This window comes from Colossoma macropomum, unplaced genomic scaffold (assembly GCF_904425465.1).
Source record: "Colossoma macropomum unplaced genomic scaffold, Colossoma_macropomum, whole genome shotgun sequence".
Taxonomy (NCBI): Eukaryota; Metazoa; Chordata; class Actinopteri; order Characiformes; family Serrasalmidae; genus Colossoma; species Colossoma macropomum.
In genome coordinates, this window is record NW_023494792.1 from 35,054,725 (window position 1) to 35,123,677 (window position 68,953).

At 38.5% G+C, this 68,953-nt stretch overlaps 2 protein-coding genes and 1 pseudogene across 2 annotated transcripts; all 3 read left to right on the plus strand.

Moving 5' to 3' along the window:
- The window catches only part of LOC118811181, a 4,150-nt pseudogene extending 1,314 nt beyond the window's left edge, over positions 1-2,836 (plus strand).
- Positions 2,837-28,898: 26,062 nt separating this feature from the next.
- On the plus strand, positions 28,899-38,353 carry LOC118812192 (sialic acid-binding Ig-like lectin 9). The gene is made up of 4 exons (XM_036576976.1): positions 28,899-29,283; positions 29,410-29,730; positions 29,873-30,126; positions 38,289-38,353. Exons 1-3 carry the CDS (start codon positions 29,055-29,057, stop codon positions 29,917-29,919), a joined length of 597 nt encoding a protein of 198 aa, XP_036432869.1. The 5' UTR covers positions 28,899-29,054; the 3' UTR covers positions 29,920-30,126; positions 38,289-38,353.
- A 2,983-nt stretch (positions 38,354-41,336) lies between these two features.
- LOC118811182 (myelin-associated glycoprotein-like) lies at positions 41,337-50,341 on the plus strand. Its single transcript, XM_036575347.1, has 2 exons — positions 41,337-41,674; positions 50,037-50,341. Exons 1-2 carry the CDS (start codon positions 41,467-41,469, stop codon positions 50,339-50,341), a joined length of 513 nt encoding a protein of 170 aa, XP_036431240.1. The 5' UTR covers positions 41,337-41,466.
- The last annotated feature ends 18,612 nt before the right edge of the window (positions 50,342-68,953 follow it).

Sequence of the window (68,953 nt, forward strand, 5' to 3'; positions counted from 1 at the left end):
ACTACAACAACAGTTGTAAAGATATTGAAAATGGGAACAAATGTGGAAAAACAAGCACTGTTCAAATGATCTGAATGTCATGACAAAAAAATGGACAAACAGACTGGTTTGGGAAAGCAGTTAGCTGCAGAACATATAATAAGAGAAGCAGGACTGGAGAAAGATGATTGAGAATTTAGGATTGGTGGAAGAAACATCAATAACCTTTGATGTGTGGATGATACAACACTCATAGCTGAAAATGTAGAAGACCTGAAGGCCCTTATGAGGAAGGTCAAAGAATGAAAACATTTCAGCTCAATATAAAGAAGACTACAAGAGAGCCTGCTCTCTTTACCATTGATGGAGAAGATGTGGAAATGGTGGACAGCTATTGGCCACTTGGATCAATTATTAACAGCATTTTGGATGTGAAAGGTGGCAATACACAAGCAAGACAGGAAAATTATTGATGACTTTAAACTTTGATGTTGGTGAAGACTTTAGAGTATCTTAAATGGCAAAGAAAACTAACAAATGGATCCTCGACCAAATCAGACCTAACTTCTCACTCGAAGCCCAGATAATCGAACTGAAACTCTCTTATTCTCTATATTCTAAAAAGAACCTCTTCGTTGAAAAAAGATCATTGTGCTTGGAAAAGTTGAAGGTAAAAGAGGAAGAGGACGGACAGCTGCAAGATGACCAATCACGCTGAATGTGTTTATATGTGACAGTCTTATCAATGTTACTGGCACATCAGTTCTTAACAGTCTCTAGCTGTAATGACAAATAATATGACTTGACTTGAAGAGGAATTTTATTGCTCAAAAGTTGCTCAGTCTTCTGCAGGTGATTTTTCCTTATCAGAAAGATGAAGTTAGCTGAGAAAATTGCCATCTTTTATTGTCTATTTGGAGGTTTGTGTGCTATAGAATTTTGAGATTACAGAATGCTGTGTGTGAATCATGATGTTTTTCTACATATTTAATGTGAAATGTGATTTATTTATTAGTGTGTATTCTGCAGTGTTTATTCAGCTTGTGGCAGTTCTGCTTACTTTATATTGATGATATTCTGCGTATTCAGTCTGACCTGCTTTGTTTATGTGTATTAATACTATTGAATGGTTCTGTCTGTGTGTGTGTTTCAGTTTCTTTGTGCATTGATTCCTTCAGCGTCACTCTGCCAGAGAGTATAGAAGCTTCCCTGCACTTTTACGATTGAGGCCAAGTTTAATAAAGACTTCCAGATAAATCCTAAAGCAATATGGCATAAAGATGGCACTGAGCAAGATCACACAGTCTTTGACTCCACAACACCTGAAAACAACAAGATTAAAGGGAAAATAACAGGAGATCTCAGAATGAAGGACTGCACCACCATCTTCAACAGTTTTAGTGAGGGTCACAGTGGGAGATATTACTTCAGAATAGAGGCAGGAAAACTGAAATACACTTGCAAAACTCAGTCTATTTATGTAAATGTCAGAGGTGAGTGATACAGTGAAATTAATGTACAGTGTGATTGTTCCTCTCAGATAATAATAATAATATTTAAAATATAGCTGTGGTGCTTCTGTAACATGACACTCTAACACTCCTCATCTGTGTGTCAGACTCTCCCCCAAACCCACACTGAGTCTGTATGGAGATCAGATGGAGGTGCAGGATCGGAGGGTGTTGGAGGGCAGCTCTGTGAGTTTGTTCTGCTCTGCTTTTTCTCCGTGTCCCTCTTAGCCCCCCACATTATCATGGAGCCCCCTGCCCACAAACAGCAGCCAGGAGCAGAACCAAAACACCAGCTTCATCTCCTCTCAGCTGAACTTCATCACTACTCACCTTCATCATAAACTCAGATTCAACTGCACTGCCACCTACCAGCTGGAGAACAATGACACCAAAACAACCCAGCGCTCTCTCGTTTTACATGTTCTGTGTAAGACTATAAACTGAAGTTTATGAACTGAACATATTACTTAATTATTTCTGCAAAGTAAAAAGTCTCATGTTCTAGTTGTTTTGTGGTGTCCTGAATCTGATCAACTCCATGGAGTTTAGCTGACAACCTAATACTACATACTATCATTCTTTTCTTCTCTCAGATGCCCCTAAGAGCACATCTGTGTCAGTGTCTCCATCTGGTCCAGTGATGTTGGGCGGTTCAGTGTCATTGAGTTGCAGTAGTGAAGGAAACCCAGCAGTGAACTACACCTGGTACAGAGAGAATGGAGAGCAGATAGAGACCGGACCCTGTGACAGTTCAACAGAAACCAGACGCTTGCGGATGGAAAGTTGAGAACACTTTAGTCACCAACAACAAACAGCACAAAAAGGGCAGAGCAAAATCGTCGTCGTGAAACAGGCAAAAAGGTCAAAAACACAGATCAATCAGAAAAGGCAACAGTACCAAAGGGAAGTAGCAAAATACAAAAACGGGTGAAACAAAGCAGTGGTCAAAAACACGGAAGTCGGATAATCAGAATAGAAACGCTCAGTAAGTCTCAAGAGAACAATACCTCGCAACAAATCTAACTAAAGCCCGGGCTTATATACTACTAGTTCCCTATCTCTTGAAAATACACACAGGTGAAAGCAGTTAGTATTCTGGTGATTGTGAGCGCGGATAGGAGCGTTCGCGAGAGTCACTGGTCACGTGAGCCCCTACTGCACCATGGGCAATGGAGTCTTTGTCGGAATCAGAGTCCGCGTTCGATAGCCGAGTCACATGATCTCCCATGGGATTCTGGGAGATGAAGTCCGTTTCATGAGAGCATGCCGTAGGCGTGACAGACCCTCTCTCACCATCACTGAGATTGATGATACACACAGTGGTTTATGCTACTGTAGAGCTCAGAATCAACATGGAGCTCAAAACTCTGTCCAGCTGGACATTCAGTGTGAGTAAAAGCTGGAATTTTATATTTGATAATTTGGTGTGATTGTGTTCATTGAACACAAATTCTGATCAATATCACAATATGTACTGCAGTTTGTTGTGGAATCAATAAATGCTCAGCTTTTGGTCACCATCCAAATGTGCAGTTCTTCTACTGTGTAATTTGGCTCTTTATGTATGATGTCAGTGTTTGCTCTCTTAAAACCCATTTCTGTCTTTTTGTGTGGACACACAACCTCAGTTTATATTGAAGAGTTGTGAGTGAGAATGAGCTGTGTCCTCCATCAAATGACAGCCAGCAAATCAGTACTCAGATTCTCCAGACTGTCCAGTTCAGCCCACAGAGACAGAAAATCTAATGCAAATCCCCCTCTGTACTGACCAACCTAAAAGGATTTAGATGCTGTCTTCCTCATATACAAATTTCAATTTCAAAATAATTGGGGCAGTATATGAAATGCAAATGAAAACCAAAGTGATTTGTAAACTCACTTTGACCTGTAGTTAAACAAAAGAAATACAAAACAAGATATTTTGAGTTTTACTTCATCAACTAGAATGGTTTTCAATAATATACACTCATTCTGAAATTCATGCATACAGTAATGGCAATTTAAGACTAGCAACACCGTAAAATACAAAAATATTTGAATCATAAAAAAATAAAAATCATACTTAAATGGTAAATCACCTGCTAGCTTGTTTATTAATTTGTATAAATAAACAAGATAAATGGAGCATGGAATAATCAGTCTAATCAACAGGTTGGCAAATATGGATCTAATACAGGAAATTAAGCACAGAATATGTACAATATTTAGGGCTTAATGGTAGATGAGTCTCTGGTGAGAATTGAGACAGATTGTTAAACCTAAAGGGAACAAATACGCTGACATTAAATAACTCTAGTTGCAGAGGAAGGTTAGCAGAGGCAGCCTGGGCATCACACCTGAAGCATCCGACCTGACGTTGAAACCTTTCTTCGGCCACACAGTAGTGTTTCTAGATCCTAATGAGGTTAGTTTAGGTAATCAGAAACATAAGACAAACTAACAAGGCAGCAGAATCATAAAATCATATCAATCTCTGATGAAAGGGTTGAGTTTGATGCTGTAGTGGCAATATATATATACATATATATATATATATATATATATATATATATATATATACACATATATTAAAATATGTCCATGCTTAAAACTGTTTGGAGCTTTTCCTCCATGCTCCATGTCAGGCGGAACCAGACGCTTTCCATTGAAAACAAATGGGATACACGCCGGAGTAGGGTAAATGCAACATAAGGCTATCAGAAGATAGCTGGTGTTTGTGCGATTCGTGTTCACAATGCAGTGTATGAAACATTCATTCTGTATTCAAACATTCCGGTGGAGCATGGAGGAAAAGCTCTAAACAATTTTGAACCTAATTTATATATATATATATATATATATATATTTGTAATTAATAGCATACTAAATTTGTTTTGGGATTAATAGAAAACCAGCACATTTATTAATTACAAATTGAACTAAAGAGCGTCTACCAGCACCACGCATCTCATAAGCACAAATGAACTGAATTTACACATCCCCTCCTTCACCGAGAGGTTTAGCCCTGGCTTCAGGGGGAGGGTTATACGGAGAGTTGGTTTGCCCAGTTCGAAACTCGGTGATAGCCAGGAGAATGGCTATGGTGCTGGGTTTTGCCTGTGTCATTGTGCACTCTTCTGAGTATACATGCATGCAGCAAGCAGGCTATGCAGCCTATATGTGGGCCTATGGATAGCACTGCTGTAAAGTTGTTAATTTTCCTTTGCCCTAAGATGGACAAATGCAGAACGTGTGGGAAGTGAATGTGCTTACTTTGCTTGTACTGTAAGCTTCTGACTGCTCATTCTTGTGAAACAATTGCAAGCATCGTGGTTGCTGGTTGTACAGTGGATACGAAATCACAAGCCTCCTTAAACTAAATCTTTACTTGATGTTGTTTCTGTTTTGACAGACATATGTCCTTAGTTTGTTAGTGTGGACTGCAGTAGGTCCATGTGAGTAATTAAGTCAGTGGAAGCAATGAATATTCTCCTGGCTATCACTGAGTTTCAAACTGGTAAAAACGACTCTTATATTCCGTCAAAACCCTGACGAATTCTGATCCTCTTGGCTTGCCATAGAAGAACAGTTTAGAACGTGTGCGCACCTACATTGCCACACGTAGGTTACACGTCTGTGTAGACACACTAGTTTAGAGGCAGGTACCACCCCCTGTATTTTTGTTATAGCTTAGCTTAGAGTAGCAGTTAGCTGTTGACTAGTTTCTGCTAGTTAGATAAGATACTTAAAAATACAGGTTAGTGTAGCTCCCTTTTGTTATTTTCTTTTCTTTGGTGCTGTCTGTGTTCACTCCCAGGTTGGTTCAGCCATCTGACATCCCAGTTTGTCTTGTCTATCTGTGTCTATTTACCTTTGTTTATATGGCATCCTTTGGCTTTGTGCCTGTGTTTATAAATAAAAACCTGATTGTTTTATAAATGTATGTTGGTTACTTCACTGGTTAGCCACATCCATACACTTGCTCCACATGTTACTGTCCCCACACACACCCCTAGACCGTAGCCTTTTGTGGGAACGTAACAGTGTCCTTTGAGAGGAGGGTCATAAGGGTTATATAATGTTAGTTCTGTAAAGAGGGAACAGGAGCCGTTAACCCTTTTATTAACTAAATCTCCATTATCTTAAGTTTCGAGTCCTAAATTTTAGACAAAAAATACCTTTTGAGAAAAAACAGTTACAGTCGCTACACTGAAGTATAATGGAAGCATCCAGGAAACGCCTAATTCTTTATAAGCAAGAACAGATTGAGGCTCACCACTTTGCCAAACAAATGCATCTGTCTGCATCCGTAATCCAACAGATTAAGCCGTTATCCCAACTTTTTTTGAATGTGTTGCATAAATCAAATTCTATATTTCTTTTCATTTACAAAGTATAATTAAGTTGGTCAGTGAAAACATTGCACAGCTAAAGAAAGTTTCAAGAGATTTAATAAATCACAGACCTTTGTTATGTTTTGTATTATATGTTTTGTTTTGTTTTATTGCATTTTACAAAATGTCCCAAATTTTCGAGAAATGGGGTTTGTAGAAAAGGAAAGAAGAAGATCCCTAAATAGTATTTTGAAAACATTACATTAACTTAGAAACAATTAAGAAGTTTAAAAGTTTTTATAATAGCCCATCAAACACTTTCCCTCCTGTAATGATCTGGTCTCTGCTTTTGAGACTGTTGACCACAAGATCCTAATCCTCTGTCATGGTATGCTTCTCAGGTACAGTTTTAGAATGATTTAAATCATATTTAATGAATAGACATTTTTTTTTTTGGTTTCACTGGGAAACCAGTCATCAAAAAAAAAAAAAATTCTTGTGGAGCCCCACAAGGTTCAGTTTTAGGGCCTTTGCACATGATATACATTTTTATAGCTATGCTGATGACAAGCAATTACACTTTACTATATACTAATTTCCAACCCTTCTGAAAATCAAGACCCTGTTGACATGCTCACCAGCTGTGTGTGAGATATTTGTCCATAGACATACATTTTCTACAACTAAATGAAGAAAACTGAAATACTGATCTTGAGCCCTAAAATTCAGAGAAAGATGCTTTATGAGAAATTCAGTTCTTTTGCCTCTTTTGTCCAAACCTGAAGTATGAAAGCTTTGTTTTGTCCTGCATGTAAACAGAGTTCTAAATCATCTTAAAGCACCCATGTACCTTACAGAGTAAGGTACCTGTATATCTGTATATGTTTCAACCCATGATATGACCCTTAGATCTGCAGATACCGGCCTTCTGCAAATACCTTCTGTAAAATACAGGAAAGATGGAGGCCTGTTTCAGTTATTATGCTTGTGAAAACTGTGGAATTCAATTTCACTTTTATTAGACAATCAAGCTCAGTACACACTTTTAAGGAACATTTCTTTAATTTGACATTTAATTCAAATTCTATGCTTGGTATTTATATTTTTTTTGATTTTACACAGTCCAGATCTGTCTCTGTCCATTTCAGAGAGGATATTAAAAGAAAATTAATTCTGAGGAGCTGCACTCGTTTGACCACTTTTACAGGTTTACACAGTGATGGTGTTCAGGACTGATCTTCATCTGGGTCTAGACTAGAACTGCAGAATGAGTAGAAAACATTCTAAACTTAACATGACTCAAAGAGAGCTGATTAATACAGCACTGTGAGGTAAATTATAACTGAAATATCAGTATCATTAGCACCACGTGGGGGTAGGCAAAATAACGACAGGTTATTCTTATCATGATCTATTCCATCGTGATACTTCTTTCTGAGTGTATTTCTGTAAGGATCATAAATATGATCAGTAATAAAGAGCATGTAAACAACAATAACCACTGTATAGTAACAACCTGTACAGACGTGGCCAAAATTATAGCAATAATGCACCATTCTTCCTGAAATTGTGTTGAACTTAAAAGGTCTTTTGTCATCCACACATGCACGTCTTTGGTTCGCAGTGGAGCAAAATATCGAAGTTGAGAAAATAACTTAATTATTGCTTAATCTACAAAAACACTCTAGAACGTCTAGAACGGATGTCTTTACTGACAAAGTAATTTTGAACCCATGTGATGATACCTATCACAGAAACATGCTGGGTTTTAATGCAGTGCCATCTGAGGAGTCAAAGGTCATGGGCATTCAGTTGTGTTTTTTGGCATCTGTGACTACATAAACTAAATAGTAAAAGCTGGATGGCAGCCCATCATAACGTTTTATTAATACATTTGTTTTTGACAGTTGTTAGATTTTTGCCTCCTGTTTCTTCTTAAATGGTTTACTTTTGTAAATGTTGAATAAATGAAAACTCATACTCAGTTACAACTGCAGAAAAACATTCTCTTAACATGACTTAGAAAGAGAGCTGGTGAATATAGCACTGTGAGGCATTAGGAGATGGTTTTCACAGTTCTGTTTTTATCAGTGTGGTATATCAGTATAATTAGAGTTGCCTTTGCTCATTTCTGCTAAAGACTGATGTGATCACTTTGAGCTGTTCCATCTGTCAGTGAGGTTCTATTTATTTTCTAGTTTCTTTTATCTGATCTAATTCACTCTCTTCTGTTTCGGTGTAGTATCCCTGCAACCATTTCAGTTTAATAACTGTAAATGTAAAGATGTAAATACTGTAAAGATGAGGATTTACAATTAGCTGTGTTTAGCATTATTATTCCTGAGAATTTGAAAGAGCTTCTCTGTGTAATTTCTCTGATTTAAAATGTGGTGTATAGTCAGTCTCATTAATCATTTTCAGTGTTTCTGTGTAGCTTCTCCTGAGCTTCATGCCAATGTGGTTCCATAAAACAGATGCAGGTTGGCCTCAAACATGAGTGACTACTGTCAGTGTTAATAATGCTGTTAAACATGTCGCTTTATTTTTTAACCATGTTTTTATTATATTTGTTGCTTCATATAATTTTCAAAGAGCAATAAAACCACATATTCTTGGTGCATTTTCTTCAAGTAGAAGAAAGTTTGGAGGAAGTTTGAAGGAAGTTTGAAGGAACACTGACCAACTGACTGTTTCATTACAAAGAGTCCTGTTTACTGGACTCAGTGCAGCACAGCACGTACAAACTTCAATAAAAAATTTTAGTGCTCAAAGTTTTTGATGGTATTTTAAAAAAGTGGTGCTACTGGCTCTTTTTTGCCTGTTCTAGCATTTCAGATATAAGAAAAATTAAACAATGTGACATCATGTAAAATTGTTGTAATATTATGTTTTTGACCTATTGCCCACCTCTTCAATCATGTAAAACAATGACCAAATGACAATCTTACGGCAAGAGTTTTTCAGCAATGAGTGCTATTGAGAGAAAGGTGGGTCTGAGTGTGTACAATACTTCACTAGGGGGCGCTCTGTGTTAATGAAGCACTTAAACTGCACTGTAACTAAAGACCACAGCCAATTATGAAAAAAACTGGAATTATGTTGATTATTAATCTCTGATATGAGTAAATGTACTCATATAATTATAGTCTCTAATGTTTAAAATATAACATTATCATTCCAAAAGGCTTTTTAGTGACAAATTATAAACGATGCACTCTTTCAGTTGTAAACACATCAAAAATATAATTAAGCAATTGTTTCAGTATAACGTACATTCACATGAACACAGCTACTTATACATAAACTAAGCAATATTACCAAAAGGAACTGTCCTTATGAGCTGCACATGGTCTCCTAGGACAGGGTTTCTCATCCTGTGGGCCGCGGACCACCAGTGGACCATGAAGCAACCTCTAGTGGTCCGCTGGCCTGTACTCAGGTGGAGGCTGTAGTTCGTAGTGGGTAGGTAGCAGCACTTTAAATCATAAAAACATATGAGGGAAAAGGTTAACTTGGGCTTAATAATGAAAAATCAGAGAATCAAACATTTCCATATTATAACCAATATGAATATTAATGGACATGTATAAATAAAAACATTGCAGTCACAGACTAATTAAACGCCATCAGTTTGAGACAACACAGCCGCGTGCAGCGCAGTCTGCCAGAGATGGAGAGGTTCCTCAGGGCACTTTCTCCTTGTTTAGTGCGGACCTATCAAAGTTTTCTTCTTTAGTTCACTCCATTTTTACGTGTGTGAACATTTCACTTGTATTTAGGTCTGCATCAGCTAACCAGTCTGGCAAAAACCCGCTAGTCTCAGACCGCTTCCAACCAAACCCTGTTCAGTTCACTGCTGGTGGGACGCATTTTATGACCAAATGAGGGAACTTATCAATAGAGCCTATTTTCTTCTTCTAGCAGCACTTTAGCGCTTAATCTGCTTGTTTTAACGACTCATTCTTTACAGACTCATTTCGTTCCTGCAGCTCGAGCTTCAGCTGATAAAAACGACAGACGAGCCTTAAAATAATAGCGAAGATCTGCGTTTGATTTCTAGCGGAGCATCTATGACCTGAGTAGTTAAACTCAGATTGATAAACTAATGACAAAGAAGCAGATATCAAGAAAGGTTTATTATTATTGTTGATGGTGGTGATGCCAATCTAAAAACTCACTGAGTTTAGTGAGGTTTATTTCAAATGAGGTGCTAAACCCTCAAAACTAAGGAACCAAACAGTCACTCCTGTAGGAGCCACAAGAGAATTTTCAATGAAAACGCGAAATTACCTTAGTTTTTCTTTTTCCCCCTTTTTTGACATCTCTGCAAACATGAACATTTTTTAAAAAATGTAAAAAAAATTATAATTCAGTTGTTCTGTGTGCCGCTATGCTTTATAGTTATAAACAGGTGGGCCTTGGGGTGGAAAAGGTTGAGAACCCCTTGTTCTAGAAGGAACAATTAATTTCCGAGAAATGTAGTCTCTATGCCTACACTGTAAAAAATGTCTGTAAAATTAACAGTGAAGTGCTGTAAAATCATGACATGAAAAAAGCGTAAACAGAAAAACAATGAAGCAGTGTTTAATTTACAGTAATACTATAGTTAAATACCGAACCAAACACAACTGTTCATTTTAAGGTAAGAATATGTTAAAAGAATTGAATTTCTTTGCAGAATTTATAGATTACTGTAGTTTAAACACAAAAAACTGTAGTACAGAAAGCAACACAACACAGTTAAAATTACAACATGACTGTTAAAATAATGTTTTTTGTCAGGTAGATTTTTTTTATACAGAAAGAAACCGTATTACTTACAAATGCATTACGCTTTACAGATCTATTACAGAAATGTTAATATGAAGGGTTTAAAAAGGTGATGTGCCTGTTTACATTTGATTAGGTCTATATTTAGCAATACATCATTAAGCATGTAGAAAACTGTAATAATATTAGGTCACTGTAAAAAAAATACATTACATATGAATTATTTTACATTATTATTTTTATTAGTAGTATTATTTTGCCTGCCCATCACAGCATATTGGAATTGAAAGAAAAAATATAATGTGTAGATTTAAAGTTTCGATTTTAAGGTATTTTGAGGGTATTTACACATAAGGTGAGTGGTGATGGAGCTGCAGAAATTTTTTATCTTCCAAATTGACAGATGCTCATCTGTTTCATAATATTCATTGTTAATCAATTATAAATAATACAATTAAAAGTTTCTGTTTTTTTTTTTCATTACACGTGATGCCATTTGTTAATTTATAGTGCCTTAGGGCCATTTAAATTGTGACTGTATTGATTTTCAATGTAAATTTTACATTCCCTCGAAAACAGACGTCAGTGTTTGAATTTCAAACTAACTAAGCTCTGCCTCGTCCAATCACAGCGCAGTAGAGGTTGTTTCTGTTCTTTCATTGGACTAGCCTACGTAATTATCGCGGGAGCGGCCAGCTTAGCGAAGGTCACGGCTCGAGGCTGCGCTTGGAGCTGTGTGTGTGTACATGAGTACAGTCTCGACCTGTAGCATTGGTAAACTAACAATTCATTTTCTCCAAACTTGAAATACATGAGAGTTTGTTGTCAGATAAGTACTAGCTTTTGTTTGTGACCGAGGGTATATTTTGCAGTCATAATAACAAGGCCGACTGACCGGGGGTTAAATCTGGTGGGTTTCATGCGTAATGCTGAACTGTTTCAGTTCGTTTTTTACATGCTGTTGTGGAGCGGCGATTTTTGCAGAGTCATCAGTGAAGGATAAAAACGTAAAACGGGCGGTTTTGTTTGTTTGCTAAAAATGATAACCTGCAGTTTTTGCAGCAAATCACTAGAGACGCTGAGAGGTTATGTGCTGCACTGTAAAGTTAATAGGAACGAACCCCGTTGTTTTTTTTAAATGTGTTGGCGCTGATTGCAAGCGGACATTTTGTACTTGTGCAGCTTTTAAAGCTCATTTCTATCGTGTTCACAATGTGCCCCCACCCTCTGTTACTACTAGAGCCGTTGTTACAGATTTTAAATGTGCCATTTCGCTGTGTGAGCGCCAGTTTCACACAGTGAAGGAACTTATATCCCACTTAAAAGAGCATATAGTAGAGGGGCGACCTGCGGCATGTCCAGTAACTGGTTGTAAAAATACCATCACTGTTAAGTCATCATTTACTGCTCATATGTCCAGGAAACATAGAGCATGTTCAGTGGATAGCATAAGTGACATATACAGGGAAAGTATTCCTCAGTCTTCTACTGCCATTGCATGTGAAGGTGCTTCCCAAAGCTCAAATGATGCAACAACAAATGAAAGCATTGAACTGCCACAGAATTTTAGTGAGACCTTTCTTAAGAATGTATGTTTATTCTACCTAAAATTGCAAGGGCAGCTGCTTCTTCTTCAACAATACAGACAGTTGTTGAAGAGATGCAAAACGTGCATGAGTTGGGACAGGATTACACTTTAAGTAAACTATGTTCACTTTTAAAAAATGACCTGAGTCTAGCTGATGATGCAATTGCTAAAATCTGTGATTGTGTGAAGGATTCAGATTTGTTCTCTGTGTGTCATCAGGGACCACTGAAAACAACATATTCAAGAGCCCAGGCATTCAAAAAGATGTTCAACTACATAGAGCCTAAAAAAGTAGCATTAGGAAATGATGAAAATATGACACAAAGGTTTGCTTACTACATACCTCTGGTACAAACATTAACTAGCTTATTATAATCAGCATTATGGAACAATTCAGTGTCACAACAGTCTTATGAAACAGACTCAGATGATTTTGGTGATATAAGTGATGGACAAAAAGTCCAACCAGTTCTTCGTTGAAAATCCAGGATGTCTAAAGCTAATCCTGTACCAGGATGCATTTGAAATTGTCAATTCTCTTGGCTCTGCTAAGAAAAAACACAAAGTTGTTGCAGTCTGTCTTTCTGTGGCAAATTTACCTGCTCATGTTCGGTCCAATACTGATCACATGTTTCTTGTCTTACTGTGTGGAGAGAATGACCTAAAACAATTTGGAAGTGCTAAGGTTTTCTCAGAGATGTTAGTGGACTTGAAAGATGTGGAGGAAAATGGAATAACTATAGGTGGTGAAAGAGTCAAGGGGGCTCTGTATTGTATTGCTGGTGATAATTTGGGTTCACACAGCATTGGCAGGTTTACTGAAAACTTTAGTCGTTCCCAGTTCTTTTGCAGGTACTGTGAAATCACACGAAGTGAGTTTCAGAGTGATGATCCAAATGTATGTGGTCCACAGCGCAGCCCTGAAACGTACAATTCTGTTGTTGATGATTTAAAAGCTGAAGACAGTCAAGACATCAAAGGGATAAAGGTAAACTCTGTTTTCACTGCGCTGAAATCTTTTCATGTTTGCCAGCCTGGTCTCCCTCCTTTGAGTTGACTAAAACCCAAACACCATTTCTTGCGGCACTATCCTGCTCTAATTTTGAAATTTGGCCTTTTGATCAGGTTATGGACGATGCGTTACGAAAGTAAACACAGCTACTTTAAGAGATGTGCCAGGCATTTGAAAAACGTTAAAAACATCTTCCTAACTTTATCTGAAAGACATCAGATGTTTCAGGCATATCTTTTAGATGGACCAGGATGCAGTCAGTTTCTGCAAGTCAAAGACAGTTGTGCTTTTTACCCCAACCTTTACAGTGATGCAGTTCAACATGCAGTGAGAGAGTTTGGCTTTTCGGAAAGCAATACTAGTGTTTCCACAGGCATACAGTATAAAGGTACCTTGTATAGAAAAGGGCATTTCCTTGGGTCAAAAAATGATGACTCCATGGAATTTGCAGAACTTCTCATTATTTTAATTCAAAATGATGCAGCTGTGTATTTTGTGATGGATATACATAAAGCTGACTATCATTCTGAATACCATCTGTACTCGGTGACAAAACAGGGTACACGGTTGCAGTGTCTTAACATTAATGACTTGGTAGATTTTTATCCGTTACAGTCATACATTGTTAACGGGCACCAGGCCATTCCGGTGAAACACAGTGTGTTGTCAAAATAAGCTTGATCTTGGCCACTGTGGTGGGGAAACCATACAAAAAATTTCATATATGTGCAGTAAAAAAATGACAAAATACTATATTACAAATATAAAAGTGCATTTTTTTCCCTTATAGACATACAGAAATTGTAAATCCTTACTCACATTATGCACTCAAAGTAGAGCTTCCTCTTATGTGTGTATACATATACACACAGTGTCATTTGGCTAAATGTCTAATTACTTTTGTCTTTTGTTTTGAAAACTGGTGTTATTCTTCCATGATTACAGAACTGACTGATATGGAGCAAACATTTCTACGCACTGCCATCACTGAGGTTTTACCTGACCTTCCAGAGGTGTCGAAAGATATTTTAGAAGAGACTTTACAATCCCTTGGAGTAGAGGCATATGATGATTTTCAGTTTATTGACGAAGCCGATTTGCTGTCAGCGTTGAGGCCAGTTCAAGCCCGAAAAGTCCTTGCTGCTTGGAAGCTGAGATGTAAGTCAGTTATTGCAGTACAGGATGTAACAGGTGTCCAGAGTGGCTTGCGTATAAAAATCAGTTGGAAATATGGAAACATTCACATTGTATTCCTGATAACACTGTTCGTATGTATGTGTGTATGTTGTTGCAGGCCAGGCTCCTGAAACGAGCAGCTCATCTTTTGGTACCTCGCAAGGACCTCCTACATCCTTGCAGTCTTTTTCACCAAGAAGTTCATCCTCAACGTCTTCCAGCAGCTGCCAAAGCCCTGATATAGACTGGGTGGACACCTTTTTGATACCATGGGATAAGTTCCCAGAGGAACTGATGCAGTCATTGGAGAGAGGAAAATGACCAAGTCCACGAATGAGAAGGGAGATGGTCCGAATTGTGGTTTATGAGATGATGCAAAAAGGTTCTTACATTAGTAAAAGGACCTCTGCTGAAGTTGCCAAAAAGATGGTGGCAAAATATCCAACAACTCTGCAAGACATAATAGAGGGAGATGTGATTGGACCTGGGTATCACTCTCTAGTCAAATAAATGCAAAATAGGATAGAGAATGTGAAGCTACGACCCAAAAAATAAGAAAACGAATGTTGCACTGATGAGTCTGACACAGACGAAGCCCCTCCAGAACAGAGAGCAGCAATCCAAGACACTTATGGGTGCATTAAATGGGATTTAAAATTCCTGCCCCTTGGAGAGACCACAGAGAGCCAGCAGGAGAAGAAAGAAAAACTGAAAATGATGTCTCAGCAAACTGATGCAAATCTTCTGATGAAGTTGACTTTTTACATGCAGCGTAAACAAGTCAACCAGGGGAGAAATATAGACTGCCTCCTGGAAGAGTGGCCGGAATTGGGCTGAAAGAAACTTTCATGCAGAATGTGGATCTGAAAGCGAAACGGCTCCTGAACTGCATGACTACTGTTTGTGTGAACAAGAACAGAAAGTTACTACAGGCTGTAACAAAGTTTAAAGTGATGAGGGGAGAGCTGAGTGGTGGCTCTGAAGACGTCATAGAGATGGTGTTGCTTCTGCTGTCCTACTTTGATGAGAAGGAAGATGCAATGTTCTGTTATGTTGACGACACATGCCTGGCAGGGGAAGTGCAGATGGACCAAGTTCATTTGACTCCCACCATTGTTATGTGTGGTAAGTTAACATCTTTTCTTTCTTGGTTTTTATATTCTGTCTTGTATTCCTCTATTGTTTCTTCCTTTTCTTACTCTCCCTTTTCTGTCTATTTGTACACAACGCGCAGTGTTTTGTTACTGTAAACTCTTGGGTAAAAGGTTGGTCAAAGTGGCCTTAAAAAGCTTTACATTTCTGTCCTCTAAACCTGTACAAAAACTTTCTGTATTGATGATAAGCAATGTCAGGAACAGTTGTCTTGTTTTAATTTTGTTTGAATATATTTTTGTTGTTTTTTCTTTTTTCTTTTAAGGACAATCCTGCTATTCTTCGAGACGGTTCATGCTGAGTGTGGGTCGAAACATTGTGCATGACAACCTCCTCTCCTTCGTTTCTGCCCTGTGCATAATGTTTGGGAGCTATTATTGCTTCAACATCCATTACCCAACAGAGCTGGCGTCATCCCTGGAGTTTCTGCAGAGATGAGTCTTTTTGGATTGGATTTATCCAAGATTTTCACTTTATTGAACTGAAACAAATAGGAATGCATTGATTTTTTTGTTGTTGTTGTTGTTTTTTTCTCTCTAAAATGGAGCATGAGTTTTTAGTACTCACGGATACAGAGTCTGATACCATACTGAATTATGTACTTTGAATGATGTAGTTGTTGGTGTAAATGAGTGCTGTGTTCCTCTAGTTAAATAATTAAAATCTATGTGATTTAAATAATGTGTATTAGCTAGCTATGCTGCATTAGTTATCTCTGATCAAGTAGCATTGCAGTGGAGAAGATTTTGTTCCACAGCAAAAAGTGCTTCTGTACAGCTGTAAGTAAAGTACATTTAATAACTGTGACCCCTGTCGCTCCTCGTCTGTCTCTGTAGCAGCACAGTGACAGTAGGAATTGCATCTGAATAGCTCACATTTCGAGTTGTTGAAGTTTTTTTGGTTGGTTGAGCTATGCAGTTGAATCTCCTCTAAATCCAGCCATACCCTGTAATTTTAGAAATTTTGCTGTTTGATGACACATTGTATGAAAACGCTTGGTCCACATGCAGCCTCTACAGACAGCTCTGTCTATGGACGATTTCAGAAAAACTTTCATTCATAATAACGCACTGAGCAGACACACTGAAAAACAGTGCTGTTAACAATGAAAACCAGGAGGTGTACACTCTCTATGGCCTATTTCACGAAGACAGTTGTAAAAAAAATCAACACATTAACATTTATACTTTGGCATTCTATTCAGCCAGAGTACAGTCGCATATATGGACTCTGGTAGCAAATATCGAATATAAGTCTTTGCCTCTGTTTTCGTTAGCCTACGTGTGTCCACTCATAGTGGGGAAGTGATTGTCTGTGTCTAAAAATGAGTGAGTGTCATGGAGTCATTAACTCTGCGAGCAGATACTTGTTCACTACCAATTCGAGACGTTTGTTCATTAGCACTGCATTAGTGCTGCAAATTATTTATGTGCATTTTTTGATTGTTAATGAAGCTATTTTATTATTAAAAGTCATATATTTTCCTCTGTTTTCCAAGGTGTTTTTTCTCCATCAACCCAGAGAAGGGCACTAAAGTGGAGAAAACAAACACATCCCGTCTTCACATGAACCCTAGAGTCCTTACCTTGATTCAGGAACTTTCGGACCATGAATGGCGTGATGTCTAAATATGGACAGAACTCAGTAAGATTTATGGCCTGTTATGTGCCCCACTCACAAGTTAAATGTTTATTTCTGCTCGTTATCTGCTCAGTTCATCAAGCTTAAGAAGCAAGTAAAAGTTTAAGGTGAAATTGTTACAAAGTTTGTATGCAATTGTTAATGAGTTTCATTGCTCAGGTATTTCCTCATATGCATAACCTCTACCTCAATTTGAAGAGCTTGTTTGACAATATTGGTACGTGTAGTATTTATTCTAAAAAGGAAATGCAGTAATCCTTAAAGGGTGTTAAAAAATCGTGCGTTTATTCATAAATGTAATTACTCATTGTCCTTAAGACGTTTTTAGGAGGAAAGTCTTTTCCTTCTTTTTTGCCCTCCCTTACTCTGTTTAGTTTACTCTTTCTTTCCTTTTTTTCCTTTCAGTTCCAATGAGATGATCACTAGTCTGATACATGTGCCTTATTCTAATGTTCGTAAAGTGCATATTTTGACCTTGTATGGTAGGAAATGATAAATGTTTTGTTGCCTGCTTTGAGGTTAATAAATTCTTGGAAAGGAAAGTTATTATTGGATTTTTTTAATCTTTCAGTACAGTATCTCTTAAGGTATATCTAGCTTTGTTTAATCTATGTACACTGGGTCACATTTTTCACAAAAGTCTAACTTCTACAAGAAGGCTTGGCAGTTTATATGAAATAGTCTAATATAGAAGTGTTCAATCTGGCTGTAATGTGTAGAGACAGCTTTTATTTTTCTATTTTGAGCAGTAATCATACCAGACAATAAGAAATTCAAGTTTTACCATTTATATTTGAGATTGATATTAGAGAGTCTTACAACAGGATTTTATGCCTTTAATTTGTATTGCATAAATTTTACAGGAAATCAATAGCTGTATTTAGATGTTGCTTTCACTGTCCACTCTTGTCATTAATAATGCAGAAGACACTACAATTGAAATAATTTTTGTGTAAAATTTGCTAAAAAATTCCGTTAAATGGCAGTTCTATAATTAGGCCTTTACAGTTAAACATTGTTGTTTGTTTTGTATTTTTCAGTGAAATTGAATGTAATTCAATGTACAAAAAACTGAATTTGCATGTAAAATTTACTGCAATAATTAGTTTAATAGCAGATTGTTCATGCAAATTCAGCAGAAAAGGGCTGTTGGATTTAATGGCTTAAAATGTATTTTTGTGTAAATTACAACAGTTTTATATTGTAAAAGGACAGGTTGTTCTGTAAAGTTGTTTACATTTTCACCGTATTTTTTACAGAATTATTCTGGCAACCATAGCTGCCAGTTTTTTTCCGTAAAAACAACAGTACAGTGTATACCATAGGCACAATAACTATAAATAACTATCTTCCTCAATTAGAAATGATTTATTTTGACATTTTTTGGATAAATAATGTTACAGTATCATTACAAATGGACCTAAATGAGCTTTACTGAGCCCATGTCCAGGAAACTCCACATTTAATTCAGGTCATTAACATTATCAGCAGCCATTCAGTGTTTTTTCTCTCTTCAAGAAGACACAGCCTGTCGTTCATCACTGATGCTTTTTAGATAAAACTAATGGTGGATTGATAAAAAGCTGCTCACTGAATTTTTGTTTGCTTGTTTGTTTTTTGCAATTAAATATGGAAGCCTGTTCCTGCAGGGAATAGTGGAAAAAAGTAATTTAGATTAATTTAATTAATTTGTTGAAATAATGAGTTATCAAATGCTATTTTTTGTTTAAAGTGAAGAGTTCTTATTTCAAAATAATGACTGATTTTTACAAAATAATGATTTACTTTCTTGAACTACTGAAAGACAGTATGTTGACAGTATTTTTTTAGTTACTGAGTTTTTTTTTGTTTTTTTGTTTTTTTTTTTACATACTGCTGCTTTTGCTTCTCCTTTAGCTGGAGAGACTCAGCTTCCATTCAAACACCAGTAACATACTGAAACTGTTACATCTGAAGTCATTTTTATTTAGAGTTTTGCTCTAATGCTGGTTAATTGTGAATTAATGTAGATTTTGACTAATAGATTTCTTCTTATTTCTTCTTCATGATTTATTTTTAAATGATCGTTTCCCAACCTCTCTTTGTCCTTTAATTTTCTTTAATTAAACAGGCTTTTTTTCTGTCAGTCATAAAACACTTCAGCAGATTGTAGGCTGTAGTGGCACCTGCTGGAGCAAAAAGGCTTTTGCCGTACCAAAAAAGATGGCAGGTTCAAATTGACCCCAGACAGCAAGCATATATCGGTCCGCTGGTTTGATAAGGTCGGCACCCACTGACTGTTTGCCACTGCTGGTCCCCGCTCGGACCACACAGATTACTGTCCTGCATACAAGCTCTAATTAGTTTTTCTCCTCAAACAGATTTTAAATGCACAGAGACTTTTATTTTAGAAAATAAACTTTTCTGTTTGTAAAACAAATTTTACAAACAACCGAGAGAAAAAAAAATAATGACTAGTCCTAATGTAAAATGATTTTATAGAAAATGTTGCTGACACTGTGCTAGATTAAAATTACTAATCTAATTTACAAAATTTAACTAAAGAAATGAAGGAAGGAAAAATCAGTAAATTGGACTGTGAGTGGAAAATGAGTAATGATAAGTGGACATTTGTTTAATACTCCACTTAACCGCCAGTGGACCACCCAGAAAATGCTGAGCAAACCCGCCAGTGGACCGCCAGCGGACCGCCAGCTTTGCCATTAGCAGGCCGACAGTGGACCACTGTCCTCTTGCTATCAGGGACATGACATAATAGTCTACTCAGGGCCGCAGCCACGGTGTCACAGACCTACCCAAATGGAAACAGAGCACTTATTATGCTGCATTTTTCATAATAATGAAATTGTTTTCTGTCACTGTTTTATGGACAATCAAAATCTCCCAAGCTCTTCCTCAGCCCTCCAATAACAACTTAGCAACCGCTAACCGCTTAGTAACCGCTGCTATCTGCAATTACTTCAGCACAATATCAGCGGCCATAATGTTCCTAACTATTGTTAGGACACCGAGGACCTCTAAAGTGTCTGAAGGCTTTTATTAGATTCAGTGTGGAAAAAAGTGAGGAAACGACCCAGTGAGCTGTGACTGATTCTCAGCTGACCTCAGAATAGTTGTGGTTCGGCCGTAGATGTAGCTGCCCGCTCTGTTAGTCTCTGTATGAGACGCTACACAGCCCTGAGTACCAGAGTAACTTTGACCTTAACTAATAAGTTTATGAGCGCAGTTAACACACACACACACACACATATATATATATATATATATATATATATATATATATATATAGAGATATATATAGAGAGAGAGAGAGAGAGAGAGAGGTAAATGACATAAAATCAATTTGAAACTATCATTTGATTTAGCGTAGGTTTCAATATGTACTTTCAGCTATAATAAACAAATAAATAGTTATATGATTCATTAAATAAACCTAAGCAGGATAACTGGAGTCAAATCAGTTTGTGGAACAGTAATAGCAGTTTATAGAAGAATGGAGTGATGGGGAAAGAACAAATGAAAGGAAAAGGTGCATAACAGTTATGGTTGGGTAAACAGGAGCAATGATATGGTTAAAGGAGAAACTTAAGGTTGGTGTAATATTCATATTCAGCAGTTAATTTATTTACCATGAGATGTAGGTCACATTTCTGCAAACTGGACCTCACTAAGGCTACGTTTACACTGCAGGTAAAAGTGGCCCAAATCCGATCTTTTTCCTCATATGTGACACAGATGTGTCATCTGTGTGGCTGTGTGAACAGATAAACACACTGAATCTGACATTTTCAATTCCGATTTGAGACGCTTTCATATGTGGTACTGAAATCCGATACGTATCCGATCTGCGGCAATGCGACTCATTAACAGCCAGATCGGAATTCATGCGACTTTTACGTCAATCCAACTCGACATTCGTCATAATTTCGCGCTGCTGAGACTCATAAACATTTAGTCTGATGTTTCTGTACCAAAATATTAGAAGAGACTCATCAAAGCGCTCCGTGTTTGAAGAGGTTTCGAACGAACCGGCCGAGCGCGGCCGGAGGAGCCCGAGGCTGCAGCGTCAGAGACCAGTTTAAAGAATCCGAGGACTCGAACCAAAGAAGCGGCCGAATAACGAGCCCTTTTACGGAGAAGTCGAACACACTGTGGGTGATGAGTCCAGCTGTCAACCACTGGAACTTTACACTCGCTCCTGTGATGCTGGTGGGAGCTGATCTGTTCAGACTGATGTCGCATACAGGTCACATTTAAAAGATAATGTGAACAGCCAAACAAAAAAAATCAGATTTGGTGAGAAAATCAGATTTGGGCCACTTTTACCTGCTGTGTAAACGTAGCCTAAAATTTCCTAGTTACAGCCCTGTCTCTGTTGTACCTCATTTTTACCTCATTTGTACCTCACTTTAGCATAAAGGAGAGGGACTACACTGATGTAGACTGAATGGGTGGGCCTAATCTGCAGTAGGCTGCATATATTATGTACATTATGCAGCCTACTGCAGATTAGGCCCACCCAGTCAGTGGGTATTAGGGGTAGGAATCTCTAGGCACCTCACGATTCAATTGGATTACAATTCAGAGGGCTGCGATGCGATTATAAAACGATTATCGATGCATCTCGATGCATCTTTTTTTTCTATACAGCATATCTATTTACTCACTGTGTGAGTTCAAGTTTCAAGTTTATTTGTCATTTGCAGAACATGTCAGGACATTTATGCATTGAAATGCTTGTGGTGAGGCTCAGCTAATCACTCTACAGAAAGTAAACAAGTGAAAATAAAAACCAACTGAAATATATTAAATATACACAGAATGTGGAGACAATATACATTTTAAAGTGACGAAGTAACTCGGTGTTATTGTTCTTTAAAGTGACTTGGTACTTTTAAAGCAAAGTATTTTTAATGATCCATAATGAATTTACTTCCAATATCTCTTATTAATAAATCAAATGGAAGTGAACTAGAAGGCTCTCATTCAGTGCTCTTGTTTAGAGCACATGAGACGCTGCTGCCACTCATCTGCGATAAAATGCGCAGTTATGGTGAAATAAGATCCAGTGTCAGTGGATGACCACGCAGCGCGTTACAGCCGTTCTACCTGTTTTTAGTGACTTTATAACTTGGGTTTGGTCTTGTTGTAGAGACGGGGGGGATCGCTGTGTCAGTAAAGTATCTTCGAGACATACATAGCGCGAAAGCCCTGTTTTGCAATGACTGAGAACCGGCGTGCAGACTGCAGGTCACCTACGATGCGTTATTCGCATTTATAAGCAGCGCAGTTGGTTTCCTGGTACGTTAAATCTGCAACGAGAGACTGTCAAACAGTAAAAAGTGGCGAAGCTGAAGTCGCTTCTCTTTCAAATTCTCCCGTTCCACCTTAAATGATGTTGCATTTACATTCAGCACCTCAGTCAGAATTTAAGGTGGAACGGGAAAATTCGAACAAGAAGCTGGAGAGTAAGAAGCGACTTCAGCTTCGTAAAACAGTCACATACTGACACATACTGGACATTAAATGTTGTGGCTCCCAAGGTGGTTTAACTTTGTTGAAAGGACAAAATGGCTCTTCTTATCATTTGTGTTGTGACTCCTGACCTAACCTGGCTTTAATGCAGAGGCTGTCGGTCGGATTTCTCGCTCCTCCAGTAGTGTTTTTGTTATGTGATGTCACAGACTGTCCGGGCGCTGCACTTACCCACTTCCAGTTCAGCCTTTGGCGTTCCATAATAATAATAATCCGTTATAAATTAAATATTTAGAAAATCAATTTTTGACATTTGTTAATCGATTCAGAATTGTTCACGTCCGCATCGCGATGCATCTAAGAATCGAGTTTTTCCCGCACCCCTAGTGGGTATATATATACGTATATATGTGTATGTGTATATATATATATATATATATATGTATGTGTGTGTGTGTATATGTATATATATGTGTGTATATGTATATATATACATACATACATCATCTAAACCGCTTATCCTTCTGGGTCGCGGTGGGGTGCTGGAGCCTATCCCAGCTGTCATTGGGCGGAAGGCAGGATACACCCTGGACAGGTCGCCAGTCCATCGCAGGGCAGACAGACAGACATACACAGTCACACAGTCACACACTCACTCACACCTAGGGGCATTTTAGCATGTCCAATCAGCCTGACTGCATGTTTTTTGGACTATATATATATATATATATATATATATATGGTTTCTCATGTTTGCTGTTTCCAGAAAGTGACTGCTGCACCATTTAAGGTGGAACAAGAAATCTAGAACAAGAAGCTGGCGAATAGGAAGCCAACATAGCTTCGTCCTTCTCTGTATAAAGATTAGAAGTGATTCACACATTGATGGATTTGCTGATTGTGTTTTTACCGGGGGTCGCGCTAAACCACGTCAGCTGCAGACTTAATACTTTCCCGCTGGTCCGGACGGCTAATTAGCACAATCAGTTAATAAAGTAATAAAAGCTACCGAGAGCAGATCCGTGCAGCCTAGATTAATCTGTGTCTGATGATTAGAACAAAACAGATTTGGTGAAAATCGGTTGAGTAATAAGGAAGATGTGGCTGATTTAATCCTAAGACTCATCGTCTCTCAATAGAAGTGAATTCCTTCACAAGCGGATCTTGACCTCTCCAACATGGCGGACGCGCAGATGTATCTCCTCACGTAGAGAACAACAGGCAACGTGGCTTCTAGGTATGTATATCTATGACCTAACTTAGCTTTTAATGCAGAGGGTGCTGGTCGGATTTCTCGCTCATCCAGTTGTGTTTTTGTTATGTGCTGCCGCAGACAGTCCGGGCGCTGCACTTCCAAGTTCTGCTTTTGCATTCCTTCATCATTCCATTATAAATTAAATATTTAGAAAACAAAGTGTTGTTTTTGTGATATCACTAAAACAGTGAATTCAAAATAGGCTTTGTTTTTGTTTCCATGTATGGACTGAGGAGTGAACGGTACATTTTGAAGCTTTGACAATGTTTATATACACCGTATCAACTCTCTTATCAAAAAAGCAAAGAAAGTCAGTTTTTCATGATATGGGCTTTAAGAGAATAAAGAATAGAACTAGAGGAATAAAAGTTGCTGATAGTGTTGCACGTTCAGGCTTGGTGAGTGTGAGAGGAAGTGGAAGTGTGTGTGTGTGTGTGTTTGTCACACAGTACAGTTAAATCCAGCCCACCACAGAGAGCAGAGATACAGCAGGACACTTCATACAGTCTGAACTCAACAACTACAGTTTATACATTCTCTGTACCAAAGAGCTGTTTTTCCACCAGCTTCTCATCCACCCTGTGAGGTAAGAACCACTGGAGCTCCTCTTAATCTCACTGTAGCAGTGGTGCTGTATGAGCTTTGTACATTGATACACTGATAAAGATTTAATTTGAAGATTTCATTTGTGAAGCTGTAAAATGGTGTGATAATGCAGAGTAGACGCTACAGTAAAGCAGGATTCTGGTCTTCTAGTAAAATCAGATTTAATTTGGGAAACTTTAAACTGTTGACATTGTATTAAAACAAATAAAGGTGTAAGGTGACAAACGTTTTACATGTATCGAACACAGTCCAACAGCCTCAACACTTCAAAGAGGAATTCCACAGATTTTTCAGAATTTCACTATAATTAACCTTTAAATACTGATAGTGGGTCAAGGCTTCTATTCTCACTCCTTTACCTTGAAAATAACTTTAGAATTTCTTTTATAATGGAGAGATACATGCAGGATATAGTGAGGCAAAATACTCCCCAAAGAGTAAAACTACCTCACTTACCCCTGTTAAACATTGTCCATACTACATGAGTGGGTTATCTGTTGGTTTTGGACAGTAAATGAAATGGCTGTATTTGCGTTAGACACTGTGACCCCTGGGTCCCATAACTACCACTGCAAAGAAATCAAGTTTCTCTACAATACTGTGTTGCACATCAAACTACTCTGAAAGATTTGTTTACATCTTATCATGAGTGAATTATGTAGAAATCTTAAAATCAGTGGAATTCCCTTTTAAAATGATTTGACTATGTAACCAACACATAGGTTGATGTAACTGATGAAATTCATTGGATAAATACCTTCATTATTTTAGTTTAATTTCAGTATAAATCCACTAGGTAGCCAAAACAGATATGATACTGATTTACTACAACATTTGTAAAGATACTGAAAATGGGAACAAATGTTGAAAAACAAGGTCAAGGACAAATTATAACAAACATCAAATAAAGATGGAAGGAATACACAGAACACTTCTACAAAAAAGACGTGAAATGCCAAGGCACTTTAGTTGATGTCGGCTACGCAGAAGAACCTTCAGTGCTAGAAGATGAAGTCAGACAGGCCCTGAGATCATTTCCCAAGAAGAAATCCACAGGAACTGATAACGCTGCAATGAAAATATTACAAGATTCTGAAGAGGATTCTGTCAAAGCGCTGACCAAATTATGCCAACAAATCTGGAAAACAGCTCAATGACCATCAGATATACCAAATACCAAAGAAAGGAGAGAAGAAAGAGTCTCACTATCATACAATCCCTTGAGCATCACAAGTCAGTAAAATTATGCTCAAGATCATTCAATGCAGACTGGAGCCTTACATTAAAAGACAACTGATGGATATGCACGATGTGCAGGATTCAGGAAAGGCAGAGAAACAAGAGAGATCAATGCTGATATACACTGTATAATTGAAAAAGACAAGGAGCTCAAGAAGGAAGTCAACACATGTTTCATTTACTACAGCAAAGCCTTCAACTGTGTCGACCACATAAAATAGTGGAATGGGAATGGGAATACAAGAGCATCTTACCATTCTAAGGAGGAACCTCTACACCAGGGGTTCCTGGGGAGGGAAGGGAGGGGGATGTGAGAGTGTTGCTACAAGATACACACCTTATTAAACACAGAGAACATTATTTAGAAGAGTGCAATCAGTGAGTTAGCAAAGAGGAGGTCATGAAGTATTTCTAACCCCAAAAAAGGGTTGCACTGTGAAAAAGGTTAGGAACCCTGAAGCCTGAATAAAACTGAAGCCAGATTTCAGCTCAATATAATAATGACTAACCATATGACTACAGGAGAGCCTGCTCACTTTTCCATTGATAGAGAAGATGTGGAAATGGTGGGCAGCTTTTGTCTACTTGGATCAGTTATTATCAACAAAGGCTGCAGCTGTGAAGAAACACAACACAGGTTGGCACTTGGCAGAGCACAATGAAGGAGCTTGAAAAGATCTTCAAATTGTCTTTACAAACAAAGATTGGAATTGTCCAGGCTGTGATCTTCTCTGTCATTTAATTTAGATGTGAAAGTTGGACAATAAACAAGCATGACAGAAAAAAATATTGATGCTTTGAACTTTAATGTTGGTGAAGACTTTAGAGACGACTTTTGCCTTAAATAGCAAAGAACACAAACAAATTTATCCTCAACCAAATCAAGCCTCACCTGTGACTCAGAGCCCAGATAATCGAACTGAAGCTGTTTTATTTTTCTTTATGTCTTTTGGACATATTCCAAAAAGAACCAATTCATTGTGAAAGATCATTATGCTTGGAAGAGTTGAAGATGAAAGAAGAGGATGAACAGCTACAAGATGACCAGAAGAATTACAAACAAGCCATTCAGACGCCTAAAGACCCAAACAGAGGATATGGTCACCAGGAGTCAGAATCGACTTGATGGCACCTATTAATAATAATAAATAGTAATTGAATTTAATTAGTTGATTCATTCCATAGATAGCATATTTTATTCTTTATTTTAAAGATGTTGTACTTCTATTGTTATGTATCACAAGCTTTAGTGGTTTTAAGTTGTTGTCTTATGTGAATGTCTTACTGTGACGTGTCAACAGAAACCAGACGCTCGCGGAAGTAAAAGATGCTGGCGTTTAATAATACTAGGCGAACAAACCGAAAAAGGGCAGAGCAAAAGACGAAGTCAAAAATACAGGCAAAAAGTTCCAAAACACAGATCAGTCCGTAGAGGCAAAAGCACAAAAGGGAAAAGACAAAAAGGCAGAGTCGATATACACAAAGCAAAGGTTCAAACACGGGATAATGGCAGTCAGTATACAAACGCTCGGTAGTTCAACAGGAAACAATACCTCGCACTGAATTAGACTAAAGCCCGGGCTTATAAAGTAAACTACACAGGTGCTGCCAGTTAATATTCAGGTGACTTGGAGCGCTGATTGGAACGTAAGCCAGTGTCAGAAGTCACGTGATCGCCCATAGAATTGTGGGCAATGGAGTCCGTGTCGGAGTCGGAGTCCGAGGGAAGTTGCCGAGTCATGTGATCTCCCAGAGGATTCTGGGAGATGAAGTCCGTTTCTTTCAGAGAGTTCACCGAATGCGTGACACTTACTAAAGTTACTATCAACGCTGAATGTGTTTATATGGGCAAATCTTATCAATGGTACAAATGTTACTGGCACATTTATTCCTTACAGGAACATTTTATTGCTCAATTATTGCTCTTTTATGACCCAGGAGACATTATGGCGATTCTCCTAAATTTGCTTCAGAAAATAGCATTAGACAAAAAGGAGAGATGAGAGTTTAGTTGCAAATGAAGATGTAATTATGTTGGCAAATCTGAGCACAATGTTTGACTTTATTGAGATCTCTATTAAAAAAGACACATTTCTCTCAGAAGAAATATCTGAGCTGTTGGAGACTTAAGCCAAAGTTTCCTTAATCTTTTCATCTGATCTCAGTGTCGTCTAGTAGAAACTCCTGAGATATTAAGAGGATCTCTTTTCCGATTTTTCTTTCCTTTGGTTAAGGCCACAACACACAGAGTGCATAGTGTAGCGTCATAGCTCATTTCACACTCTGCTCAATCTAAATGTTACACTGCAAACAATATTATCTTGGCAAATTATATGATCTTAAATTAGTGGATATGTCTAATATTTCCCATGCAGGAATTATTGTAATCTCATTATGAGACTATTTACCTCGTTTCTAGACATTCTTTACTTGTTTTAAGTAATTTTATATATTTATCTTGTTTCTTCAATCTGCCAATACTGTGAGATACTTTTACTTGATAAAATTACGTTAAACAAACAATTGTTAAAAAGCTAAAAAGCTTTTAGCTTAATAGTTTTTTAGTAGTCTTTAGCTAAAGAGTCTTTTAGTAGGCTTACAACAATCACAAGAGAAATAATAGATAAGTTCAGATAATTTCACTTTCTAAATGTGTAGAACAGCGAATTCATCACATCAACTAACTATTCACAAACTCTCTGTTTTCCTCCTAAAAGGTACGAGGAGAAGACAATAAAAATTTGCTGAATGTTTCCACATAAGGTGTAGAGAGGAGATTCTATCACTGAAAACATGTTAACAACTGAGAAAAATATGTATTAAACTAATTAACATACTTGTTTGCCTGTTTCTCTCTTCTGCAGGTGATTTTTCCTCATCAGAAAGATGAAGTTTGCTGAGAAAATTGCAGCATTTTATTGTCTATTTCGAGGTTTGTGTGCTATTACAGAATGCTGTGTGTAACTCATGACATATTTCTACCTATTTAATGTGAAATGTGTGATTTGCTCATTTGTGTATTTTCTGTAGTGTTTATTCAGGTTGTTGCAGTTCTGCTTTATATAAAACGTTCTGATTATTCAGAGTCTGGCCTGATGTGTTTATGTGTATTAATGCCTTTATATGGTTCTGTTTGTGTGTATGTTTGTGTGTGTGTGTGTGTGTGTGTGTGTGTGTGTTTGTGTGTGTGTGTGTTTCAGTTACTTTTTGCCTAGATTCCTTCAGCATCATTCTGCCACAGAGTGTAGACGCTGTGAGAGGACGCTGTGTTGTCATTCCCTGCACTTTTACAATTGAGGACAAGTTTGAAAAAGATCTCCAGAAAAATCTTAAAGGAATGTGGTTTAAAGATGGCACTGAGCAAAATCACATAGTCTTTGACTCCACAACACCTAAAGACAACAAGATTAAAGGGAAAATAACAGGAGATCTCAGAATGAAGAACTGCACCACCATCTTCAACAGTGTCAATAAGAGTCACAGTGGGAGATATTACTTCAGAATTTCAGAGTCAGGAGAACTGAAATACACTTACACAACTGCATCTGTTTATATAAATGTCAGTGGTGAGTGATACAGTGAAATTAATGTATAGTGTGACTGTTCTTCTGAGATAATAATAATGTATTTGAAATATAGCTGTGGTACTTTTTTAATATGACACTCTAACACTCCTCATCTGTGTGTCTCAGACTCTCCCCCCAAACCCACACTGAGTCTGTATGGAGATCAGATGGAGGTGCAGGATCGGAGGGTGTTGGAGGGCAGCTCTGTGAGTTTGTTCTGCTCTGCTTTTTCTCTGTGTCCCTCTGTACTGCCCACATTATCATGGAGCCCCCTGCCAACTAACATCAGCCAGGAGCAGAACCAAAACACCAGCTTCATCTCCTCTCAGCTGAACTTCATCACTACTCACCTTCATCATAGACTCAGATTCAACTGCACTGCCACCTACCAGCTGGAGAACAATGACACCAAAACCACCCAGCGCTCTCTGGTTTTACGAGTCCTGTGTAAGACTGGGTTATGAACATTTTACCCAGTAATTTCTGCATTAAAGTCTCATGTTCTAGTTGTTTGTAATGTCCTGAATCTGATCAACTCCATGGAGTTGAATTAATATCTTAGTAATACATTATTCTGTTCTTCTCTCAGATCCCCTAAGAACACATCTGTATCAGTGTCTCCATCTGGTCCAGTGATGTTGGGCAGGTCAGTGAGTCTGAGCTGCAGCAGTGATGGAAACCCAGCAGTGAACTACACCTGGTACAGAGAGAATGGAGAGCAGATAGAGACCGGACCCTCTCTCACCATCAACAAGACTGATGATACACACAGTGGTTTATACTACTGTAGAGCTCAGAACCAACATGGAGCTCAAAACTCATCTGTGCAGCTGGACATTCAGTGTGAGTAAAAGCTGGAATATTGTATTTGCTAATTTGGTTTGCTTGCCTTCATTAAACACAAATTTTGATAAATGTCACAATATGTACTGCAGTTTGTTGTGGAATCAATAACTAGTCAACTTTTTGTCACCAACCAAATTGGCAGTTCTTCTACTGTGTAATTTGGCTCTTTATGTATGATGTCAGTGTTTGCACTCTTGAAGCCTCTCTCTGTCCTTTTTTGTGGAGACACAACCTCAGTTTTGTGTTCAAGAGCTGTGAGTGAGACTAAACTGTGTCCATAAGACTTCATCCAGCAAATCTGTACTCAGATTCTCCACTGTCCAGTTCAGAGACAGAAAATCTAATGCAAATCCCCTCAATACTGACCAACCTAATAGGGTTTAGATGCTGTCTTCCAATTCCAAAATAATTGGGACAGTATATGAAATGCAAATAAAAATCAAATGCAGTGATTACTTTGAACTGTAGCTAAACAAAAATACAAAGGCAAGATGTTTAATGTTTTTACTTAAAGTTGAATTTTTTCATTAATATACACTCATTCTGAAATTGATGCAAAGAGCACGTTCCAAAAAATTGTAACAGTGGAAATTTAAGATTAAAAATAGGTTATGCAATCCTACTTAGTGTAGTAAAATATGAGTTGTTTAAAGAGCAATAATAGTTGTCACACATCCCGGCTCTGATGCACACTCAGACTCCATCTCCCAGAATCCTCTGAGAGATCACCTGACTCACGTGACCCCTGACCTTCCCTCACGCTCCAATCAGCGCTCACAGTCTCCTGAATACTAACTCTGTTCACCTGTGTTCCATGTCACATGACTTGTTTAGTTTAGTTTAAAAGCCCGGGCTTTAGCTTAGCCAGATTGCGAGGTATTGCTTCTCTTGTAGAACTACTGAGCGTTTCTCCTGTGTTTTTGTGATTGCCTTTTTGTGTTTGGACTGTTTTTCTGGATTTCTGGTTTTTCCCTTTTGTCTTTGCCCTTTGGTTATGGTTGCCATTTTGTACCTTGTTGCTGTTTTGGATCTGACCCATGCCTGTTTACTGACCACGATTCTTGTCAAACCCTTGGATATTAAAGCCTCATCTTTTGTTTTTTACCGTGAGCGTCTGGCCCTTTCTGTCTCGTTACAGAATACCTCGCCCGCAATGCAGACGGCGGATCCGGAGGCTTTTCAGAAGGCTTTAGCTGAACAAGGCCAATTGCTAGGCCGACATCAGCATGCATTATCTGGAGTTACCCACTCTCTTGAGTCACTAGCACACCAGCAATTACAACAACAAGCTCAACTGATGCAACTTGTGGCAAGTGTAAAAGGACTCACTGATCAACTTCAGAATTTGAACATTGTAGAATCAGAGGCAAGCGCCACCAGCCCTTTGGCCCAAGCTGAAACACCAAGCTCCCTGTTTCCAGTGAGTAAACCTGATAAATTTGATGGGAACCCTGATAACTTTCGTGGATTTTTGCTCCAGTGCTCAATCTTTTTTGATAACTCCCCAGCAAGTTCTGATCAGGCTAAAATTTCATTTATAGTCTCTCGTCTAGCGGACAGAGCCTTAGAATGGGCCACAGCCAGCTGGTCTCATATACATAACCTTTCCTACACCCAATTCCTCAAGGAATTCCAAATTGTATTTGATCACCCATATGAAGGAAAGGTTAGTGGGGAGTTGTTATCCAAACTATACCAAGGTAATCGCTCAGTAGTCAATTATGCGTTAGAGTTCCGCACCTTAGCAGCTAGCAGTGGGTGGAACGAGGCAGCTCTTTTGGTCACCTTCCGTCAAGGACTGAATCCGGAAATTCTGACTGAATTGGCTTGCAAAGATGACGACTTAACGTTAGATCAGCTCATTACACTTTCCATCAGACTCGACCATTTATTGAATAACCGTGGCAAACCCAGAGTAGACCAAGCCAGGAAGATGATCACCAGAATGAAAACCCCCCAAGACTCAGTGGAACAGAAAGAAGTGGAAGAACATATGCAGTGTGATTCTTCCCGTCTCTCCAAGGAAGAAAGACTCCGTCGATTGAGAGAAAACCTGTGTCTGTATTGTGGTGGTGCTGGTCATCGCATCCGTGACTGTAGAACCCGACCACAAACACATAAGGCGCCGACCCCTGGAAAGCACGTGGAGTATACTCCACGTGCTAATGTGGTGAGTGTTCCCACAAAGGGGTTGGTTTCTAAATCATTCTTGTTGCCTGTAACTGTATGCTGTCACCAAACTTCTGTTGTTATTTCAGCCCTCATAGATTCCGGTGCCGAAGGAAACTTTATTCATGCTGATTTGGTGGAACAACTAAAAATCCCTGTGGAGGCCCTGGAAACGTCGCTACGGGTGGCAGCATTAGATGGAGGTCCAGTAGGAGTGGGAACCATCTCAGCGATAACAGAGCCTGTTCATCTGGAAACCAGCGCCCTACACACTGAACTTTTACCCTTGCTAGTATTAGAATACTCCGAATTTGAATTGATCCTAGGTCTCCCATGGCTTGAAAAACACAATCCCACGATTTCCTGGACTGAACATGAAATACAGAAGTGGTCAGACTTTTGCCTTCAGACATGTATTTCACCCCCTGTAGTTTCCATCCGATCCACTTCAGTTGAAAGCCCTAATACTGACATTCCCATTGACATTCCCCCTGAGTACTCGGTCCTCAAAGAGGTCTTCAATAAGAACAATGCCACACAATTACCTCCACATCGCTCATATGACTGCTCTATTGATCTTGTAGATAATCCAGTACTTCCCAAAGCCCGAGTCTATCCGTTAACCCAAGAAGAAGAAAAAGCCATGGATACTTATATTCAGGAAGCCCTTGAACAAGGGTTCATTAGACCCTCCACCTCACCCGTAGCCTCCAGCTTTTTCTTTGTAAAGAAGAAAGACGGAGGTCTTCGTCCCTGTATTGATTACAGAGGTTTAAATCAGATTACTAAAGCCTACCCTTATCCTCTACCCCTAGTGCCAGTAGCTTTAGAACAGTTAAAGGGAGCCCAATACTTCACTAAACTAGACCTTAGAAGCGCTTACAATTTGATTAAAATAAAAGAAGGGGATGAATGGAAAACTGCCTTTGTGACCACTAGGGGGCACTATGAGTACTTAGTTATGCCTTTTGGCCTCTGTAACGCCCCCTCTGTATTCCAGGCTTTCATTAACGATGTTCTAAGAGACATGTTAGGTGAATACGTCATCGCCTATCTTGATGACATCCTTGTGTATTCTCCTAACAAACATACTCATGTAGAACATGTTCGTACTGTTCTGAAACGTCTCCTTGAAAATAATTTATTTGTTAAGGGCGAAAAATGTGAATTCCATCTCCAGTCTGTTGCTTTCTTAGGGTATGTGATCAGTTCTCAAGGCGTGGTGATGGATGATAAAAAGGTAGAGGCAGTAGTTCAGTGGCCCACTCCCTCTTCAGTTAAAGAACTGCAAAGATTCCTTGGGTTTGCTAATTTGTATCGCAGGTTCATTCGCAACTTCAGTAGCATTGCTGCTCCCCTAACCTCCTTGTTGAAAGGTAATCCCAAGAAGTTAATTTGGAATACACAGGCTGAAAATGCTTTTCAAACTTTGAAAGAGACCTTTACCACGGCTCCCATACTTAAACACCCTGATCCCTCAGAACCTTTCGTAGTAGAAGTTGATGCCTCAGAAACCGGTATAGGAGCGGTTTTGTCCCAGCGATCAGGCTCTCCCCCGAAACTCTATCCCATTGCATTTTATTCTCACAAGTTAACCCCAACAGAGAGGAACTACGGTATAGGAGATCGTGAGTTATTAGCCGTTAAGCTGGCATTAGAGGAATGGCGGCACTGGTTAGAGGGAGCTAACCATCCTTTTGTAGTGTTGACTGACTATAAGAATTTGGAGTACCTTCGTAACGCGAAAAGACTGAATGCACGCCAAGCCCGATGGTCCCTGTTCTTCTCACGGTTTAATTTCAATATAACATATCGCCCCAGTTCCAGGAATACAAAAGCAGATGCTTTATCTAGAATACATCAGAGTAACAATCCAGTTCCCATTCAGACCACATCTGAACGTATTTTACCCACTGAGGTTTCTATATCCTCTGTTCGTTGGGAGGTCGATGATGAGATCAAGAAAGCCTTGGTTAATTTTAATGTTCCTGATCAGTGCCCTCCAGGAAAACTCTATGTACCTAACCAATTTCGCACTCAGCTAATTACATGGGCCCATTCTCCACTCACTTCTGGCCACCCCGGGGAGACTCGTACACAACAATTGTTAGCCAATCGCTATTGGTGGGAATCCATGAACAAAGACATTCACACGTTTGTAGCATCATGCTCCACCTGTTCTCAATGCAAAACCCCCAAGACCTTACCCGCTGGTAAACTAGTCCCATTACCAATACCCGTCAGACCCTGGTTACACTTAGCAGTGGACTTTGTTACAGACCTGCCTGAATCTCAAGGTTATACCACAATCCTTACAGTCATTGACCGGTTCTCACGTGGAGTCCGTTTTGTGCCCTTTGCCTCTATCTCCAGTGCATTTCAGACAGCAGAGACTCTGTTTAACCAGGTCTTCCGCTTTTTCGGTATACCGGAAGACATTGTTTCGGATAGAGGCCCTCAGTTCACCTCCCAGGTATGGTCTGCATTTTTTGAACATGTAGGAGTATCTATAAGTCTAACTTCCGGCTATCACCCTCAGTCCAACGGTCAATGTGAGCGCATGAACCAGGAATTAGGAAAATTCCTAAGACTCTTCTGCCATAATAACCCAAATGATTGGTCCCGTTTTTTACTATGGGCAGAAATGGCCCAAAACTCCCTCATGAGCTCAGTTACAGGCATCACCCCTTTTCAGTGTATTCTCGGTTACCAACCTCCCCTAGCGCCTTGGACTGGTGTCATGACAGATGTTCCTGCAGTGGATGCCTGGATGCAACGAAGTGAGAGGATTTGGGAAGAAACTCACCAACGTATTGAGATTATGCTACAAAGGAACAAAGAACAAGCAGACCGTCATCGAAGTGCTACACCCGTATACCAACCTGGAGACCGTGTGTGGTTATCTACCAAAGACTTCAAAGCTACAGAGGGAAGTAAAAAGTTACAGCCTAAATATGTTGGTCCATTTAAAGTGCTTAAAAGAATCAATGATGTGACTTATAGATTAGATTTGCCCCCTCGTTACAGAATATCCCGTTCTTTTCATGTTTCACTTCTGAAACCTGTCATTGCAGGGCCTTTGGACGAGGCTACGCCGGACGTCACGCCACCTCCCCCGGAGGAGATAGATGGTGCACCAGTTTATGCTGTCCGTCGGCTGCTGGACTCCCGGAGACGTGGAGGTGACCTCCAGTACTTAGTGGACTGGGAGGGATACGGCCCAGAGGAGCAGTGCTGGGTCTCAGCACGTGACATCCTGGATCCTGGCCTAATTGCAGACTTCCACAGTCAACACCCTGAAAAACCTGCTCCTCGCCCTAGGGGTCGTCCACGAAAGGTGCTCCCAAGTTCACTTCCTGATTGTCTGCGGGGTCGTCGTAGACGAACCCCATCTGTCCAGCACTGCGGCGGCTCTGGGTCTGCTCCTGTTCGGATCTCCGGTGGTGAGCGTGGTGGTCGTCCTGGTCGGCCTCGCTCCGAGGCCACCCCGGACTCTTTAGGGGGGGGTACTGTCACACATCCCGGCTCTGATGCACACTCAGACTCCATCTCCCAGAATCCTCTGAGAGATCACCTGACTCACGTGACCCCTGACCTTCCCTCACGCTCCAATCAGCGCTCACAGTCTCCTGAATACTAACTCTGTTCACCTGTGTTCCATGTCACATGACTTGTTTAGTTTAGTTTAAAAGCCCGGGCTTTAGCTTAGCCAGATTGCGAGGTATTGCTTCTCTTGTAGAACTACTGAGCGTTTCTCCTGTGTTTTTGTGATTGCCTTTTTGTGTTTGGACTGTTTTTCTGGATTTCTGGTTTTTCCCTTTTGTCTTTGCCCTTTGGTTATGGTTGCCATTTTGTACCTTGTTGCTGTTTTGGATCTGACCCATGCCTGTTTACTGACCACGATTCTTGTCAAACCCTTGGATATTAAAGCCTCATCTTTTGTTTTTTACCGCGAGCGTCTGGCCCTTTCTGTCTCGTTACAATAGTCATGTGACTTATTTAACCTATTTTACTCCTGTACCAAAACACAACTTGGTTTGATGTCATATATAGCTAATAAAGGGGGAAGGTTTATTTGAGGTCAGAGATCTTTCAGGCAGAAATGATAAATCACCTGCTAGCTTGTTTATTAATTGGTATAAATGAACAAGATAAATGGAGCATGGAAAAATCTATCTAACCAGCACGTTGGCAAGTATGGGTCTAATGACAAACTAACAAGGTAGCAGAATGATAAAAACATATCACAGTCTCTGATGAAAAGGTTGAGTTTGATGTTGTAGTGGCAACAGAGAAGTTGTCTCAGTGAGAAGAATGTTGGTGGGGTTTTATGACCCTGTGACAAGGCAGAGAGAGAAGGTCTGGGAAACGCACAGCTGTGTCCTTTGAGAGTATTAAAGGTTATATAGTGTCTTAGTTCTGTAAAGAGGGAATCAGAGTCAACCCTTTTAGTAAATGTCCATTATCTCAAGTTTTTGGAGTTGTTATCACCTTTTGGTTATTAAACTAGGGCTGGCTTTTGAGAAGAAAACAGATAGTTACAGTGACCACACTTAAGTATAATAGAAGCAGCTAGGAAAATGCATCCATAATCCAACAGTCTACGAACAACATTCCTCAACGTTTACAACTAAATGAAGAAAACACTGAAATACTGATTCTTGGCACTAAAATTCAGAGAAAGATGCTTTATAAGCTCAGTTCTTTTGCCCCTTTTGCCCAAACCTGAAGTACAAAACCTGTATGTAATCTGAGCTTTGTTTTGTCCTGCATGTAAACAGAGTCAGTGCGTAGGTTTTTATAGCTTTTTATCATTTAAGAAATATTACTACATTTCAGCCTTTTCTATCTCAGAGTAATGCAGAGAAAGATGTTCATGCATTTGTTACAAGCACAGTTAATTACTGTAATGCTCTTCTTACTGGGTTTCTTTAAGAGAACAATGCAGCCTCTACAGCTCATACAGAGCGCAGCAGCACAGATCCTAACAAAAACAAAAAAAGAGAGATCATATCACAGTCATATCATATCACAAGAACGGCACTGGCTACTTTTAAAATTCTCAGTGCACACTTTTAAGAAACATATGAAAACATATTTCTTTAATTGAACATTTAATTAAAAATCTCTGTTTGGTATTTATATTTGTAATTTGATATATGCCGTTATCTTGTATTATTTTAATTTAATATTCATAATTTCTTCTTCTTCTTTTGAGCTTTATCACCTGTCTATGAAACACTGTGAAAAAAGAGCTCTGTACATACAAAAGTATTATTATTATTATTATTATTGTTATTATTATTAATGCTGAAATATATACACACATTCTACACAATGTCTTTTTCAAGGACATCAATGTTTATTTCAACATGACAACACCAAGCCACAATCTGCATGTGTTACAAAAGCATGGCTGTATAGTCAGAGAGAGCGGGTGCTAGACTGGCCTGGTTGCAGTCCAAAACGTGGCTTATGATGAAGCACAAAGTACAACAATGATGTAAGTACGTAGGTATGGTCGCGCAGCTGAGGACTGGAAGAATGGCAAAAAATTTGATTTTCAAAACTGCATCAGTTGGTGTCTTCAGTTCCCAAACGATTATTAGGTGCTGTTAAAAGGAACGGTGATATAACACAGTAGTAAACATGCTCCTGGTAAACATGCTCCTAGTTTTTTATATGTGTTAATGTATTCATTAAGTATTGTGTCAATTTTAATACCGGTTAACCAGAATTTACTACTCATTACTATTTGTTTTATTTTCATTTCATAAAACTGTCCCAACCTTTTTGGACCTGAGGTTTGTATATACTATTATGCAGCTCTCTATTTCCTTTCTCAGATTCTCCTAAGAACACATCCGGGTCAGTGTCTCCATCTGGAGACTTATATCACCTTTAATCAGTGTTCTAACAGCTTTGGAGGCCAATACTGCAGGTTCTCCAGTATACGAGACCAATCTGTTCTGTCCTCTCTCCTCCCTCAGATGCTCCCAGGAAAACGTCAGTGTCAGTGTCTCCATCTGGTCCAGTGATGTTGGGCAGGTCAGTGAGTCTGAACTGCAGCAGTGATGGAAACCCAGCAGTGAACTACACCTGGTATAGAGAGAATGGAGAGCAGATAGAGACCGGACCCTCTCTTACCATCAACAAGACTGATGATACACACAGTGGTTTATACTACTGTAGAGCTCAGAACCAACATGGAGTTCAAAACTCATCTGTACAGCTGGACATTCAGTGTGAGTACAATGGTGAAGCTCCAATTGCTTTGTTTATGAAATTTCCATTCACTATACTAAGGCCTCATCCTACTCACTCACTATTTCTGACGTTTTCACTGGTGTATAGTTACTCATTTTCAGATACATTTTAAATATTTATGATAATGGACAGACGTGTGAGGAAATGCCAGGTTGGAGTGAGGAGGAGAAGCCAGGGTGGAAGCAGAAGGAGGAGCCAGGGTGGAGTTAGGAAGTGAAGCTGGGGTGAAGTAAGAAGGAAAAGCTGGGCTGGAGTTAGGAGGTGAAGTTGGACAGGAGATCGAAGAAGTTGGGCCACAGTGAGGAGGAGAAGCAGGGTGGAGTTAGGAAGAGAAGCCAAATTGGAGTTAAGAGGAGAGGCTAGGCTGGAATTAGGAGAAGAACCTGGATTGGAGTCAGGAGGTGAAGTCACAGTGGAGTCAAGAGAAGAAGCCAGGCCAGAGTCAAGAGGGGAACCCGGTCAGGAGTTAGGAGGAGAACATGGTGTAGAGTCAGGAAGAGGAAAGAAGAGTTTGAGACAATAAAAGACTTATATCACCTTTAATCAGTGTTCTAATAGTTCTGGAGGCCAATACTGCAGGGTCTCCAGTAGATGAGATTTGGGACCCATTTTTCCCAGCTGAGCTGGGAGGGTGAAGTGGTGTCTACTGTTAATCTGTTCTGTCCTCTCTCCTCCCTCAGATGCTCCCAGGAACACATCAGTGTCAGTGTCTCCATCTGGTCCAGTGATGGGCAGGTCAGTATCTCTGAACTGCAGCAGTGATGGACACCCAGCAGTGAACTACACCTGGTACAGAGAGAATGGAGAGCAGATAGAGACCGGACCCTCTCTCACCATCAACAAGACTGATGATACACACAGTGGTTTATACTACTGTAGAGCTCAGAACCAACATGGAGTTCAAAACTCATCTGTGCAGCTGGACATTCAGTGTGAGTACAATGGTGAAGCTCCAACTGCTTTGTTTATGAAATTTCCATTCACTATACTAAGGCCTCATCCTACTCACTCTCTATTTCTGACTTTTTCACTGGTGTATAGTTACTTATTTTCAGATACATTTTAAATATTTATGATAATGACCAGACGTATGAGGAAATGTAAGGGTGGAGTTACAGGGTGAAGACAGGCCAGGGAGGAGAAGCCAGGGTGGAATTAGGAGAAGAAGTTGGGCCAGAGTTTGGAGGAGAAGCCAGGCTGGAGTTAGAAGGAGAAACTGGGCAAGAGTTAGAAAAAGAAGTTGGGCTGGGGATAGAAGGTGAAGCCTAGCCAGAGAAGGGAGGAGGAGGAGCCAGGTGGAGGAGGACAGGGAAGCCAGGGTGGAGTTAGGAGGTAAACCACAAATGGAGTTAGGAGGAGAAGCTGGACTTGAGATAGAAGAAGCTGGGCCACAGCAAGGAGGAGAAGCAGGGTGTAGATAGGAAGAGACAAGGGTGGAGTTAGGAAGAAAAGCCAGGCTGGAATTATTAAGAGAACCTGGAGTGGAGTCAGGAGGTAAAGTAAAGAGGAGAAGCCAGTCAGGAGTTAGGAGGAGAACATGGTGTGGAGTCCGATAGAGAAAAGCCATGTTGGAGTAAATGTTAGACTTATAGTGCTTCATAGTAGTGGTCTGATGGCGAAACTGTTCGGGAGGCCAATCCTGCAGGAATCCACCGGACGAGACTTGAGACTTAAAAGGCACAGCATAGCCTGGAGAATAAAGTGGAGAGAGGAGTACTGTTAATCTGTTCTGTCCTCTCTCCTCTCTTAGATGCTCCTAAGAACACGTCAGTGTCAGTGTCTCCGTCTGGTCCAGTGATGTTGGGCAGTTCAGTGTCTCTGAACTGCAGCAGTGATGGAAACCCAGAAGTGAACTACACCTGGTATAGAGAGAATGGAGAGCAGATAGAGACCGGACCCTCTCTCACCATCACTGAGACTGATGATACACACAGTGGTTTATACTACTGTAGAGCTCAGAACCAACATGGAGCTCAAAACTCATCTGTGCAGCTGGACATTCAGTGTGAGTACAATGGTGAAGCTCCAATTGCTTTGTTTATGAAATTTCCATTCACTATACTAAGGCTACCCTGCAATGGACTGGCGACCTGTCCAGGGTGTGTCCTGCCTTTCGCCCAGTGACTGCTGGGATCGGCTCCAGCTCCCCTCGGGACCCAGAAGGATACGCAACATAGAAAATGTGTGTGTGTATAATAAAGCCTCATCCTACTTACTCTCTCCTTTTGGCTTTTCGGTGGTGTATAGTTACTCAATTTCAGATACATTTTTAAATATTTGTGATAATGGCCAGACATATGAGGAAATGCCAGGTTGGAGTCAGGAGGAGAAGTCAGGGTGGAGTTAGAGGGTGAAGACAGGCCCAGGAGAAGCCAGGCTGAAATTAGGAGAAGAGGTTGGGTGGAATCAGGAAAAGAGGTTGGACAAGAGTTTTGAAGGAGAAGCTCTGCTGAAGTTAGAAGGAGAAACTGGGCTGGAGTTAGAAAGAGAAGCTGGGCTGGGGCCAGATGGAGGCAGAAAAAGATGTCAGGGTGTTGTTAGGAGGAAAACCTGGTATGGAGTTAGGAAGAGAAGGTGAACTAGAGATAGAAGCTGGCCACAGTGAGAAGAAGAAGCAGGGTGGAGTTAGTAGAAGAACCCGGAATGGAGTGAGGAGGTGAAGTAAAGAGGAGAAGGCAGTCAGGAGTTTGGAGGAGAACATGGTGTGGAGCCAGAAGGAGAAAAGCCATGTCTTATAGTGGTGGTTTGATGGCAAAACTCTAGTGGACAAGACTTGGCACCTAAGAGGCACAGCTTAGCCTAGAAGATGAGGTAGCAAGAGGCATACTGTTAATCTGTTCTGTCCTCTCTCCTCCCTCAGATGCTCCTAAGGATGTGTTAGTGTCTCCATCTGGTCCAGTGATGTTTGGCAGTTCAGTGTCTCTGAGCTGCAGTAGTGAAGGAAACCCAGCAGTGAACTACACCTGGTACAGAGAGAATGGAGAGCAGATAGAGACCGGACCCTCTCTCACCATCAACAAGACTGATGATACACACAGTGGTTTATACTACTGTAGAGCTCAGAACCAACATGGAGCTCAAAACTCATCTGTGCAGCTGGACATTCAGTGTGAGTACAGTGCCATAACGCTTTATTTGCTCTGCTTATGCAGTTATGTGCAGTAGGAATGCACAGGAATTTCAACCATTAGACTTCAAATGCTTGTGGGAAACCATGAAGTATTATATTTTCGTAATTTTTCAGCTCATCTAAACTATCAGGACATTTAAGCTGTACAGAAAATGCTGAGAATTTTCCTTAGATAATATGTGACTTTCCTCCAGCAGAGACAGTGGGAAATAATCCATTGTTTTAAAAGTAAAAAGGAATAAAACCTCACTATAAAACTGTAGTATTTCTCTGTCAGTTCTCTTTCACAACGTGGTGATTATCTTTTGAAGCATCACCAGCATTATGTTGATTTTTTCAGTCTTCTGCTTCTGTCAAGCTGACAGAATATGTACGTTAACATGTACCATAATACACACACACACACATTTTGCTTATATGATAGTTGGAAGAGAATGATTGGTGATTGACAGGTGGATGAATTCATCTCATCCTAGGGGTGGGCAACATGGCAAAAAATGTGATATCACATATATGATATGTCATGAAGTTTTCACATTGTTACAATATTTATTTTTTTCTGACATCTGATAAGTTACAACAGAAAAAGTAAAGCCACATTTAATACATATGATCAAAAAGTATGAATCCAATGTTTTATACTCAACATTCACTTACTGTGCTCCACAAAATCCATTTAACCAGGACTAATCAAGCTGTCTTTGTAAATACACTTGAAGTTGTTATATGTGTATTAAGTACTGTGCTAGAAACAATGTCAGCATATTGTGACATGATTTTTCATGATAACAATTGTTATTGTCATACTGCTCAGCCCTATCTCATCATATTCATCTTAGTGTGCATATTGAAAAATTACTTTAGTTTTAGCAAAACCTCTACATATAAGTGCACTTTTTAATGCTTGTTTAGCTTTTGGGCATCAGTGCCCTTTAGAAAGGAATATTAGCTACAAACGTTTGATTAAAGTTATCAAAGTTAAAGTGAAAATGTTTGCAGCACAATACTGAGTGGAGTATAAGCTGCCTAGACAAGTGAAGTCACCAAGCCTCTAGTTTCGGTTTGCCATTGTTTATTTTAGTCTCAACGTTTGATCAGATGAATCACAGGAAGTTCATCATGAAAGAGCGATTAGCACGCTGTGGCAGTGTTTAGAATACCCTTTAGTCATGAGTAGCGCCTTGCACAATAGACATCAGCATGAAGTTTCTGATCTTGGGTAAGACAGGGAAACTCCTCAAGAGACAGTAATGCAGAAAATTTTAGAGGAAGCAAGAATAAAATAGGAAGCCTCATGCTCCTCTGGCCTCCACTGGGTATTCACTGAACAAGATTTAGTGACAAAGCCAGGAAACAGAACTGTTCAAAACTGATACAAGGGAAGCATTGAGGGCCTGATGTTCTGAGCCTTTAGCAGCAGTTTGAGACACAAATTGGACTCATGGCACACGCAGAACAAGTATGAAACTGGCATAACCACACAGTTTATGGGCTGTGTACATAGAAAAAATGTAAAACGTTCTTCTCTCCCTCGTAAATATGGCATGTCTCAAAATGAAATCTGCAGACGAGGTAGAAGAGACCTTGCTAGCACTGATATACAAGGCTCACTACTCGCTCAGGCACATTCACAACACATTGACTGACACATTGTGGTTTACTAACTTAAACAACATGACATGTTTAAATCTTATGTTTAAAAACATTCATTTAAATTTTACATTTCATTATACGGTCTGCCATTCATTACAAAGCATCTTGCCATTTGCTGCTGTTTTCATCACTTTTCAAACAGTTTTGGGAAGAATTATGAGTGACTGAAGGTCTTGAAGGATACATCAGTTGAGTCCTGCCATTTTTCTGAAATGAAGGATGCTTTCTTGGCCTAATTTGAAGCATCCTACAAAATGGCACAGCCTTCAGTGGCATTGAGAAATGCAGTCTCATCTGAACCCTCCTTGGCTTTCAGGCATGGCTACATTATGTTAATGAAGAGCTGCGAAAAACATGGGATGTTTGGACAAAAAGTGGCCAAAGATATTGAAAGTGCATTTGCATATTGGGTTGGATTTACGGACATTAGAGCAACTTGTGGCTGCTGGTCTTGTGTCGTTTTTCCACTGCCTTTTAAAACCAGATGTAAATTTGCTTTATGGTCTTAAAAGATGTGTTTGGAGACTTTCTTTAACAGTAACAGCAGACAGGTTAGATGGAGGAATGAGTCTCAAACCTGTGCTGAAAGCACACTTTCAAAGTGACACTGCTTAAACTCTCAGGACAATATGTGTGATATGCATGCATAGCCTGTGTCATCATTTCAGAAATTCTATTTGTAGGGTGTAGAACATTTTGGTGGGAAAAACTTCATTCATTAACGCTGTTTACATCTCTTCATCACTGAACTTTCATTTTCTGTCTCGAGCTTATTGATGGCCCCATTATTTCACTGTGCCTTTTAAACCCTGTATCTCGAGAGTGAGCAGCTAGTGGGCGAAGCTACATACAGTTTGCATGATAAGCTACAGTGAATGTAATTAGCCCAGTTTGGCCCAGGTGCACCAACATTACTGCCCAGTCATTAGTACCTGTTAGTGTCCAGACACACCAACCCAACGAGGAAGAACTAGTGTCAACTAAGCCTGACAGATCAATGAATTCTGATTATGTTCATAATTATGCGACTAAAAAAAACATGAAATGACTGAGCTTTTGTGCATCCAAGCTTTACTATTAATAACAATATTAAAGACTTTCTAATTGGGCATATGCCATTGAAATACCGCTTGTTTAGAAATTTGGAGAGTTGAATAGTAAAAAAGGTTAAAATGAACGTCTGCAGTGCTAAAATGTTACTACTTGCCGTTGTTACTACCTGACGTTGAAAAACGGGGCCTCTTGAGAGAGTCATGTACGGATCTGCTCTCTTATTTCTCTCTTCGTACTCTGATTCTCAGCTCTCACAGCCAAATGCCTTTGCCGATTCAACTTGCTCTATCAGCAAAAACAGCATTGATGAGAACCGACTAGTGCCAAGAGGCATGTTGTGATTTTCAGAAATGGCGCCTCATCTTGGATAATCATTTGTTCTCCTTCCCTAGATAAACACCGCTATCGTCCAATCAATGATTTGTGACATCATCAGCCAGTGCCTTTGCTGTTTTTCAAATTCCTACCAGTGACTCCTGCTCATGCACAGCAACAGGTAACTCCACAAATACATTGTTTATGAGCTACTTCCATACTGAAATGTATTAGGATAAAACAAATGGGTACAAAACGGATAGTGTGGATAGATAATGTTGAGTCTCTCATACAGGCTAGTCAGTTATGTTACCCTGTAGCATTGCTAACCGGTTATCTGGCAAGTTAAGTTGTGTTTAGCAAACAGTAAGACTAAGAAAAGTGTGATTTTTTTAAGGATATGTTTGACAACATTCACAAATACCTAACAGATCAACTTATGAGCTACCTAAAGCGTATCTAGTTAGCATGCTAGCAGACTTAGTAGTACTTTGCACAGCATGATGAGCAGCTTGTCCTGGGTAGCCAATAGCTGCTGATCCTGGATAGTCAACTGGACATTGTTCATGGCTGTATTTCTTCTGGAATCTGCATGAAATCCTTTTTAATGACTGTGTTAATCTGAGATTTAGATCTAGCAAATTAATTCTGCTATTGACTGTATTAATCTTTGACAGCCTGTTAATTCTACTACTGACAGTATTGATCGTGGATAGTTAGTTAATCCAGTTATTGACTGTAATGATCCTGGATAGTAACTCAATCTAGTTCATGACTGTATTGATCTTGGATAATCACTTAATCCAGTTCATTGATCCTGGATAGTCATTCAGTCCTGCTTAGATCCTGGATACTCAGTAAATCCAGTATCTGACTGCACTCCATAATTAAGTAATCAACTTCATGACTTTATTGGTCCCGGATAGTTAATCCAGTTAATGACTGTATTGATCCTATATAGTCAGTTAATCTATTTCATGTATTAATCTTGGATAGCCAGTTAATTGTGTTACAGACTGCATTGATCCTGGATAAATATTTAATCCAGTTCATGACTACCTTGATCCTGGATAGTCAAAAACGTTTGTCAGTGCATGGTTTGTCATCATTATTCTGTGTAGTGATTTGTTTTTAATTATTAATAATTCAATATTATCAACTTGTAATTCCATGAATCATTCAGTATTATCAACTTGTAATTCCATGTGTGCTTCTTATATTGAATCATTAATTGATTTTTGATTTTAAAAGTATTGTTTCAGTTGATCAAGTGTTTACTGAGTGGAATGAATGGTAACTTATTGATTCAGTTGAACGACTTTGATTTAGTATAATGAAACAATGAGATGAAACAATGAGTTGTGCAAGAGCAGAAAAATGCAAAACTCTGCAGAGATCTTTGAGATTATGGTTTATAATAATACAAACCCAATTCCAGTATGTGAAATGCTGATAAAAACAGAAAGCAGTGATTTGTAAATTATGTTTGACCTGTATTAAATAAAAATGGTACAAAAACAGTGTTTTATGTTGTACCAGATAAACTCCATTGTTTTTTCTGTAAATAAATGCTCATTTCAAATGTGATGCCTTCAATATATTCCATAAAAGTTGTGACAGGAGAATGTTAACCATTGTGTTAAATCACCTTTCCTTTTAACAGCACTTAATCATTTGGGGACTGAAGACACAAATTGTTCCAGTTTTGTGTAAATTTTTGATCTTCTGTTTTATGAGTCTTCAGCTGTGCAACTGTACAGGTCGTTATTGTTATATTTTGAGCTTAATATTGCGACATACTTCCCATAGTTACTGAATAATTTATATAAGTTACTGAATCACTCATATTAGTTACTGTATCATTCATAATATTTACTAAACAAGTCATAATAGATACTGAATAATTCTTAGCAGTTACTGAATATTGAGTGGTCACAAAATAATTCATAACAATCACTGAATCATTTCCTTATTTAAGTTTGGGTGCCCCTTGTCAAATTGCATGTTTAATTGATCTTCTAAGTGGAAATAAGTACACATTCTCCACAGAGAACACATTTCTGCACATTTAATATACAGTTACTGTGTATTTGCTGAATTCAACGCTTTAAAAAAAAGAAAAACATAACAAAGAAAAACGTAAACATAAAATGTTCTTGTCCTTTTTATTGCACAAAATATCTATATTGTTTTATTTCATTTCAGTACAGTAAACTAGAAATGAAGTGCTAAAACTTGTAGAAAAAAATACCCTGTATTTTTGTTCTCTGTAGATGTGCTACCTGCTATTTTCACTTAGAAAATCAACAAAACCTCATCTGAACAAGAGTATTCCAACTTGTGCACATGACTGAATCATGTTATCATGTATATTATATGCATTGCAATTCTATGTATATATATATATATATATATATATACAGTGTGCCCATTAAAGTGCACCTAGGAACATGCAAAACTGGATTATTTTGTGTTGCTCCTAGTTAGCATAAGGATTAAAAATACATCACACAGATATCTTACACTGCATTCTCTTGCTATACTGTCAGTGTCTAAAGCATACAGCTGAATAAATATATTGAATCTCCTTTGAAAATTTCAGGTTATTCATAGATGACAGAGATAAGTGAAATCAATGCTCTCCTTTGTTGGTTCCATGTTCTTCAGGTATGTTTAATTTTATGAGATACACACATAAAGGTTTTTCACAGCATGTCTACGTCTGATTACTGTAGTATTTTATCAAAAGAAATGCTAACAGAGTTTTCTCCTTTACAAGTACATTGGCTGATGAAGTCCAATTCAGGAGTCAGTGGACCCTTCAGTGCAGGCTCTAGAAAAGCAATAACAGAGTTCTTCAGAAGACTATAAGCCTACTTTACACATTTCTCAATTTTGTTAATATACGTTTTACCAAATTAAAAACAGACAAACAAAAAATTATATACCACATTTGAGCATCCATTACCATATCATAAAGCCATTTTCCATCTTTAAATGACTGGAGTGATGTCTTCACAATAATCAATTCACTAGGAATGTGATCCAATCTGTAGAGATAATTAAATACCCAAGAAAACACGTGATACCATTATGCTTCATCAGAATACATCTATCACTGAGAATCACCATCATGTAGTCAGAGAATATAGCCTATCAATGTAAAATGGAATGCATGTGTTAGCCATCTTCTAGATCAATATAACTGTTTAGTAATTTTGAACAAGAACATTTTTGGATGGTGGGCTATTCTCAACCCAGCAGTGGTCTTGATGTGTAAAAATCCAGCAACACTGTTAGGGCCACCATACGAGTACCATATCAGTGTCTCTACCATACTGATCTACCACTGTCTACTCAACAGCAGTCCCAGAAACCGACCAATAATTACAGACAGCTTAAAGACAGCTGATAAAATGTGCATGACAACATATGGGCTACAGCATCTACAGTGGACTATCAAAATAAAGTGTAACTAAACATTTTTATAAGCGGCATTAAAAATGGAAAAAGAATACACATAGTCCATTACAAAGCTATTCTATAGGCCTATTACTATCTTCCTATTTATCTTTATCTTCCTAAAAAATCTACAATTATTTCTTTCAACAGTTTTTACTGTATCATTTTGAGCTTTTTTGTCATTTTTAATACTTGGACACAAATCAATTGACCACCTGAATCTGGAACCCACAGACTAACTGGCTATCCAGAATGGATACAGCCATGAACTGGATTAACTGCTTATCCAGGGACAGTACAGTCATGAACTAGATTAACTGCTTATCCAGGATCAGCATAGTCAACTAGATTAAATGGCTATCCAGAAAAACACAGTCAATAAAGCAAGTAACTGGCTATCCAGGATCAACACTATTAGTAATAGGATTAAATGGTTATCTGGGATCAATACAGTCACAAACAAGATTAACTGGCTGTCCATGATCAATACAATTGATAATATAACTAACTGGCTATCCAGGATAAATAGAGCAAGGAATTGGATTAACTCATTAACAAGGATTAAAACAGTCAATTATAGGTCTAACTGGCTATCCAGAATAGATACAGACATGAACTGGATTAACTGGATATCCAAAATTAAAACAGTTAATAATACAAACAACTGGTTATCCAGGATCAATAAAGTCATGAACTGGATTACCTACCAATCCAGGATCAATACAGCCATGATCTGGATTAAGTGCTTATCCAGGATCAGTACAGTCATAAAATAGATTAACTGGCTATCCGGGATCAACACAATCAATAAAGCAAGTAACTGGCAATTCAGGATCAACACCATCAGTAACAGGATTAATTGCTATTCAGGATCAGCAGTCATGAACTAGATTAACTGGCTGTCGAGGATCAATACAATCAATAATATGACTAAATGGCTATCCAGGATATATACAGTCAAAAACCAGATTAACTCATTAATAAGGATTAAAACAGTCAATAATAGCTCTAACTGGCTATCCAAAATCAAAACAGTTAATAATATGACTAACTGGTTATCCAGGATCAATACAGTCATGAACTGGATTACCTTCCTATGCACGATCAATACAGTCATGAACTGGATTAAGTGCTTATCCAGGATCAGTACAGTCATGAACTAGATTAACTGGCTGTCCAAGATGAACACAATCAATAACGCAAGTAACTGGCTATCCAGGATCAACTGGATTACTGTTTGCTAAACACAACCTAACTAGCCAGATAGCCTGTTAGCAATGCTACATGGTAAGATAACTGACTAGCCTGTATGAGAGACTCAACATTATCTATCCACACTATCCGTTAGTTGATGAAATGACTAGTAAAGTTTTGTACCCATTTGTTTTATCCTAATACATTTCAGTATGGAAGTAGCTCATAAACAATGTATTTGTGGAGTTACCTGTTGCTCTGCACAACAATTCCTGGTAGGAATTTGAAAAACAGCAGGCTGTTGATGTCACAAATCGTTGATTGGACGATAGTGGTGTTTATCCAGGAAAAGAAAATAAATGATTGTCCAGGATGAGGCGCCACTTCTGAAAATCACAAATGTCCGTTGGCTCTTGTCGGTTCTCGTCAGACCATTATTGAGAAGGCTAGAGTATCAAGGTCTTTAAATTCAGCCACATTGTGATCGAATGTTGCAGTTGCATCAAGGCATATGTAGCGCTGCACTCATTTGTACTTTCATCTGGCCCTGTGCATTTATTATTGAGGGAAGTTCACAATCTTCTGAATTGCATTTATGCACTTCTTTCTCATTCTGTCTCTCTCTCTCTCTCTCTCTCTCTCTCTCTCTCTCTCTCTCTCTTAGATGCTCCCCAGAATGATCTCTTCTTCCACTGTAACAGCAGCAGTAAAGGTGGGATCGTGTGTGTTTGTGAGGTTCATGGACGTCCTGTTCCTAAACTGGAGTGGCGTCTGTCTGGACAACCTGTCCCACCCTCCGAGAGCTCATCCGTCAGGGAGGAGTCTGTGGGCCGCACAGGCCTGAAGAGTTTTATTTCCATTCATCAATCATGTACAGGCACTCTGCAGTGTATCAGCACCAACAAGCTGGGCAGCACCTCTCAGCTGTTCTACTCTGTGGCTACTCATCACTGTTCATCAGCAGGTTAGAAACACCACTTTGCTTAAACATGATGCTAATTGGTGGGCTACATTTAGCATCTGTCAAATTAGTTCCTTTCTTTCTAGTTTTACTGATGGTAACTGTAGTAATATTTCATTCACAGAATATGAACGGACTACAGGGCCATATCTGATCTCTCAGCGCTTCTTCTACTGTGTGTTGCTATTATTGGATTTCTTCTTCACAAATTAAAACAGTAAGTCCCACATTCAATAATGATTAAGCTTTCTATGGTCAAACAGAACGTATTTAGCAGAACTAACTAAAATGTTACAGTAGAGCTGACATAGTACTTTTGTAACTTAAATTGCCCCAAAAGAGTAATTCAAATTATTAAAAAGAATCTGTTGAATGAATACGCATTAACTATTTTAGTTATTATTTTCTTTGCCCAAGAAATTACAAAATGGCAGAGAAATCACTAATAGTTTTCTGTCACAGCTGTCAAGCGGACATTGCTTAAGGAGCAGCCTCTCAATCACTGTTTGCAGCTGTTTCTTCAATGTGTTTTTCAGTGTGCTAAAAATGCTAAAGCATTTTTTTTAATGCAGCTCTTGCTTGTGCTTCATCACTTACGTTGCATATTCTTGAACTGTGTAACACATACAACTGTGCCCTCCCACATTGTTCTGACATCAGACATTACACTCAGTGTCCAACAGTGAGACCAAAATGGCACAATATGTGTCATTATTTAGCAGCATTTAATATTAAACTTTCACTTTGTAAGCAGCCTCCAACTAAAAACTCTAATTTGACAGGCGCCTATAAGAGGGAAAAAATCCATTCCTGCGAGGGATAAAAATACTAAAATACATTGAATACGTTCATAAGATGAAACTTCCTGCATTAAGTCCTACTTTGAGATCTCACACGTTAAGGATGAAAAATCACAAATTCATATTACAGAGGCAAATCCTCTCTTAATTTAGAAATTATATTAAATTATAACTCACAACACTCTCAAGTCAGAAAATCCTAAACTACACAAATGTCAGGGCTGTTACTAAATAGAAATGACAAAACTAATACCAAGAAAAACAAAACCACAGTGTGTATGTTTAAGGTTAGATAGAAGTTTCGGTTTCCACGTTCACAGTTCCAGCTCTAGTATGCTAGCTTGCTTTCCAGCCTGTGTGCTTTGCTATTTCTTCTAATAGACAGCCTTATGGTTAGATTTAATTTAAATTCTGTCTCCTCCATATTCGCTGCTATAACAGTCCAATATTTTTTTTGGCAAATTTTCAACAACATCAAGACACTCAGGTAATGGGAGAAAATTACAAAGAATTTGTCTAATATTTTTAAAACCGTCACGCGCAAAACCACCATTTCACAATATGAGTAAATGTAACAGCAGCAACACTTTATTTGTAATACTTTATGAATGCATTTGTCAGGCATTATATGGCATACATAACACCTTGTAATACCGGGCATAAGCTTGTATAGTTGCTCTTAAGTAGTTATAATTGCACGCATTAAACATTATAAAGCAGTAAATTACAAAGTAATACCTAATATTTAACAAATAATTAATTTTGTCAGTAATGAGTAGTTCAATAACTTAACAACATAATTAATCTTTAATTTGTGATATTTATGTAAAGTGTTACCAACAGTAGTGTTTAGTAGTAGGGCTGCAATGATTAGTCAACAACATTAATTATACAAAACTGGACCCCCGGTAAGACCATGGGCATGTGCAGCTGGGAGTCCGAGAGATCGTAATAGTCCTCTCTCTCTCTGAGTAGGTATGATGGCCCTCTGTCTCCTCTGTCATTCAGTGTGATGCTAGCCAACATTCATTCTGACAGATTTTAATACACTCAGGGCTCCTGCTCATCTTCTGTTGCTCTTTCATAAGAAGAAATATATATATTTTTTTTTGCAGAGAGTACTTTATCACCAAATTCACACAAAGCACAACATGTGAGTATGTAAAGCACAACCCACCATGAGTCCACTTCACACTGCCTCTGACTCAGCTATCTCTCATGCATAAACACTTATCAGCTCTTTTTCTTTTTTAAATAAACAGTTTAGTAACAATTTTAAAATTATAACGGTGGCCACTGCAGGAGCTGCTCGGCATCTACTAGACCCACAAGATCCTCACACTAAATTGTTATTTTAAATATAGTGTGGAATATTGTAGAAAGTGCAAGTGTGTAATTTGACTGGATTTCTAAGGAGTTTACACTTTACTCACACACAAAATAAAAGAAAACCTTTGCACTGTCTACCGTAGTCCTTTGATATACATACAGACACCGACCAGCCGCTTCATTGAAACCACTTCCTTGTTTTTACACTCATTGACCATTTTATCGGCTCCACTTACCGTATAGGTGCACTTTGTAGTTCTACAATTACAGACTGTAGTCCATCTGCTCGTCTGCATGCTTTGTTAGCCAGCTTTCATCCTGTTTTTCAGTAGTCAGGATCCCCACATGACCACCACATTATTATGAGTTAGTCTTGTAATTATTTGGGTGCTGGATCAGCCTCAGCACTGCAGTGACATTGATGTGGTGCTGTTTTAGTGTGTGTTGTGCTGATATGAGTGGATCAGACACAGCAGTGCAGCTATAGTTTTTAAACACCTCAGTGTCACTGCTGGACTAAGAATAGTACACCAACCAAAAATATCCTGCCAGCAGCATCCTGTGGGCAACATCCTGTGACCACTGATAAAGGACTAGAGGATGACCACCACAAACTGTGCAGCAGCAGATGAGCTATCATCTCTGACTTTACATCTACCAGGTGGACGAACAAGGTGGTAGTGTCTAATAGAGTGGACAGTGAGTGGCTTAATGACTCCAGATTAGATAGAGATTAGAGCAAAATTTGATGGAGAATATACTGATGTGAAAGATCATCAGTGGAAGACACAATATTAGTGTGTTTGAAATCAAAGGCTATCCTGCATGCTCAACACTGTTTAACGCAGGAGCATTTCACACCCTCCAATCATTTAAAACCTTCTTTAACTGACAAATAACACATGTATAACAAATGTAGACATAGAAACGCTGTACTGTATATTTTACAATACAAAAGCAAAAATGTAAAACTGGCCTTTTTATACAACGTGTAGTACTTTCTTGGTTCTGTCTGCATTTCTCTTCAACTTTCCGAAGTTGTCTGAATGTTTTGTCTGTTATAGCAGTATTCAAAGGATATTCTGAATAGAATATACTTTGATGATGTAACAGTCGAGAACTGCAGCTCACCTGGACCACAGCCTAGATTTTAGAATGCAGCTTCTGCATGTACTCAAGGTGAAGTGAATTGTAGCTAGCAAGCAGCAAATGGAGCAAGTAGAAGTTGATGGCACTTCAAATTTTGTGCTAGTTTCCATCGAGCCATGGCCAGCTTTTAGGCAGACTTTTAGGCTGGAGGTTTTTGATGTACCTGGCAACCAAGGAAGACATTGTGTGTGTAGTGTGGAAGTCATGCCACAGTGGATGCCATCTTCTATACAGTGAACATCTGAAGTGAGCATCTTCCTCTACTTGACATTTTGTTACTGGATTCTTCATGTAAGGTTTCATTTAGTCATGACTACAGCAAAGAAGCACAAAGCTGACAGTACAGATGTACATGCACTTCATAACTACACACAATATGATAACTGCACAAAATCAGATTTTGTCAGTAATTTGTTCAATATGTTTGCATACATTTATCAGCTAATGGAAAAAGTCCAAAGTCAGGTAATCAGATTTCTGTAAACTGACCAATAAACTCCCAGAAGAAAAAAGGACAAGATGTAAAATTCACATGATTGGGTATAAAAAGAGTGTCCCAGAGAGACTGAGTCTTTTAGAGGGGAGGGGAGGAGACAAATAGTGCAACAATTCAAGAATATTGTAACATTGCAAAGAACTTGGGATTCCATCATCTACAGTACATAATATCATTAAAAGATTCAGAGAACACAGAGAAATCTCTGTAAGCAAGGGACATAGCCAAAAAATAATATTGGCTGGCTGTGATCTTTGGGCCTTCAGGTGGCACTGCCTGGATTCAGGAACACTTTTGAAAACTATTGTCTGTTAAGACACTGTCGCTGTATCCACAAATGCAAGATAAAACTCTACCATGCAAAGAAGAAACCACATATAAAGAGGACTGAGGTGAAGTGGAAAAGTGTCCTGTGGTCTGACGAATCAAAATTTGATATTCTTTCTGGAAATCACGGACATTGTGTCCTTTAGGCTAACTAGGAGAGTGCACTGTTCAAATGCCAGTATCTGTGATTGTACAGGGGTGCATTAGTACACATGGCATGGGTGACTTGCATATCTGTGAAGGCACTATTATTGCGGAATCATTTACACAGGTTTTGGCAACATATGCTGCCATCCAGATGCCGTCTTTTTCAGAGAAGGCCTTGCTTATTTCAGCAAGACAATATTAAACCACATTCTGCATGTATTACAACAGCATGACTCTGTAGCAAAATAGTACAGGTGCTAAACTAGTCTGCCTGCAGTCCAGACCTGTCACCACTGAAAACATCTGGTGCATTATGAAACAAAAATGTGATAAAGGAGACCCCAAACTTTGGAGCAGCTGAAATCCTGTATCAAGTAAAAATGGGAAAACATTTCACTTTCAAAACTACAGCAGTGTGTCCTCTGTTCCCAAACGCTTACAGAGTGTTGATAAAAGAAGAGGTGATGAAACACAGTGGTAAACATGCTGCTGTCCCAACTTTTTTGGAAAGTGTTGCTGGCATCAAATTCAAAATGGGCATATATTTTTCAAAAAACAATAACATTTCTCAATTTCATATGTTGTCATTGTTATCTATTTTTGATTAAATATATAGTTTAAATGCTTTGCACATCAATGGATTCTGTTTTTATTTGCATTTTGCATGCAGTTTCTTGGAAACAGGGTTGTACATGATTACATTAATTACGTTTGCATATGATTTACTGTCACACTTGCAAATTCGAGTCTGCACTTTTTTCTTTCTGTAAAACAAGACTGTACACATAACTTTCCATCAAAATCAAAGTGAATTCAAATTCACAGTTAAATATCTTCTCACTTTTGTTCTTATTTACATTTTGCACAGCATCCCAACCTTTTTGTAAATGGGGTTATAGAAAAAGAAGAATATTCAGATTCTTCATTTCGTCAAGCATGTAGTTGGTTTCAGCATTGTTCTATAAGTCTTTTGGTGCCATCTCTCAGTTGCTTTGTTTAACGCTCCTTGCTGTTTCCAGGACAGTGCTCAGTTTACACACATGTGCAAGAAAAACTAAAGAAATCAGAGTGAAGACACACATGTGCTGAAAAACCAGATTACTGAGCTAAAATCCATCTCTCTTTATTGGATTCATAGAAATCTGATAACAGCTTTAATCCTATCTAAGAAGTCGGACTATGCCATTTACATAATAACTTGAACAATCAGATAACTGACAAAATCTGAAAATAAAGCATTGATTGATAAGTCATAATATAGCTGAAATTATATACTTTTGAATTTAGTAAAGAACTGTTTCCAAAATTCATTAACAAATTAAAAAACAAATGATGACAAAAATGTCCCAGAACTTCCTTTGAGAAATATTTGTATTGAAATATACATTTAAAAGCCATTTAAAAACTTCACACAAAGATCTAGCATCTAGCATGTTCTCTTACATGTTATGTGAAGGTAGTGCATTACAACAGCAGTGTTTATGATGTTTTTAAGAACTGATGTTGCGCCTTGTGTTTACTGGGAATAAGTGGTGAAGTGAAGTTATTTCACAGTGAGCCCATTGATCATGAATACTGTCTTATTTCAGCAGAGAAAATGTGAATAGAGCATGTGTGATATTGGATGTCAGTTTGCCTTGTTGGAATTGCGCGGGTGGAAGTGAGCCAAAATGTTTCGGCTACAGACAGGAGCGGGAAAAATGATTCTGATTGTCTGCAGGAGCGAGGAAAAAAGTCTCACACAGACCTGTACCTGGGAGGATAGAAATAGCACACAGAAAGATTGTAAATCTGTTTTAGGATGCTTTTGAGATTAAATTAGCAAAAAAAAACGTATAGCCAATAAATGATAAATGGCCAGTAAATAGCAATAATGATACATGAAGTAGAGACCTCACTTCTACAAAAGTTAGGACAGAATGTAAAATGTAAATAGAAACAGAGAGAACTGATTCGTAAATCTTTGATTTGTATTCACACAAAATCAGTGCAAACATTTGTAATGTTTTATCTTGTCATTGTTTATCTTATTGTTTCTGAAATTAGTGCCCACAGCATGTTCTAAAAAGTTCTAGGAACAATTTAAGAGATTTCAACCAGGTGATGTAATCATGCTTGGGTATAAAAGGAGCAGGAGTGTTAGTGAAGTAGAATAGTTTAAGAATAAGGTTCCTCAAGGATTTTCTTTTATGCAATTTTATTTCTTGCGCTTTTGTTTCTTGTATTTCACCCTCAAAAGTGCATAACAAATCAGAGATTCAGAGAATCTGGAGAAATCTCTGTGTGTAAAGCACAAGCTAGAAAACCACAAATGAATATTTGTGACCTTCAACCCTTCAGATGGCACTGCTTAAAAACCAGCATGTTTCTGTGATTGACATCACCACTTTGGCTTTGAATAATTCAAATGATTTATTTCATTTTAGATGATAAATTTTGAAATTCAGGTTTCCTCTGTGATTATTTACAATTATTTCTTACTGAAACATAAATTTATTTGTCAGATTGTCACATACTTTTGCTTTATAACGTGTTATGCAGATAATACAACTACTTAGAAGTAGTTATACAAGCTTATGCCAGGTATTAGCTAATATGTAAACTATATAATACATCATATCAATTGCTTTTATAATGTGTTATAAATATAGGATTCATATGAAATGTTTTTTTTTTTTTTATTTAAAGTTTGGAAGGTGATTAAAATATATTAAATAGCCAAAATCTTCTTAGCAACAGTGACGTCTCTTTGGGTGCATGTCTCTCTTTTATATTTCTTCATTTTAATTTAGATTCTAAGTCTTTGTTTAAAGGAAAATGAAGAGCTGTCAGGTGTTTTTGGAAGTTTGTGCTGCTGTTTAAACTGTTTCTTAGTTTCTCCCTAACTTTACCTTCTAAAACTGACTTTTCCTGACCTTCTTTTTAGACTTTCTGGCAAAATAAACGTGAGTACCCTGATTCTTATTCTGGAAAATACATGTACATAATATGTGTAATATATAAAATACAGTATATACAGTAGATTAGATGATGATGATGACAAAGTGCTGTTTATTTGAAGGCTTTGAAGGTGGAGGGAGATACATACGCTTCTCTGCAGCTCTCAGCTCAAAACTCTGACTATGAAACTCTACAACCAAACAGAGGTGACACACATCATTTCATTCAGAATTACTGTTATTATAATTTGACTGTAATAATTTATTACTTCATTTTACTTCAAGAACTACATACACAGTTCTGTAGGACTGACCTGAAAATGTGAAATTAATCCTGCTGTTTCTTTTGTCCATTTCAGAGAGGATATTAAAAGAAAATTAATTCTGAGGAGCTGCACTCGTTTGACCACTTTTACAGGTTTACACAGTGATGGTGTTCAGGACTGATCTTCATCTGGGTCTAGACTAGAACTGCAGAACGAGTAGAAAACATTCTAAACTTAACATGACTCAAAGAGAGCTGATTAATACAGCACTGTGAGGTAAATTATAACTGAAATATCAGTATCATTAGCACCATGTGGGGGTAGGCAAAATAACGACAGGTTATTCTTATCATGATCTATTCCATCATGATACTTCTTTCTGAGTGTATTTCTGTAAGGATCATAAATAAGATCAGTAACAAAGAGCATGTAAACAACAATAACCATTGTGTAGTACAACAACCTGTACAAACGTAGCAGAAATTTTAGTAATAATGCACCATTCTTCCAGAAATTGTGTTGAAATTAAAAAGGTCTTTTGCCGTCCACACATGCAAAACAACAAAGCTGAGAAAATAACTAAATTATTGCTTATATTATTATTGACTGTATCTACAAATACAGTCTAGAATGTCTTGGACAATATTGTTAATACTCTTTAGAAGTTGTAAGAAATAATTGTACTGTAGTGATATTTCTGAAATATCAGTCAGATATGACAGTTTCTGAAAAGTTAATAAAAACAGAGACCTGTATAGAATTGAAAAAATAGAAAAACAATATTTTGTGCTTCTTAAAAGACAGCATATGTTGCAGCACAAATGTACAGCTTACCCACTAATATCCCCTCATACCAGGACAGAATCTGGCTTTTTAACTTTATACTGGTAACAATGTGGATGGTCCTTTCCTTCTTTGGCCCGGAGGATAATATCCATTATTTCCACAGATTATCTGAAAGACTGACTTGACAGACCACAATGCATGTTTCCATAGTGCATCAGTCCATTTCAGATGAGCTTCAGCTCATCGAGTCGTCAGTGTTTGTGGATCTTGTTGACTTATGGCTTCTGTCACATACAGTGGTGTGAAAAAGTGTTTGCCCCTTCCTGATTTCTTATTCTTTTGCATGTTTGTCACACTTCAATGTTTCAGATCACCAAACAAATAAATATTAGACAAAGATAACACAAGTAAACACAAAATGCAGTTTATATATGAAGATCTTTATTATTAAGGGAAAAAGAAATCCAAACCTACAGGGCCCTGTGTGAAAAAGTGATTGCCCCCTAAACCTGATAACTGGTTGAGCCACCCTTAGCAGCAACAACTGCAATCAAGCGTTTGCGATAACTGGCAATAAGTCTTTTACAGCGCTGTGGAGGAATTTTGGCCCCTCGTCTTTGCAGAATTGTTGTAATTCAGCCACATTGCAGGGTTTCCGAGCATGAACCACCTTTTTAAGGTCATGCCACAGCATCTTAATCGGATTCAGGTCAGGACTTAGACTAGGCCACTCCATCCATCCATCCATCATCTAAACTGCTTATCCTTCTGGGTCGCGGTGGGGTGCTGGAGCCTATCCCAGCTGTCATTGGGCGGAAGGCAGGATACACCCTGGACAGGTCGCCAGTCCATCGCAGGGCAGACAGACAGACAGACATACACATTCACACACACACTCACACCTAGGGGCAATTTTAGCATGTCCAATTAGCCTGGACATGCTAAAAATTAGACTGTGGGAGGAAACCGGAGTACCCAGAGGAAACCCACGCAGAGAACAGGCAAACTCCACACAGAAATGACCCTGGTCACCCGGCCGGGAATCGAACCCAGGTCATTCTTGCTGTGAGGCAACAGCGCTACCCACTGCACCACCGTGCCGCCCGACTAGGCCACTCCAAAGTCTTAATTTTGTTTTTCTTAAGCCATTCAGAGGTGGACTTGCTGGTGTGTTTTGGATCATTGACCTGCTGTAGAACCCAAGTGCACTTCAGCTTCATTCTCCTTCAGGATTTTTTGGTAGACAGCAGAATTCATGGTTCCATGTTTTTGCCATTTGTGGATAATGGCTCTCACTGTGGTTCACTGGAGTCCCAAAGCTTTAAAAATGGCTTTATAACCTTTTTCAGACTGATAGATCTCAATTACTTTGTTTCTCATTTGTCCCTGAATTTCTTTGGATCGCAGCATGATGTCTAGCTTTTGAGGATCTTGTGGTCTACTTCACTTTGTCAGGCAGGTCCTATTTAAGTGATTTCTTGATTGAGAACAGGTGTGGCAGTAATCAGGCCTGGGTGTGGCTGGGGAAATTGAACTCAGCTTTCAAAAGATGTGATAAACCACAGTTAATTTATGTTTTAATGGGGTGGGGGGGGCAATCACTTTTTCACACAGGGCCCTGTAGGTTTGGATTTCTTTTTCCCTTAATAATAAAGATCTTCATTTATAAACTGCATTTTGTGTTTACTTGTGTTATCTTTTTCTAATATTTAAATTTGTTTGGTGATCTGAAACATTTCAGTGTGACAAACATGCAAAAGAATAAGAAATCAGGAAGGGGGCAAACACTTTTTCACACCATTGTATATAGTACAGTCTTAACCTGCATTCCTGGATGCACCAATCGATGTCTTTATTGACAATGTTTTTTCAAAGTAATTCTGAACCCATGTGATGATACCTATCACAGAAACATGCTGGTTTTTAATGCAGTGCCATCTGAGGGGTCAAAGGTCATGGGCATTCAGGTTTTCAGCGTCTGTAACTGCATAGACTATTATGAAAAGCCCATTAAAATATCTTATTTAATACATTTGTTTTTGACAGTTGTTAGATTTTTGCCTCCTGTTTCTTCTTAAATGGTTTACTTTTGTAAATGTTGAATAAATGAAAACTCATATTCAGTTACAACTGCAGAAAAACATTCTCTTAACATGACTTAGAAAGAGAGCTGGTGAATATAGCACTGTGAGGCATTAGGAGATGGTTTTCACAGTTCTGTTTTTATCAGTGTGGTATATCAGTATAATTAGAGTTGCCTTTGCTCATTTCTGCTAAAGACTGATGTGATCACTTTGAGCTGTTCCATCTGTCAGTGAGGTTCTATTTATTTTCTAGTTTCTTTTATCTGATCTAATTCACTCTCTTCTGTTTCGGTGTAGTATCTCTGCAACCATTTCAGTTTAATAACTGTAAATGTAAAGATGTAAATACTGTAAAGATGAGGATTTACAATTAGCTGTGTTTAGCATTATTATTCCTGAGAATTTGAAAGAGCTTCTCTGTGTAATTTCTCTGATTTAAAATGTGGTGTATAGTCAGTCTCATTAATCATTTTCAGTGTTTCTGTGTAGCTTCTCCTGAGCTTCATGCCAATGTGGTTTCTTAAAACAGAGGGAGGTTGGATGACGGCCTCAAACATGAGTGACCACTGTGAATGTTAATAATGCTAATGTTAAACATGTCGCTTTATTTTTTTTGTTTTTATTATATTTGTTGCTTCATATTATTTTCAAAGTGCAATAAAACCACATATTCTTGGTGACGAGTCAAAAAAAAAAAAGTCATTCAAATTCTTTTTTTGAATTTAAAATCTTTCTACATGTTTACTTGACATTGTTTATATGACCAGTAATGATGTCACACAGTGACTTAATGGAGAATAAATCTGTGCCAAATCTCAGTGATTTTTCCATTAAGGCTCTCAGTAAAGATCAAAAACTGTAGATCTTAAACATCAATAATGAGGTTTTACACCCACTGCATCTTCCTCAAGTAGAAGAAAGTTAGAAGGAAGTTTGAAGAAACGCTGACCAACTGACTGTTTCATTACAAAGAGTCCTGTTTACTGGGTTCAGTGCAGCACAGCATGTACAACCTTCAATAAAAATTTTTAGTGCTCAAAGTTTTTGATGGTATTTTAAAAAAGTGGTGCTACTGGCTCTTTTTTGTCTGTTCTAGCATTTCAGACATAAGAAAAATAAAATATTATGACATTGTGAAAATGTGCTTTATTGTTTTTGCCCTATAGCCCACCTCTACAATCATGTAAAACAATGACCCATCTTATGATATGAGTGTTTCAGCAATGAGTGTTATTGAGAGAAAGGTGGGTCTGACTATGTGCAATACTTCACTAGGGGGCGCTCTGAGTTTACTTAATTAGGAACTGGAATTAGGTTGAGTATAATCTCTAGAGAAATGTACTCATATGATTATAATGTCTAATTTTTATAATCATGTAACATTATCATTTCAAAAGGTTTTAGTAGTGACAAATTATAAACGATGCACTCTTTCTGTAGTTAATACAGCAAAAATATACAACCCCATTTCCAAAAAATGTTGGGATGCTGTGCAAAATGTGCATTTGATGCCTCATTGTGCAGCCAAAATTCACAAAATATAGATAGATACAGTTTTGCCAGTCAGTACGCAGCAGTTTGGTTATTTGGGACTCTTCAGAAGATCTGTTTTGATGCTTGCGATTAGCATGAAAAAGTGTGCTTTGCAGCTGAGGCACAACTGCTCATTCATGGAGGTTTCAAAATCATATGTTATATGACCCAGCACAACAATGTTCTCACAACGTCGTCTACTTTCTTACAATGTTGTTACAATGTTGTCAAAAGGTGGTGCCAGTTACGTTGTCTGAACAAGGTTGTCACAACCTCCTAGAAAGTTGTCAGACAACATTGTCACAACTTTCTGAGGAATTGCATTTCAATGCTGTGATAACTTGGAGAGCATCAAGCAGACAACGTTGCGGGCACCAAAACAGTACGTTGTCACAACATGCAGAGGGAAACAAGTGTGGATCTGATTTAGCTAGATGCATTTTTTTCAATAAATCATACTGTATTTTTTGTCCTGGCATGATGTAAAGCTTGAGCCACATAGTACACATTGCATACATTGTTTGGTGATGCTATATAGTGCTAAATGCTTCAGAAAAAAATATGCATTTAGACTGATAATTAACTATGTGTTTTCATTTTTTCTTTGCAAAGCTGGAGATTTGGCCGTAACTAACTATGAGGACGCCTCGGTAGTTTCAGAAGGTCTTTTTTTTCACTTTTCTTTATTAATGAGATTAAATGTAGAAACATCGCCATTATGATAACGTGATAGTCTACTCAGGGCCGCAGCCACAGTGTCCCAAACGTACCCAAATGGAGACAGAAAATTTATTATGCCGCATTTTTCATGGTAATGAAATTTGATTTGTTTTCTGTGACTGTATTATGGACAATCAAAATCCCCCAAGTTTTTCCTCAGCCCTGCAATAACAGCTTAGCAACCGCTGCTATCTTCACTACGTTATTAGCGGCCATAATTTTCGTGACTATAAGGAAAAGGACCTATAAGGTTTCTTTTATGACAAAACGACCCAATGAGCTGTGACTGATTCTCTGCTGACCTCAGAACAGCTGTGGTTCAGCCATAGGCTTAACTGCCCGCTGTGTTCATCTCTCTACAAGACGCTACACTGCCCTGAGTACCAGAGTAACTTTGACTTCTTGAGATGTTCAGGTATTGAGCACACATGCTATAGGCTAACATATAACATCACTATGGTAAAAATGTAGCTAGCTAAGAGTTAATAAGCACAATTAACACATTAAATGCAAACCCTGTTTTTGTTTGGACTGCTCGTAATGTTGCTGGCTAAATCAGCATGCTTTAGTCTAGCTTTAGTAGCTGCTCAGTTTAGGCTACAGGCTCCATAGTTGGCAATATTAGTGATCAGATGAGAAGTTAAAGCCGTATTTTGTTACCTACACGTAACATACTACAGCCAACCAAGTTCACTGTTAACCAGCATACTGATGGTATAGTATCATGTAGCTAACAGTACATTAGGCCGTATTTTGACTCATTAACTGTATGAGTAGCTGCCTTTCCCCTTAGCTGGGGTTTGATGCAGACAGCCTTTTGTTTGATGTGTGCTTTTAATCAATGAGGACAGCGATGTGTGGTGTGTGTGTGTGAGAGAGAGAGAAGGAGAGAGAGAGGGAGAGAGAGAGAGAGAGAGAGAGGTAAATGAAATAAAAATCAATATGAAACTATTATTTAATATCATTTGATTTTTAATAAACATAAATAAATAGTTATATAATTAATTAAATAAACCTAAGCAGGATAACTGGAGTCAAATCAGTTTGTGGAACAGTAATAGCAGTTTATAGAATGGAGCGATGGGGAAAGAACAAATGAAAGAAAAAGTGCGTAACAGTTATGGATGAGTAAACAGGACTAATGATTTAGTTAAAAAAAAAAAACCTAAAGGAGAAAGTTAGGTTGGGGTAATATTCATATTTGGCAGTTATTTTATTTACTGGGAGACGTAGGTCACATTTCTTCAAAATCGACCTGAAATTTTGATCCTAGTTACTGGCCCTGCCTGAGAGTAAGTAAATAAAATGAGAGTAAAAGAGAGTAAATAAAATGGCTGTACTTGTATTAGACACTGTGACCCCTGGTTCCCATAACTACCACTGCAAAGAAATCAAGTTTCTCTACAATACTGTGTTGCACATCAAACCACTCTGAAAGATTTGTTTACGTCTAATCATGAGTGAATTATGTAGAAATCTTAAAATCAGTGGAATTCCCTTTTAAAATGATTTGACTATGCAACTCACTGTCACGAATGTCACAAGCAAAGCGAAAGAAACAGACTCGATCTCCCAGAATCCTCTGGGAGATCACATGACTTTGACGCTTCCTACAAACCCCAATACACACACAAACATCTCCCAGAATACACAGGGAGATCAGCTGACTGCTGATCTCCCCATACGCTCCTATCAGCGTTCTCGATCGCCCAGATTCTGATGTGTTACACCTGTGTGTTTTGATCATGTGAATTCCTCAGTTTAGCTTATAAGCCCGGGCTTTAGCGTTAGTTATTTGCAAGGTATTGTTTCATTTTGTAAACTACTGAGCATTCTGTCTATGATCCTGATTTTGTGCATGACCTGTATTACCCGTTCTTTTCGACTCTGTTTTTTGGGTTTGCCCTTTGGATTGATTGCCCCGGATATCTGTTCTATGTGTTTTGACCTTTTTGCCTGTTTTTTGACGACGGCTTTGGATTCTGACTTCCACATTAAAGCGTACTTCTCTTTCTTTATCCGCGAGAGTCTGAATTCTGTGAAACCGTTACACCCACATATATTTTGATGTAATTAATGAAATCAAGTGGATGAATACCTTCACTATTTTAGTTTAATTTCAGTGTAAATCCACTAGGTAGCCAAAACAGATATGATACTGATTTTCTACAACATTTGTTAAAGATACTGAAAATGGGAACAAATGTAGAAAAACAAGGTCAAGGACAAATTATAACAAACATCAAATAAAGATGGAAGGAATACACAGAACACTTCTACAAAAAAGACGTGAAATGCCAAGACGCTTTAGTTGATGTCGGCTACACAGAAGAACCTTCAGTGCTAGGAGATGAAGCCAGACAAGCCCTGAAATTATTACCTAAGAAGAAAGCTACAGGAATTCAAAGTGCTGCAATGAAAATATTCAAATTCAGTCAAAGCGCTGCCCAAATTATGCCAACAAATCTGGAAAACAGCTCAATGACCATCAGATTAGAAGAGGTCAGTTTATATCCAAATACGAAAGAAAGGAAACAAGAAAGAGTCTCACTATCACACAATTCCTTGAGCATCACAAGGCAGTAAAATTATGCTCAAGATCTTTCAGTGCAGACTGGAGCCTTACATTAAAAGACAACTGATGGATATGCGTGATGTGCAGGATTCAGGAAAGGCAGAGAAACAAGAGAGATCAATGCTGATATACACTGTATAATTGAAAAAGACAAGGAGCTCAAGAAGGAAGTCAACATGTGTTTCACTGACTGCAGGAAAGCTTTCAACTGTGTCAACCACATAAAATTATGGAATGGCCTCAGGAAAATGGGATACAAGAGCATCTTACCATTCTAATGAGAAACTACACCAGATGTTCTTAACCTGGGGGTTGGGCTTTGGAAGGGAAGGGTGGGGGATGCGAGAGTGTTGCTAGAAGACATGCACCTTATCAAACACCGAGAAAATAATTTAGAGGTGTGCATTCAAGCTCTGCTGAATGGCTCCCCCTTACAGTCCATGGTAGACAGGTTAACGTCAATTATCAGTTTCTAATGATTGAGCTCATTTATGAGGGAGAGTCTCAATTGACCTCTGAATTTGAAGTATATGTTCAGTGTCAGGCTACAGATTTGTGATTTGTGGTGAAGTGCTAGCTAAGGAATACAGGCTCAGTACATGAGTAGAATTACTATTTGATTATTCTTCTGTAATTTCTTTAACGTGTATATTAATGTGTGTGGGGAGGGAGGTGAGTTAGCAAAGAGGAGGTCATGAAGTATTTTAACCCCAAAAAAGGGTCGCACTGTGAAAAAGGTTAGGAAACCTGAAGCCAGATTTCATCTTAATATAACGAGTACTAAACATATGACTACAGGAGAGCCTGCTCACTTTCCCATTGATGGAGAAGATGTGGAAATGGTGGACAGCTTTTATCTACTTGGATCAGTTTTTAACAACAAAGCATGCAGCAGTCAAGAAACACAACGCAGATTGACACTCGGTAGAACAAAGATGAAGGAGCTTGAAAAGATCTTTACAGACCCAAATGTCCAGACTGTGATCTTCTCTGTTATTTATTTTGGATATTAAAGCTGGACAGTAAACCAGTGAGACAAAATTATTGATGCCTTTGAAGTTTGATGTCGATGAAGATGTAGGTACAAGATGAAGAGGATGAACAGCTACAAGATGACCAGAAGAATCATGCACAAGCCATTCAGATGCCTAAAGACCCAGACAGAGGATATTTTCGCCAGGAGTCAGAATCGACTTCATGGCACATGTTGGCAAATGTTATGTTGGCAAATCTGAGCACAGTATGTGTGACTTTATTGAGATCTTTACCAAAATATAAGACGAGACGCATGTGAGATTAATCTAAGAGAAGAAATATCTAAGCTGTTGGTCATGCAAGCCAATGTCGTTGGCTTTAATAGAAACTACTGAGATAGTAAAAACACCTCCGATTGCATAGCGTAGTGTCACATAGTGTAAAATGAGAGAACTGAAAAACATCAAACTCAAGCTCATGTCACACTCGCTCTAGATTTAATACATTGTGAAAAATGGTATCTTAACAAATTAAATGAATTTTAATCTAGTGGATATATCTAATATTTCTCATGCTGAGATTATTGTAATCTCATTATAAGCCTATTTAACTTATTTCTAGGCATCCTTTACTTGTTTAAGTAATTTGATCAATTTTATCTTATTCATTGAATCTGCCAGTACAGTGAGTACATTTTACTTGATAAAATTACTTACAACAATTAACAATGTCTACAAATAAGCTAAAGTCTTTTAGTAGGTTTACAACAATCACAACATGAGAAATATTAGATATGGCGACTAGATTTAAGATATTTCTTCTTGCTAAATGCCTTTCATTTGCAGTGTAGAACAGTGAATTAATCAATTCTGGGATTAACGAACTATTCACAAACTCTGTTTTCCAGCTAAAAGCTACGAGGAGAAGACAATAAGAAAATCTACTAAATGTTTCCACATAAGGTGTAGAGATAAGGTTCTACCACTAAAAACTGTTTCATGTTAACAGCTGAGAAAAATATTTATGAAACTAATTAACATACTCGTTTGCCTGTTTCTCTTTTCTGCAGGTGATTTTTCCTCATCAGAAAGATGAAGTTAGCTGAGAAAATTGCAGTATTTTATTGTCTATTTCGAGGTTTGTGTGATTTACAATTTTAGTTTATTTAAAGCTGTGTGTAACTGATGGTATTTTTTATGTATTTAATGTGAAATGTGTAAGTTGTTCATTAGTGTGTTTTCTGTGGTGTTTATTCAGGTTGTGGCAGTTTTATTTTACATAAAAAATGTTTAGAGTGTTCAGAGTCTGGCCTGATGTGTTTATGTGTATTAATGCTTTTATGTGGTTGTTTTACGTGTTCTGTGTAAGATGGTTTATGAACTGAACATCTTACGCAATAATTTCTGGATTGTGAAAAAGCCTCATGTTCAGATGCTTCTAAGAACACATCAGTGTCAGTGTCTCTGTCTGGTCCAGTGACGTTGGGCAGTTCAGGGTCTCTGAGCTGCAGCAGTGATGGAAACCCAGCAGTGAACTACACCTGGTACAGAGAGAATGGAGAGCAGATAGAGACCGGACCCTCTCTCACCATCAACAAGACTGATGATACACACAGTGGTTTATACTACTGTAGAGCTCAGAACCAACATGGAGCTCAAAACTCATCTGTGCAGCTGGACATTCAGTGTGAGTACAAAGCTGAAATGCTTTTAAATATTTATGATAATGACCAGACGTATGAGGAATGCCAGGTTGGAATGAAGAGGAGAAGCCAGGGTGGAGTTAGAGGGTGAAGACAGGCCAGGGAGGAGAAGCCAGGCTGAAATAAGGAGGAGAAGTTGGGTGGAATCAGGGGAAGAGGTTTGGGCCAGAGTTTGGAGAAGAAGCTGGGCTGAAGTTAGGAATAGAATTTGGGCTGGGGACAGAAGGTGAAGCTCGGTCAGAGAAGGGCGGAGAAGCCAGGTGGAGGCAGAAGGAGAAGCCAGGGTGGAGTTAGGAGGAAAACTTGGTATGGAGTCAGGAGAAGAAGCTGGGGTGGAGTAAGAAGGAGAGGCTAGGCCACAGTTAGGAGATGAAGCTGGACCACAGTGAGGAGGTGAAGCAGGGTGGAGTTAGGAAGAGAAGCCAGGCTGGAGTTAAGAGGAGATGCCAGGCTGGAATTAGGAGGAGAACATGGTATGGAGTCAGGAGGAGGAAAGCAGAGTCTTGTATTGAATCTTGTAATAATGCAGAATGACTCACCAGTGACGCTGAAGGAGCAGTTTTTGTCCATTCCAGACTGAATGATGTTGAAATCCTTTGGCTGGTGTGTCCCAAACATTTAATCTCTAATTTCTGCTCTAATGGCAGGATACCTTTCGACTTGACTCATTATATTGCCTTGAGGAAAAATGCCTAGATGCGTAGAAACACCCATACAATAAACAATGTTTACTAAACATCTGGACGTATGGAAATTTGTTATTTTTACTTGGTTGCTCTCAGCGTGGGGCCA

Excerpts from the sequence above, each read along its gene's own strand:
- LOC118812192 (XM_036576976.1), top strand. The coding sequence starts at position 29,055 with ATGTGGTTTAAAGATGGCACTGAGCAAAATCACATAGTCTTTGACTCC. Across the intron at positions 29,284-29,409 it reads TGTTTATATAAATGTCAGTG|ACTCTCCCCCCAAACCCACA; the intron begins GTGAGTGATACA and ends TGTGTGTCTCAG. Across the intron at positions 29,731-29,872 it reads TCTGGTTTTACGAGTCCTGT|ATCCCCTAAGAACACATCTG; the intron begins GTAAGACTGGGT and ends TTCTTCTCTCAG.
- LOC118811182 (XM_036575347.1), top strand. The coding sequence starts at position 41,467 with ATGTTTGGCAGTTCAGTGTCTCTGAGCTGCAGTAGTGAAGGAAACCCA. Across the intron at positions 41,675-50,036 it reads TGTGCAGCTGGACATTCAGT|ATGCTCCCCAGAATGATCTC; the intron begins GTGAGTACAGTG and ends TCTCTCTCTTAG.